The 72,089-nt window shown below is 32.3% G+C and overlaps 1 protein-coding gene across 2 annotated transcripts; it reads right to left on the bottom strand.

Annotated features, from left to right (window-relative positions):
• Positions 1–29,922: 29,922 nt before the first annotated feature.
• LOC140437739 (scoloptoxin SSD14-like) lies at positions 29,923–67,614 on the bottom strand. Of its 2 annotated transcripts, none has more exons than XM_072527433.1 (10): positions 67,481–67,614; positions 50,777–50,920; positions 48,441–48,661; positions 45,553–45,748; positions 36,795–36,995; positions 35,197–35,431; positions 34,869–35,059; positions 32,249–32,489; positions 31,917–32,033; positions 29,923–30,131 (listed from the first exon to the last, which is right to left on the bottom strand). In XM_072527433.1, the coding sequence occupies exons 2-10, from the start codon at positions 50,905–50,907 to the stop codon at positions 29,970–29,972; spliced, it is 1,695 nt and encodes a 564-aa protein (XP_072383534.1). In that variant the 5' UTR covers positions 50,908–50,920; positions 67,481–67,614; the 3' UTR covers positions 29,923–29,969. The 2 variants fall into 2 exon arrangements, with proteins under 2 accessions (XP_072383534.1, XP_072383535.1); XM_072527434.1 differs by lacking the exon at positions 67,481–67,614 and adding an exon at positions 55,472–55,488.
• Positions 67,615–72,089: the final 4,475 nt, after the last annotated feature.

Genomic DNA, 72,089 nt, shown 5'->3' with positions numbered 1-72,089 from the left:
ATGCATTTCAAAGTATCCTAAGACCGAATCAAAAATTTGCCATTATAATACCTCATGAATTTAGACCCTTCATTTGCAATTATTTTAAAGAGAAAATAAAATCAACAGTAAAGACAATATTCTGCAATAAATTGCTAAAAGATATTGAAGAAGAGGAACGACAAGTTGAATGCGTAGAAAAATATCACAGAGAAAATCATAATGGAATAGTGGAAACATATAAACATCTAAAGCAAACTTTCTATTGGCCTTCTATGCAAACCACGATCTCGAATTTTATAAATAAATGTGAAATATGCTTAAAAAACAAATATGAAAGGCACCCGTATAAACTCCCACAACTAGGGCCATTACTTGGACAAAAACCATTTGACATCTTACACATTGACATTTTTCATTGCAACAAAACATTATATTTAACAATAATAGATTCATTTTCTAAATATGGACAGTGTTATAAATTAAACGATAAAACATCCATTTCAATACTGAATAAACTTAGGCATTACTTTACGCACCATAACTATCCAAAGAAAGTTGTATGTGATAGTGGCACAGAATTTAACTCAGCAGTCATAAAAGAATTTTTAAAACTCCATAAAATCGAAATTCATTTCACAACAGTTAATAACTCATCTTCAAACTCCCCCGTAGAGCGATTCCATTCTACACTTACCGAAAAACTCAGGACCTTACGTGCCCAAAACCCCAATGATTCATTAGACGACATTTTGACACATGCCATTCTTATCTATAATCAATCGATTCATAGTTCTACAAATTTCTCTCCATTTTCAATCCTATATGGACCTTATGCCGAGGAAATCCATTTTGATTTTGACCTTCCCATATACGAAACGTACAATCAAAGACATAAGGAGGAATTACAACCTTTTATCGAATATTTATACAATAAACAAAAAGAAAACAGGCAGCAAATATTAGATAGACAGAACGAAAAAGCTGAAGAAATTCCCGAGATAGATCTCTCAAAAACTTTGTATGTTTCAAAAAAGAAACATAAACCAAAACTACAAGCACCTTATTCTATAATACATCCAGATAAACAAGAAAAAACAAAGATTTTAGGTAAGACAGACAAACAAAACCCAACAAGTACACATCTTAAGTTTGTTAAAAGAACAAGAAAATGTACAGACAAAAATACTCAAGCTCAAACTTGTTCACAGGAAAATCCTCGCCCTGGGCCGTCAACTCAGGATTCAGGAGATTCAGAATAATGGCTACTATGCTGAGGAGATAGGAAAATCAAAAGAAATCTCCCATTACCATAGACACTTCCTTCATATTTCCCTAGACAATTTATCGAATATAATAGAAACTAGCCCAATCAACCAATTCCAAGCTCATTTTAAGAAAACACCTCTCTCACTTCTTTATTCTCAATATAATCATATACGCGAACAAGTAAAAGATGATTTGCATAAGATTACTCGCAAACAGAAAAGAGGACTCTTTAACTTTCTCGGAACTGCCATCAAATATATAACAGGTAACCCAGATGACTCTGACCTTGATCTATTAAAAACACATATTATTGCAATAGAAAATAAACAAAATGAAATAATCAAAAAATTTAACAATCAAATATCATATGGACAATCAATTAATACAAGATTCGATAAACTTTTAGAAAAGATAAATACTGATAATGCTGCTCTTGTAGCTGCAGTTAGTAAGTTTTCTGCAGATTTTGATAGTTATTTAATTTTGCATAATGAAATAGTAAACATTCAAAATATTAACGAATTTTTAACGAAACTAATTAGAACCATTACTTTATCTCAATTAAATATTCCAAATATCGAATTATTCACGTTAAAAGAATTAGACAATTTAAAAGAAAATCTTCTTAAACTGTATCCTAGAAATTCGCTTCTAGTCAGTGATGAACATCCGTATGAATTAATCGAAGCATCCAAAATGTTAGTCTGCGTAACCGCCAATACAATGCTCATAATAGTTAAAATACCTATTCTCCACGAAACTTCCTATACCACCTTTAAGATTTATCCGATCCCAAATAAAGATCACATCATGATTTTACCACCTACACCCTACTATGTCAACAACAAATGGTTCGAAAGCTGCATTGGAGAAAGTGACCACATCATTTGTACCAAAAACATACAATCCCATTGTACGATACCAAATGTCCATAATTGCACAAAGACCATAGTGACAGAGAACTTTTTTCAAGAAACAAGCAAAGTGATATTGCTGGGAATAATCCATACAATAATAATTCAACAACAGGAAGTAAAATCAACCAGTTTACTAACGACAGAAGAACCAATCATCATTGAAGGAATCTACTTCAACAAGAAAACATCCGAAGACATTTCACTACCAAAAATAGTTCCAATAAAACTATTGCCGGATCACCAGATCAAAATTGAGAAGTTAACAATTCCAAATACTCATGGTCAAATTCAACCCCTCGAAACAATAGATGTTTTACCACCACTTTCAATGGGACTGAGCACCACTTCAATTGTTATACTTTTATTTGTTTTAGCATTTTTAGCAATATTCCTAATTAAAAAACGAAAAAGAATTTCCCAAATTCTATTTGGTACGAAACTCCATCCTGCCCAAATTCAAATTCTGAATGAATTAATTGCAGAAGTTACTAGGACTTCGAGGACGAAGTCCGAACCAAAGGAGGGAGGAGAAATGTGAAAGAAGCTCCCGGACTATCTAGAGTCAGCAAATTCCGAAGATCAGAGGTTATAAAGAAGGAAGGAAGAAGCCCACGATGATTATTATTAGTTCTTATTTAGTTGTAGTAAATATCTCTGTAAATTGTAACTTAATTTTGAAAATAAAATATTTTTTTTGAGAAGTTCAAGTGCTTGTGACATATTATATATATATATATATATATATATATATATATATATATATATATATATATATATATATATATATATATTTTTTCTTTTTAGTTCAACCTTGTAAGTATTTTGTCTTTTTTAGCTCTTGATAATAATTGTAAACACAATTGAAAGCTCGAGAATAAAAAAATAGTTAACCAATAGCCCTATTATTGACTCCAACCCATCCAAAACAGTTATATATATATATATATATATATATATATATATATATATATATATATATATATATATATATATATATATAAAATAATCCAAAGATTAATCAAAGATAATAAATTAAACGATTTATTCTTTATTGCCGAAAACAAAATAACAAATATTAGCATTACAAGTGCTTTTTGATGTTGTCGCTCAAGTTTAATATCCAGAAATCATATCTCATACATCATATCATCTATAATCGAACATTAAAGGAAGTACGCAAAATTTCCAAACTTCCCTGTTGGAATTCCATTGCGTTTTGTGTCCCTCCTTCTCCTCCCTTACCCTCGAAGAAAATGTAAATCAGAATTCCATTTAATACGTCGCTTATCGAAGGGGATGATTTATGAAATGGGTCCATTTATAATCCTGCACGAGGATATTCATGAGTCTGGAAAAGGAAGAAATATCTCCTGTGATTGTAATTGATTGTACGGAAAAAGATGCCGTTTGATTTCCGCAAAATTAGCCAAATTTCGGTACACATTTTAGTCTAGTCGCTGGATATTATTTCTTAATAAAACATAGAAACAACTCTTTCTATTCATTTATGCTGTGGTATGAAAATATATCCTAGATTATTAAAACAGTTTAAAAATACTTTAATAAATTAAAATAGTTGTTTACCAAATTTAGATTAGAAGCTGGAGCACACGTATTGTTACCATGCGTGTCCTGTTTCATACCTACTTTTGCTACAATTCAAATTTAACCTTCAGCATTATGTTTATAAACATTATTTGGCCTAATTACTGATATGTTATATAATGGTAAACAGACAAATAATTAAAATTAAATCGTTCAGTATTTCATTCGTAGTCGGTATTCGTAATTTAAGATGTAAACACGTAATCATTTAAATGAGTAATTTCACTGTAAATGATAAGGAATAAATACGGTACAGCACAGATTCATATATATATATATATATATATATATATATATATATATATATATATATACTGTACCTTGAAAGGATACAACACTATGTCCATTTTCATAACTTTACAGGAGAGTAGTTTTAAACTTTTTCTCACCAAAAAGTGTTATTGCTGCAGCTATTTATTGAGATATTGAAACAATATTTTAATAGAACATTCTATCTATTGTTACTTACATAATGCATTTGTTATAATTAAAAAACAAATTTTTTTCTGTGTTTTTTAACCGTTTTAATGGCCATGGTCTTGTATCCCTCTAATACAGTTATTGTAGTGTAAAACTTAGTTTGAGGTATTCAATAACAACTACAATACTATATGACTTACAAAATTTATTTAACCATACAATTCACCTTTATAAATACAAATAATACATCTATGTATTTAACCAATATGGTATTTTACGTACAAACCACTCAGTCATCATCAAGTAAGTCTCCTTCTAGATAGTCACTATTAGTATTACTAGTATGCTTTAAGTTTTTAAAAAAATCATGGCAAAATTTAGGAACATTGTAGTTTCTTATGTCTTTTCATAAGACAAAAGAAACTACAATGTAGAAAAAGCAAAACAGGCAATAGAGCAAAATAAGAACATGAAAGTTTTGAAGAGGAGCGTACAAAAGGGAAAAATAGAAATTAACAAACTGAGAAACAGCACTGGAGAAGAAACAACGAACAGAGATGAAATATTAAGAATAGTCGAAGAGTTCTACACAGAGTTATATAGATGAAGAAAAAAAGATAACAATACGGAACCTCCAATTACACTAAAAACTGGGGTATTAAACCAAGGATCAGATTTAATGCCCGATATAACAAAATCAGAAATCAAAGAAGCCCTGAAGAAAATGAAAAATAATCGAACCCCGGGTGAAGATGGAATAGTATCAGAAGCACTAAAAACTGGAGGGGATGTATTACTTGAAAAAATTAAACAACTTTTCAATATCTGCCTTCACAGCGCCAATATTCCAACAGACTGGAACAACGCTACTATGATTCTATTACACAAAGCAGGAGACAAAGCAAATTTAGAGAATTACAGACCGATTAGCCTCCTCAGCCATATATATAAGTTGTTTACGCGAATACTAGTTAAGAGAATGGAAAGAAAATTAGAGACTTATCAACCAAGGGAACAGGCAGGATTCCGAAAAAGTTACGGAACAAATGACCATCTACAAAGTATAAAAACCCTAATAGAGAAAGCAGTGGAATACAATAAACTGCTAGTTCTAATATTTATCGATTTTCACAAAGCCTTTGACACAGTTGAGCTAAGCAAAATATTACAGGCGCTTAAAGAATGCAGGCTAGATTATAGATATACTAAATTATTATACAAAATATACCTGCAGGCAACAACCACTGTCAGATTACATACTAACAGTAATCGCATAAAAATAGAACGGGAGGTTAGACAAGGAGACCCAATGTCACCTAAACTTTTTAATACGGTGCTAGAACATGCTTTTAAGAGTTTGGATTGGATGACAAAGGGAATAAAAATAGATGGAGAATATCTAAACAACTTACGTTTCGCCGATGATATACTTATAATAGCTGAAGATCTAGGTATGGCAAGAGAGATGGTACATGAACTCGTTGTGGCTACAGAAAGTGTAGGTTTAAATATAAATATCTCGAAAACAAAAATCATGACCAATTTGGTACCCAACCAGAACATCAGTATTGGTGGGAAAGAAATAGAACTCGTAGATAGATATAAATACCTGGGACATGAAATTATGATTGGCAGGGATAACCAGACTCATGAACTGAAGAGAAGAATCGGCCTTGGGTGGGCAGCATTTAGAAAACTGAGAGAAACTTTTAAAAGTGAGCTGCCCACATGCCTAAAGAGAAAGGTATTTGATCAGTGCGTCCCTCCCAGTCTTGACGTACGGAGCAGAAACACTTACCTTAACAAAAGCAGCAGCTACCAAACTGAGAGTCACGCAGAGAAGAATGGAGCGGTCCATGTTAGGAATAACTCTGCGAGACAGAATAACCAACGAAGACATCAGGAGAAGAACCGGAGTGACTGACATCATCGAGAAGATAGCCAGACTAAAATGGAGATGGGCAGGACACATAGCCAGAATGACAGATGGGCGATGGACAAAGAGGTTATTGGAATGGAGGCCAAGGGAAGACAAGAGAAGCGTCGGTCGACCACCTACAAGATGGACTGACGATTTAAGAAGACTCAATAAAAACTGGATGAGAGCGGCGCAAGATAGACGGGGTTGGAAATATGAGGAAGAGGCCTATGTTCAGCAGTGGACTCTTGAGGCTGGATGATGATGAAAATTTAGGAACAGATGGCAGTAATGGGAATAGATTATTATACCATATATATATCATTATTTGTTATACAAGTTGCAAATCTTTTGGCAATGTAAGGTGTCTCCTTCGAAACCTAACAAGGTTAATCTCTACAAAAACAGAATTCCCATGCTGTTTTGTTTTACTTACAGTTAAACACAGTTTGACAGAAGAATTTGTTGTTTGTTAATGTCTCTTTTTATATTAATCAAACGCGGATATTGAGATGTTTTAACATCATACAAAGACCTAAAATTTTTAAAATCTATTTCCCTATTATGTACAGTATATTTCATTGAGATTTGTCTGACTAACTGTTGCCAGTCTCAGGGCGTTAAAATAGAAATTTTAACTTCTATTTATTTCTAATTTTAAGTTTTTCTCTTTTTTTACTAAAGGATCACATCCACATAGACAGTGTCCGCCTCCATGTGGGTGTGATCCTTTAGTAGCAACTTCTGAGTGATAAGGATTCGTTAAATGATCCACCTTTTTCATTTAAATGGGTCAATTTACAGCACGTAATTGGTTATTTGCTTGACCAATTACTGATTGATATCGTCTATAATGCTTTCTATGTTGTGTTGTCAACGAATTAAATCCAAGTGATTCATTGTAAGTATTTGGTCAAAGAATAGTTTAAGGTTGGACGTCTAAAATTACTGCTTTTTGTGATTAGTCGATAACAAACCTGTCTTTAAAATGTAATAAACTAGGTAAAAAAGGAAAATAGAAACAGTTGTTTTATGATTTGTATATTAATTAAAATATTTGTATTGTTTGGTTGTATTTTCTAATATAATGTGAGTTTCGTTAATAGGAATTTACATTCGTTTGTATATAATTTTGTTTTTATTAATTTTGTTACATATTTACCAGAGATTTACTTTGGTAGTTATAGATAGAAGTTTGTAGTTTGTTTTTCTTAGATATTTCGAATCCTTATCTGTGCTTTTTTTATTAGAAAAGTTGTTTATGTTAATAAAGTATAAATATATCAAACATTAATAACATTGTATTGTGTGTACTTGTGTGTACTTTGCTAGTATAGTTATATGGCAACTCTATTTTATTGGATTATGTTTATCATAAAGATTTTGGTCACTGATTTTTATTTATTGAAACAACAAATCCTGAAGATATTGTTGAAAATCGAATTGATATTCTACAAAGGCTCATACAAGGACTGAATAAACTTCTGAGTGATGATTTTTACTTGAGGATACTTACTGAGTATCCAAAAGAAACACATAATAATGCTAACATTTTTATTCTGGCCGTATCGACCATGGTATGATTTCTTTTATCTCACTGTTAGGAATGACGGTATCTGCCCATTTCAGTAATACAGATTTTATTTTATTTCCACCACGAGTAGTTCATCATAACTTTTGTCTATATCAGACTCATCTTCTTTATCAGAACTTAAGGCATCTGTACCTAATAATATGCTCTTGTAACGTCTTAATCTTATTAAGACCAGAGCGTTAAGCAACACCACACTGCTGGAAGAAATGGGGAAGAAATTCTTCGAATATTCCTAAGGATATTCAAGAGAAAAATGCCCACCGTTCCATCCATCAGAATGGTGCTATTCATTCTCTCCCCACACCAATCCCAGAAAGGTACAGGAAATAAAAAAAACTTACGAAGTTATAGTAAAGGTATATATATATATATATATATATATATATATATATATATATATATATATATATATATATATATATATATATATATATATATATATTATTTGATAAAAATAAACAGAATTTAAATTATTATGAATGTGAAACAAAAATAATTTTTTAACTGAGACTCAAAGATTCTGCCGGTTGCCGGTATAAAATAATTAATATATAAAAGTGTACTTAGCTTTAGTTCGTTCTGAAGGAGTCGTTCAGCTCTCCAGGAAGGGTTTCAATCTTTATGAAAGTTAGCCGCTGTCGGTGGTTGTTGGTTGGGTTAAGGGGGGTTGTTGGTCTAGATTATAGTAATTATTTTTGTCTCCAGGTTGGTAAATGGGTTTCAAATTATATTGTAATGCATCAGTGGATTTAAGGTATTATGGTTGGTTGCTGACTGTTTCCCCAAGGTAGTGTGGTTGGCTGTTGTTTGCTTCCCAAGGTAGTGTGATTGGCTATTACTTGCTCTCCACGGTAGCGGCTAGAAAATTCATACAAAGATCAGTTTTCTCCCAAAAGAAAAACCCGATCAGAAATAAAGCTGAGTATTCAGAGAAAAACGATCTCAGTAAAATCTTTGATCACAGCGTGGCATTAATGATAATAAATTTATAGGAAACATTTTATTAATAAGATATTAAAGAAAATAAGATAATATAGGTACATATATACAGTAAAAAAAATAAAAGTTAAAATGTTTTCAGCTTTATTTTAAGATAGAAAGTATCTGCTATGCAAAAGAAAACAACTAAAAAACAGAAGCCTAAAACTAGAAAAAGATACTTACCCGTGTATACGGCTAACACACTAACTAATTTGTGTGACTAAAATTGCATTAAGAATGATTGTAGTGATATGATTGAAAAGAGCGAATAAAAATGTGTATCAGTTTATATAGGATGGAACGGCTACTAAAAATATTTATAATTTAGTGAGGGCGCTTTGGAATAATATAGTACGAGGGACAAGTACCAAGCGGAGCTTGGTTTCACGTTCAATTGGTTGATTGAAACGTTACACTCTTTATTTAAAACATCATTGCTTGGTGTATTCTTTGATTCTGAAATAAAACTAGGCTTATAATATTGGTTGTAGAATATTTAATAATATTGCTAGTCTAAGGTTGGTATTAAATCACTACATTAACTTTTTAAGGTTATATTAAATTATATTAAAAACATTATATTAAAAATAATGAGCAAAAAAGGTAGCTTACCTGTAATACAGTAGCAAAATTTGCAGAGCTATTCAGTAGTTCAAGAATCTTTTTTTCACAATAATAATGGTACATTATTCTTATTATTAGTAACAAACAACTGTAAACACACCATAAATGGCAACACTATGTTCAGCGGTAATTCACATGCGTACAGGAATAAAACCTAAAAGTCCACATGATGTTCTCTCCCTCTAAGTAAAAATGGACTTGCTATTCTTTTAAAGGTCACTATTTTAACTAGCAAATGGTTTAGGACCTAGTGAAATGGGAGAAAAACAACTTAAAATAATCTACTATGCAGACGACGCAATACTAATTTCTCAAAGTAAAGATGATTTACAAAGTATGCTGCATCAATTTAATATAACCGCCAGAAAATTTAACATGTTAATTTCTCCAAAAAAGCATGGTTACAACAGCAAATTTACTAAGATGTAAATTTGAGCTGGAAGGTCAGATAATAGAAAAAGTGATGGAGTTTAAATATCTGGGCATCACTTAATGTAGCTACGGACAGCTCGAAACTGAAGAGGAAGATCATAGGAAGTGAATAGAGCAAACAGAGTCGCAGCCTGTCTGAATGAAACAATATGGAGCAATAAAAATATCGGGAAAGAAATTAAAAGCAGAATTTACAAAACAGACCAATAATGACATACGCGGCAGAAACAAGACTTGACAGAAAGGACAAAAAGAATGTTAGAAACACGCAGAGATGAAAAATTGATGGTAAAACACTATGGGACAAAGCTAGAAGTACAGATATACGACGTAGATGCAAGGTGGAGAACATCAAGAACTGGGTAAGAAAGAGAAGAGTAGAATGAAACGATCATATGAGCCGAATGACAACAAATAGAGTAGTAAAGACGGCAAGCGACGTTTCCCCAATAGGAAGACGAGCTTCCTGGAGGCACGTTGAAAAACAGAAAGAGTCATATCTAGACTTCGGCAAATATGCATATTGCATATTTTGCATATTGTGCATATTTTATGCAAATATTTCATATTTTGGCATATTTGTATAAAAGTTTGCATAAAGTGCATAAAAGTTCAGATTTTTATACTGTATTTGAAAATTTTTAAACATACCAATTTATTTCAATTCTTGTATAAAATTTTGTAGTTATTTTAATCAAGAAATGATCTAAGTACGTAATCTCTACAGGTACAAAACATTTACAATTTCAAAGAAGATCAATTTAAGTAGCCCTCAACATTCTTAGAAAGTCTCGGTCACTGAGGCATTCAGTTATTGGATAATCGCTAACGGTTCGCTCATTTGCATTTTATGATCTAATCCCCAAATCTATCTACAATTTATTGTATCTTAACAGCAGGTAAACGGCTAATAGTTTTGTTCCTAATTTAGGGATTTTCCAAAATCTCCCAGTTTATTGAATTAGGTACCTAAACATTTCTGATTTGATGCTCAGATTTGTAAATCATTTTTGTTTTGATATTCAAAGCGTAAACACTCGTTGTGCGTAACAAAAAGGAAGATTGTGATTTTATAATGCCTAAAACAACCAGTGCTTCAACTTGGATTAAACCTTATAAAGAGCTGTCTATGGATATGGGAAAAATCTACTGTTCAGTCTGTGGCAAAATTGTAAGTATCTAATATTTTCTATTAAATATCTAATATTTCATACATACAGGGTGTTTCCAAATGACACTTACAACGTTTGACTGTAGATACTTCTCGAAAAATTGAACAAAACGATATAGGTAATGAGAGGTCAAACTTATTTACTTTTCGAGATACAGGGTGTTAAAATTAAAAAAAATTAAATTCTTTTAGTTAATAACAACAATAACTTTAAAACCAATAAACGTATTTACTTGACATTTAGTACTCGTAGGTTGTTTTTAAATGAAAAATAGCTTCCTTTAGTGAGAAAAAATTGTCCATGGTACAATACAATGGTGTGTATTTAGAAAAATTTTTCACCTTTACTTTTTTTTTATGAAGTCAGCTATTCTAAAACACAATTATTTTTATTGTAATTGAATTAACAAAAAAAAAACTTTTGTTGAATTTTAAAATAAGTTATATGATGTACTAATGGTTAGTAACAAAAACTAATTTGTGGATTAATACTGCATTTAAAACACTTAGCGAGTGTTTTTTTTTCCAAACCAGTTATTTGATTAACCAAAAACACCTTGTATATTTTTATATTTTAAAGGTTGGGTTAAAATAAAGGTTTTTATTTTTATTTATAGATAGCATGTGAGAAGAAATTTCAGATAGACCAACATGTGAGAACTGCTTCACACATTGCAAAAAAAGGAAAAATAGGAGGAAAACATCAAACTTCAATGGCTAAATGTTTCCAATCTACTTCAAAAAAAATAGATGAGCAAGAAACTTTTAATGAAGACTTGTGTCGCGCATTAGTGTCCGCTTTCAAAATTAGCAAATGTAAATTTTAGTTAGTTTCTAAAAAAATATTGCAAACTTAATGTTCCAAGTGATCGGTCTCTAAGAAGAAATAATGTGAACGGGCTATACTCGTCGGTGTTAATTAATATTAAGGAAGAAATTGCAGATAATTATTTTTACATATCTGTAGACGAAACCACTGATTCCTCAGGAAAGTATATTGCTCATTTATTGATTGGTGTTCTTAAAGAAGATACCTTACCAAAATCTCATCTTATTTCATGCCAGCAACTTGAGAAAACAAATGCTGTAACAATTTCGCGTTTTATACAAGAAACATTAGCAACTTTTTTTCTTCCGACAACTATTCCTTCTAATAAATTACTGCTTATTTTATCGGATGCTGCTCCTTATATGGTGACAGCAGGACAAAATTTAAAAATATTTTTCCCAGATTTAATACATGTTACTTGTGTAGCGCATGGATTAAACAGAGTTGCAGAGGAAATACGAAAAAAGTTTCCTCTTGTAAATACCATGATATCCAGTGTCAAAAAAGTATTTCTTAAATCTCCTATAAGAATTCAACTTTATAAAGAAATGCTACCTAACATTCCTCTTCCACCACAACCTATTTTAACGCGATGGGGAACATGGTTAGAAGCAGCTAATTTTTATGCAGATCATTTTGTTAAAATAAAGAACATAATTGATACGTTAACAGATGAAAGTTCCCAATCTCTTTTGGATTCTAAACAAACTTTTCAGAGTAACTTGCTTTAACAAGAACTTTCATTTATAAAATCAAATTTTAGTTTTGTTCAAAAAACAATTACTCAGTTAGAATCACCAAAACTGTCATTGTTCGAAAGTACAGCATTAATAAAAGAATTTGCGTCATGTTGTGGGAACGTTAGAGGTAATATTGGAAAAGATATTTTAAAAAAATTTGAAGCTACTATGGAAAAAAATAAAGGTTACCATATTCTTTCTGAAGTAGTCAGTGTTCTAGCTGGAAATATTTCGGAAACAATTAATTTAGAACCAAATGTTTTGGTTAGTTTGAAAAATGCTCCTGTTACATCAGTTGATGTTGAACGAAGTTTTTCCATATATAAATATATGTACTCAGACAGAAGCCACAAGTTTTTGTTAGAAAATTTTGAACACCACTTGGTCATTTATTGTTACCATAATTCTAAATAAGTTTATTCATACTTAAAAATGATGTAGTTACTTAAAATAAATGTAAATCTTAATGAATAGTAGGAAATATTTAGTTATGTACACTTTTTTTTTAAATAAAATTGTTACTATTTTATGATTTTTTTATTTATTTGTATGCATATTTTGTAAAATATTTGCATATTTTCGGGTAAACACGTGCATATTTATGCGCATATTTTCTACATTTTTATTTGCATATTTGCCGAAGTCTAGTCAAATCTATATAAAAAGAAGAAAAAGAAGAACAGTCTCATATATAACTCGTTGAAGTCGATAGATACTATACGTAGTACTAGATTATAAGCAATAAGAAACAAAGGCAATAAATGTAATTTAAAGTAAAATATAACAAAACCATTTCTAAAAAAAAAATACTTAAAAAATCTGTATTTTCCACCGCACTATATTCTTTTCAACCAGATTTATGCACTATTTGAGTCTGCGGCCGAAGTTTGTTTCCTCGATCGACCGCTAAAAGGTAAAATGTTTTCCCATCGGTTTGAAAGTTAACTCGAACGGAATGCTCTTAACAATTAAAATTATGTTTATGGTGAATTTTAATGAAAGACTGCCGCTCTGTTCGGTTATTTTAGACCTTTTCGTTTGTACCATTTTAACTTTGCAGAATGACTGATTGTTCTGTTCGAATGTACCTACCCACCTTTTGTTCGCTTTGTGATTTTACTGATTACAAATAGAAATTTCCATTGAAATCGTATATCGACCAGTTTTTACGAGTATTTTAATTACCGTTTCTGTGTATAAATCTAATATTTTAAATACACTAATTTTTTATATGGTTATATTTAGTTACCTATACATTCAGCTAAATATTATATTATTTAAACTAGTAACGTTATAAACGTCACATTTTTTTTAATTTCTTTTTTTTTTTTTCACATAATTATTTTATTCGAGTTGCTTTTTGATTGATATGATTTTACCCCTTTGGTAAGTTTTTCTTTTATTTTACTATTTTTATTCAAAAAATAGTTGGCGCTCAACACTTTGATCAACTAAATATTCTATTTAATCCTTAACTTATTACGATTATATTCACGCATTCAGACCCCATATCTACTCCATTCTGTTATATGCCATAGACATATATTAAGTGTCTATGCCCACTTCAAGCGACAAAATATAATTAGCAGTTGGCGATTCTTGATGTCTGTCATGTCAGTTTTACTTCAATAAAGAAGCCAAATCTTTTTTTTTATTTTTTTATCTACGTAAGCTGGATTTCCTGTTCGTAAATTCATGTACAAGGTTAAATATTTTTCCAGTTAATCTGTTTATATTTATTTCTCTTTTATACATAACCTAATCTCTAAGTCATGCTTTATTTCTAACTTTTAAATACATAAGTATGTGTGTACAAAAAAAATGTGTAAAATTAATAATATAATTTCATATTATGAGAACTTTATTAAATAGGGCTGGTTCAAAATAATTAGGAGAGCGAATAAAGAGTTATACATATATTAGCCAAATCAGGTTTATAAAAAAGTCTTACCAATATTGCTGTTACACACACTCGCGGTATTTATATCGACATGCTTCCATTCCCGATATTCATTCGCGGTTGTTTCTCGTACGGGGAGAGCTATCTTTAGCGGTTTTACACACTTGCCTCGCGGTACTTACACTAAGATCGAGGAGATATAGCACATTAGCTGAGAACTCCCAAGCTGAGAGTAAAGCGTCTTTTCTGTACGGTTACCGCAGTAAGAGAGGTAAAAAGTGTCTCGTTGCCACGCGGGTCAACAGTGAAGAGAGAGATTTGCGATATTTTCGGAACCACTATCAGAGAGAAACTTATGAAAACGTCCGTTTGCAGTGGACGAGCTAGATGAGAGAGAGGCTGTTGATAAGGTATGTGTGTATTTCTTGCAGGTTGAGTTAGAGTGAAAGGAGGAATTATTACTAAAGGTTGAACTTTGGTAATGATTTTTAATATTGGGGTTAAGAATTATAGGAATTAATACAGCGAAAAATATGACATCGTTTTTCGCATGTGAAAAACAGAACAGCATGTAGAGTCTTTATTTAAATCATTTTAACTAATTTATTTTAATATTAACTATATTTATTTAATTATCTTTGTGATCAGCTATGTCCTTTCAAAATAGTTGTTTTTTCTATGGCAAGGAAATCTTGCCATAGAACCGTTTTTAGTCTCGTAATTCACCACATATGGGGTAACAACTGCAGCAAAATAGCAGATTCTCTGCAAAACTTAATAGCTGCTTGAAAAATGGGTTCGATCCCCGGCATCTCCACCAACTTAAAATCTACTCATTTAGCTGCAATCCATCCAACCAGCATCTGAAGACATCAACAAGTTATCCTGTCAACTACATGAAGCCACAATTTTTTTGTAAAGTTATAGGCAGAAAATACTTTGTTAATAATAAAAATATGTTTAGTTAATATCCAGTGTTATTTGTTCCATCTAAGCTCCTTTTTCAGATTTGTATTTAAGATAAGACGTACACATAGACTGAGCTAAATGAAGCCTTTACAATTGGCTCCAAAAAAAATGTAGAGTTTGATTGTTACACATTGGCTACCAACTTTCCTTTCAAAGTATTTCTTATTTATAAATTATTTGTCACCAACCAAAACTCAAAGGAGAAAAAATCTACAAATAAGATAAGCCCCACGTTGGGCACCAATGTGTAACAATATAACTACCCGACTTTCAGAGGGTAAGTTTTTAATGAAAAAGATATTCTAAATATTTATACCTAAGCAAAAAAATTGTAATGTTTAGCAATTAGGATTTGCAACGTTGGGAATGTCTTTTCCGACTTTTTTTAAGTAATTTGATAGAATAACTGTCCCTCTTGCTTATGCTATCCGTAGAATCATTGTAAATTTATTATTTTCTGATTTATGTTACTGCAAAAAAAAGTTATTTGGGAAAAACAATTTGAATAACTTTTAAACTAATTAATGAATCACTCCGAAATTTTAACCACACTTAACTAACACTAGCAGTACCACCCAGCCTATAATATATTGCAATTAGTAACAGTGGTGTTGGCTGTACGGATCCACTCCTAATGCCAATAAATTTAAAAAAGTCTGTAATTTTGAAGATGTTTGATTGTATAACTAAATTTGGATCCACAGCTCTTACAATAACGTTTCAGATGATTCTCTCTATTTCTATATCTATCGGTCAGTATTTTAAAATATTTAGCCTAGATTACTTCCATACCATCTTTATGAAATTACGTGATGTTTTCTCCGCGGTCACTTTGATTTTTTGGTGTGATTTTAATACATTTTTCTTTTTATATTATTTTATCTGAAGCAGAGATGCTACTGATGACTAGACTTCGGCAAATATGCATATTGCATATTTTGCATATTGTGCATATTTTATGCAAATATTTCATATTTTGGTATATTTGTATAAAAGTTTGCATAAAGTGCATAAAAGTTCAGATTTTTATACTGTATTTGAAAATTTTTAAACATACCAATTTATTTCAATTTTTGTATAAAATTTTGTAGTCATTTTAATCAAGAAATGATCTAAGTACGTAATCTCTACAGGTACAAAACATTTACAATTTCAAAGAAGATCAATTTAAGTAGCCCTCAACATTCTTAGAAAGTCTCGGTCACTGAGGCATTCAGTTATTGGATAATCGCTAAGGGTTCGCTCATTTGCATTTTATGATCAAATCCCCAAATCTATCTACAATTTATTGTATCTTAACAGCAGGTAAACGGCTAATAGTTTTGTTCCTAATTTAGGGATTTTCCAAAATCTCCCAGTTTATTGAATTAGGTACCTAAACATTTCTAATTTGATGCTCAGATTTGTAAATCATTTTTGTTTTGATATTCAAAGCGTAAACACTCGTTGTGCGTAACAAAAAGGAAGATTGTGATTTTATAATGCCTAAAACAACCAGTGCTTCAACTTGGATTAAACCTTATAAAGAGCTGTCTATGGATATGGGAAAAATCTACTGTTCAGTCTGTGGCAAAATTGTAAGTATCTAATATTTTCTATTAAATATCTAATATTTCATACATACAGGGTGTTTCCAAATGACACTTACAACGTTTGACTGTAGATACTTCTCGAAAAATTGAACAAAACGATATAGTTAATGAGGGGTCAAACTTATTTACTTTTGAAGATACAGGGTGTTAAAATTAAAAAAAATTAAATTCTTTTAGTTAATAACAACAATAACTTTAAAACCAATAAACGTATTTACTTGAAATTTAGTACTCGTAGGTTGTTTTTAAATGAAAAATAGCTTCCTTTAGTAAGAAAAAATTGTCCATGGTACAATACAATGGTGTGTATTTAGAAAAATTTTTCACCTTGACTTTTTTTTATGAAGTCAGCTATTCTAAAACACAATTATTTTTATTGTAATTGAATTAACAAAAAAAAAACTTTTGTTGAATTTTAAAATAAGTTATATGATGTACTAATGGTTAGTAACAAAAACTAATTTGTGGATTAATACTGCATTTAAAACACTTAGCGAGTGTTTTTTTTTCCAAACCAGTTATTTGATTAACCAAAAACACCTTGTATATTTTTATATTTTAAAGGTTGGGTTAAAATAAAGGTTTTTATTTTTATTTATAGATAGCATGTGAGAAGAAATTTCAGATAGACCAACATGTGAGAACTGCTTCACACATTGCAAAAAAAAGGAAAAATAGGAGGAAAACGTCAAACTTCAATGGCTAAATGTTTCCAATCTACTTCAAAAAAATTAGATGAGCAAGAAACTTTTAATGAAGACTTGTGTCGCGCATTAGTGTCTGCAAACATACCGCTTTCAAAATTAGCAAATGTAAATTTTAGTTCGTTTCTAAAAAAATATTGCAAACTTAATGTTCCAAGTGATCGGTCTCTAAGAAGAAATAATGTGAACGGGCTATACTCGTCGGTGTTAATTAATATTAAGGAAGAAATTGCAGATAATTATTTTTACATATCTGTAGACGAAACCAATGATTCCTCAGGAAAGTATATTGCTCATTTATTGATTGGTGTTCTTAAAGAACATACCTTACCAAAATCTCATCTTATTTCATGCCAGCAACTTGAGAAAACAAATGCTTTAACAATTTCGCGTTTTATACAAGAAACATTAGCAACTTTTTTTCTTCCGACAACTATTCCTTCTAATAAATTACTGCTTATTTTATCGGATGCTGCTCCTTAGATGGTGAAAGCAGGACAAAATTTAAAAATATTTTTCCCAGATTTAATACATGTTACTTGTGTAGCGCATGGATTAAACAGAGTTGCAGAGGAAATACGAAAAAAGTTTCCTCTTGTAAATACCATGATATCCAGTGTCAAAAAAGTATTTCTTAAATCTCCTATAAGAATTCAACTTTATAAAGAAATGCTACCTAACATTCCTCTTCCACCACAACCTATTTTAACGCGATGGGGAACATGGTTAGAAGCAGCTAATTTTTATGCAGATCATTTTGTTAAAATAAAGAACATAATTGATACGTTAACAGATGAAAGTTCCCAATCTCTTTTGGATTCTAAACAAACTTTTCAGAGTAACTTGCTTCAACAAGAACTTTCATTTATAAAATCAAATTTTAGTTTTGTTCAAAAAACAATTACTCAGTTAGAATCACTAAAACTGTCATTGTTCGAAAGTACAGCATTAATAAAAGAATTTGCGTCATGTTGTCGGAACGTTAGAGGTAATATTGGAAAAGATATTTTAAAAAAATTTGAAGCTACTATGGAAAAAAATAAAGGTTACCATATTCTTTCCGAAGTAGTCAGTGTTCTAGCTGGAAATATTTCGGAAACAATTAATTTAGAACCAAATGTTTTGGTTAGTTTGAAAAATGCTCCCGTTACATCAGTTGATGTTGAACGAAGTTTTTCCATATATAAATATATGTACTCAGACAGAAGCCACAAGTTTTTGTTAGAAAATTTTGAACACCACTTGGTCATTTATTGTTACCATAATTCTAAATAAGTTTATTCATACTTAAAAATGATGTAGTTACTTAAAATAAATGTAAATCTTAATGAATAGTAGGAAATATTTAGTTATGTACACATTATTTTTTTTAAATAAAATTGTTACTATTTTACGATTTTTTTATTTATTTGTATGCATATTTTGTAAAATATTTGCATATTTTCGGGTAAACACGTGCATATTTATGCGCATATTTTCTACATTTTTATTTGCATATTTGCCGAAGTCTACTGATGACACACTACTACCTAGTTATAATATATCTTCTTCTTCTTCGTTTTCCTCTTCCTTTATATAAGCAATTTTGCGTGTTCGTTGCAGGTTGTTGTCTCTATGGTAAATTGTCACTCCATATCTTGCCCTACCGGTCCATTTTTCTTCTGCGACTTGGTGATAAGCCTCCTGCTATTTTTACGATACTTGAGTAAGCCATTTTACTGATGCGATTGTTCCATTCTTTTTTTATTTAGTGTTTACTCGTTTATACCCGGTATATTACATTTTGTTCTGATCTCGTCACTCCTTTCTCCGTCTCTCAGCGTGTTTCTTGTAATTCTTCTGAATATTCTCCTTTCTACAGTTTCCAGCATTCTCTGTATTTTGGCTGTGTGGTGTTTTGTTTCTAATGCCTTCGACATTATTTTTTTTTATACTGGCCTTAGTTTGGATGTAGATATAGAACAGGGAACCAAGCACCATCAAGTAACAGCTGAGAAAATCAACAAAATTGTTTCTCATCAGTTAGAATCGATTATTTTGAACAACGATTATTTTAAGATATTGTAGGTCACGTCCAATATTAGTATAGGTAATTTATACTTCTGTTGTCTGAAAGTTGTTTAAAAAATATCATTCATAAAATAAATATGCTACTTGGTTCCTTTTTAAAAAATTAAATTTCAATATTTTTATACAATTTTAAAAAGAACCAGTCACTTGGTTCCATGTATAAATAGGAATATTTTTTTTATAAAGAAACACAAAATATTTTTATTGATAAAGTAACAACGAGTGGGTTTCAGGAAACACAAGAAAATGTCAAGTCACCAAATAAAACACGTTTATTTTCCAACAAAGTAATGTGGTTCCTTGTACAAAAACGTAAAAACAATATTTAATGCTACAAACAGGTATCAATAAAGGTAAAAGAAAAGAAAAAAATGGTAATTAGTATTTTTGATAGAACTTTTTAACAAAATCTGCTTCATTATTCACTTTCAGTTTCAAACTCAAAATCAACGTCACCATCATAACCATCTACATCATCTATAATAGCGTCATTAGCAAGCAATGATGTAAAAAAGTTTTGCTCGTTTTCAGGAATCAAATGCATAATAGATTTAATATCATTTAACTTGGGCGTAGAAATAGGTTTTCCAGTCGGCCATGATAGCTCCAAGTCAGTTGTTAATGACAGCTGTGGTTTACCTTTAACTTTTGGTTTTAAATCAACTTCCGTAAACTGTTCATCATCATTATGTGAGAATTTAAAAAATAAACTAAATGGACGTTCCTTCTCGATTTTAATTTTTCGAACCAACAACCAGTTTACTTTTTGTCCTATAATATCGGTTTTTCTGTTGACAATCATTTTTTCTAGAGTACTTGAACTTAAGAAGTCATTGGTAGTCATGGTGTTCACTGTTATTGCATTTTTTTTCCTGCAGCTTCTCATGACATTTGCATAATCTTCTGGCCCATACAATCTTTGCTGAAATTTTATGGCTTCTTCTATATCGCTAAAATCAGCGTCATTGGGCAAAAAACTGTGGCCCGATTCCAAAAAATTTATTGTTATCTTGTTTAATGTACGGTGATTATGTAAGGCATGCTTCAGTAACAAACATATTTTAATGTTGCGGTTTTGGCCGCCGCATGAATCGCACCAAAAACGAATTTCTTTGATCTCGGGGCCTAGATAGAGATCTATAAACTTTTTTAAACAAGATCCAACCTCCTGCGATCCTCGTCCAGCGACACCTTCTGGCCAAATAAAACAGTGGACTTTGTTGGTGGTGGCTGTATGTATCCCGAGGTTGTACAACCAAATCTGTCGCTTGTAGAAAATAATGTTGGTTGGAATTTTTGGCATTGGTAACGTTTTCTCAAGATCAAATGTTATAGTTTCCACAAGTTGATTAGATTTTGCTTCATTAAAATCTTCTTTCATTTGCTTTCTAGCTTTTTCGGCTGCTTCCAAGTGTTCATAATGTTGTTGGTTAAAATTTTCTACATCACTAACGATATTTGAAGCCGCTGATTTTGCAGAAAAAGTATCACATTTATTACATGTATCCTTTTTTAAAGGTTTACGTGTAATGTTAAACTCTGTGTAGAAAATACGCCTATAATATGAGAAGCTTACAGGACTATTGTTTTCTGATTTATATAAGTTATACATTTTTTCAAGTGTCATATCAGTAGGTAAATATTCTCTATCTGTTTGAGTTCGTCGGTAATGAGATTTATACCTTGGAATTTTGTTAATATGTGCCTTAACCTCTTCCTTTTTCATTTCAGACAACCTTTTATGATGTTGATGCTTACCGCGGTTATCTTTTAAGTCTAATACTCTTGATTTTTTAAGTGCTGTATTTACGCGTTTCGTGGATATTCCTAGGGTTTTTACAAACATATCGCGGCACACCGTAAACCTATTCATCGTGTATGTTCTTGAATGCAATCTTAAATGACTACCTTTTCTTCGTCTTTTAACTGAATTTTCTTGAACCAAGGCGGTAATAAATGATGTTTGAAGATCATAACTACCAACATTCCAGTATTTCTCAAAAATTTCTCTGCGGATGTCACTATTAATTTTTGTGTAACATTTTTCTTTACAGTTACATTTATAGTCAATAAACTGTTTAGAATCTATGTGTAATCCTCTTTTAGAAATATATGGTTTATTGGTGTTTTTTAAAGTTTTCCGAATTGCTTCTGTTTGTCCAATGTACTTCCGTTTTCTTCCTTTTCTTGGTCTTCCTTTCCTATGCTCTTCTTGGTTTACTTGTTGAGGATCATTTTCGTTGTTAGAATAGTGTCCCGTATTGGCACTGCTGTCTGACGAATCATCGGTACTTTCTGGATATGGGGCTTCATCATTTTGAAAATCAGGATCTGCAATATTGTCGTCAAAGTCACTCTCCTCAGATAAATCGGTGTTCTGGCCTTCCACAGTTGTATTATGTGCTGTACTAGCTGCACTATTGTCCTCACTTGCACCATGTTGCTTACCATTTGGATAACTATCTTTGTCGTTATCTAAGCTATTATTATCCTGAAACAAAGTTATAATAGATAAGTGAGGTATTTACACAGTAACCAGTATTTTTTTCAAACTGACTGTAAAAAAATGGTATCTATCTAAATATATTTTGATTTATTACAAAACACCAAAGTAATTATGTCTGACTACCAAATTTGTGTGCATCGAAAAGATGATTAGGAATATTATCGAGCAAATCCTACTTCAAAAAACATCTTAGCAAAATACGAAAACATCTAGGTACCTATGTGCACATCACGTCAGATTCCTTAAATATCACATTTCTGAACAAAGAACCAATAAGAAGAGAATCCATATTATTCCTACTAGACATTTTAGAACATGGAACCAAACAACAATAAAAAGTACCAAACCCCCATATTTCACTTAACTTCATTATTGAAAAAGGAACCACGTAACATATTTGAGGTTATAAAATCCATATAAATAGTAATTTGTAAGCTTACCTGCTGTTTATTATGTGCATTGGATGGTTCTGGCAATACTTCAGAGGCTTTTAAAAGATTTAATATTTGTTTTCCACGCGACATTCTTATAACCTTTCAGACTATTTCGAAATCACTAAAACGTGGTCCAAAAACTGTGGATCTTTGTTCTAAAATTATTTCGCGAAACTGTACAAGAACATGGACCTTTTGTCAATAGATGGCGCTAGGGGTATTATTTAAGATTTATATTCTGGAGCTGGGTGCAGGAGTATTTTGTAAATCTATTTAACGACAGAACTGAATATTTCAAAATTTGGCGGTTGGTTCCCTGTTCTATATCTACATCCGTTTCACCTGGCCTTAGATTCTTAACTTCGTCTAACAGTTAATGTGTCGGTTACGCCATATAGTATACGCCATATTAAGGCATCCTGCCATGCTCTTTACTATTTGCTCTTTGTACTTAATCCCTTACTTCTTTTTTAACGCCTCCATAGCTATACAGTGTAATCCATTGGTATATCGGTGCTCGGTTCCAGTTTACATCTTATTGGTTCTTTACTAATTACTATTATTCTAGTTTTTTTTTAATATTATTTTTCTCTTGTATTAAGTCTGTGAACTAATCTTTGAAGGCTATCTTTATTTTCTTTTCTTCTTCTTCTTTCTCTTTATAAGCAATTTTGCTTGTTTATTGTCGGATTAATACCTCTATGGAAGGTTGTCACTCCATCTTTGGTGGGTCTCCCCGTGGTTGGGAGACCCACCACGGGTATCCTCCATTCTTCTTATGTGGTTATTCCATTATTCTTTTCTATTTTGTGTTAATTCATTTATACACTGTACGTTGCTTTTCTTCTAATGTTTTCACTTTTCTTCTGATCTCTCAGAGTATTTCCTGTAATTATTTTTAGTACTCTCATCTCTGCAGTTTTCAGTAGCTCTTGCGTTGTGGCTCTGTCGGGTACTTGTTTTTGATGCATATGTAATTATTGGTCTTACACTACCTTTATAAATTCTTGAGTGTTAATGTATCTGTTTGGTCATATAGTGTTATTAAGGCATCCTACCAGTCTATTTGCTTTTTGTACTTCCATAGCTATACAGTGTAGTTCTCAGGTATTTTATTTCCATTACTTGTTCAATACTGATGCCATCAATTTCTATTTTACATCTGGTTTACAACCAGAAACCAGACCCAGATCTTTATTTTGGGCTATAAATATTGCATCGTCTGTGTAACAGGGAATTTTAATTTCATTGTTCCCTATTCTGTATCCTCTTCCTTTATTGTCGCGACTTATGACTTTATCCATGATTAGATTTAATAGCATGGGGCTTATTGAATCCCCTGTCTTTTTCCATTGCCTGTATCTATAGGTTCCGTAAGTTGTCCATCTGTTCTGACTTCCATCTTATTGTTTTGATTGACATTTTCAATTGTTTTTATAATATCCTGCGAAATCTGTTTATTATACAAGAGATGTATTACACAAATATTTAAGTCTAAACACCGACCCAGCAATAAATTATAATAATGGTAGCAAATTAATGATGTTTTGTGTCATTTTTTCAAGGCATAAAGGAAAATTTATATTTAATATTCCAAAAAGTAACTCAACGCGCAACCTACTAGGTACACGTTGAACTATTGAAATACAAACTTAGAGCAACATATACACAGCAAACTGTTAAATCGAGAGAATTATTTAAAAGATTTTAAATTTAATAGACATCAAACCATTTTTAAATAGTAAATGAACCATACTTAAAATAGGTTTTAGGCAGAAGTAATATTTGTTTAATTTTAATAGTACAAGAGAAAAGTTTTATATTTTATCATTGTACAAATTATATAAAAAGGAGGCGCCATCTAACGGAGAGATGACAAAGAAGAAACTGCAGAAATTCATGTGGTGAAGGTAACTGTAGATATATAGCATCAAGTTTATTCAATAGGTGCCATTTTAGCTCCAGATAACTGATTAACTTATTCCAAATCATTAAAAATTCACTTTTAGAATAACTATTGTTGAGGAAATAATGGAATTTAATTTGCCGAAGCGCAAATTAAATTTTTCTATTATTTTATTAGAAAAATGTTTTACACCTTTCGCGTTGCAGGTTGAGGAAATAATGGAATATAATTTGCCCAAGTGCAAATTAAACTAGGCTCTGATAGCCGACAGATGGCGTGTCTCAGAAACATCAAACCAGTTACTAAATACCAAAAGCCAAAGACTGGCATGAGTTTGCAGTAGGCGTCGCCAACTTTCGTTAGAAGATAGCAAATGAAAAAGAAGCAGTATATTCAGATTATTTTTTTTCTTATACACGTTAAAGTAATTTAATTGTTGATATACTTCAGCCCAATCAGTTTTAATTTCTATCTATTCAATGGAGTACATATTAGTTAATAAAAATTCAACCACTTAGGGTTATTAGCATAAGAAAACACAAAAAGTAATAAAGACATACATAGACATATATAAAATATCAGTTACATAATAATACAATACAGGGTGAGTCATGAGGAACTTTACATACTTCTACCATATGTAGAGTCCCTCAGGGAGCATATCATGTGGCCACTAAAAAATGTCAACTCCTCTTCTTTATTAATTAACAGGGTGATTTGTGTAATTGACCATTTATTTCATTTTACTGTAGTGTTTATACGGCTCATTTGATTTTTTTAATTTTTGCATGATACAGTACACTACTATCAAGCATTCGACTGGTATTAGCTAAACTAAAAAATTCCAGGACTGGCTTTGGAAAAATTAATTTAGGGATTCGTATTAAATATTACACCTTGTATAAATTTTTTTTAAAATGCAATAAGTGATTTTCAAACTACATAAATAGCCAATGAAAACGACATATGCGACAATGTTGTCGCACTTTTATTAAATTTTTAGTGAACGATCAAATCTTACCAAAAATAGAACAACCATAATGAAGTATCAAATTATAAGGTAATTAATTTAAACAAATGTTATAAATTTCAAACATTTTAATTGAAATGATAATCTGAGTCACTGCACAACAAAAAACAGTAACTACTAACAATAACGAAGAACAATTTAAAAAAAACTAAAAATATGTCCATAGTTATGATAAACCCATAAATTAGAACTGGAAAAGATACAATAATGGTAACAAAATAAAAATAATTCAAAATAGATTTTCGAAATGGAACCCTGCAGCCTGTACACATTTTTGTTGCCGAATTGCTAATTGACGTATTGAATTACGGATACTCTGGGGATCGTTTCTAATAGTATTACAACAATGTATAATTCTATCAATTAATTGTTGTCGGTTATTATTATTCACTGCGTAAACTAGTTGCTTCAATCGTCCCCAAATATGGTAATCAACGGGATTGAAATCAGGGGATCTTGAAGGCCACGAAATAGGACCTGCACGTCCTATCCACCTGTTGCCATAAACATTATTGAGATGTTGTCTCACTGCCAGTAAAAAGTGTGGGGGTGCCCTATCATGCTGAAAATACATCCCTCGGATAGCAACGTTCGCGTTGGCAAGCAAATTCGGCAAAATATTTTGTAGAAAGTTCAAATAGACCTGCCCTGTTAAAGGACCATCAAAAAAGTGAGGACCTACTAATTGGTTATTTATGACACCAATCCACACGTTAACCGAAAACCTTAACTGAGAACGACGTTCTCGAATAGCATAGGGATTTTCTTCTGCCCACACATGTAAATTTCGTGAATTATTTATCCCGTCTCTGGTAAATTGGGCTTCATCTGTAAATAGTGTCCTGTATAGCGTTGGTCGATTATTGTTAATCCATCTACAAAATTCCAACCTATCGATCTCATCTCCAGCATGTAGTCGCTGAACCATTTGAATGTCATATGGGTATAGATTATTTTTTTTGTAAGACTCTACTTACTTTTGATTGAGTAACATTGAGTTCTCGACTTACTTGTCTAGTGCTTATTGTAGGGTTCATAGTAACGGCGTCCATAATGTCATCTTCCTGCGCTTCATCTACATGTCGCTCTGTTGTTCCACTAGGAAAAGTGCCATTTTCTCGCAAATAATTAAAAACTGACCCAAATGTTGGATGACTGGGAGTTCGACGATTAGGAAATCTCCTGCGATATTCTCTACTAGCAGCCCTACCATTCCCATTACAGAATCCATAAACAAATATTATGTCTGCATATTCTGTGGTCGAAAACTGATGTGGCATTTTGAACGAAAGTAACAACTCTACCAAAACTAACACAATGTACTTAACGTAGATATGACAGAAGAAATATGTATTCTTGTACACATAAATAACAATTGATAATGACAATAATGACAATGGGTATAAAATATCAAGAAACGTCAAACGGTCAACGCCGACCTTCATTTTAAACTTTTTTAGATTTATTTTTATTTAGTACAGTTGATGCAATGTATTATTATTTGACATAAAATTTTAATCATTTACAATCAACAAAAACTAACACATACAAGAGGTTTGACTTTTTAATCAATTTAATTTATTATTTATCGAAAATAATGCCCCAATACGATCTATGAGTAAAAATTTAAAATTGAAAAACAATTGATTCTATCGTAGAGATAATACAAAGTGACAGTAAAGATGTTAATTTTCTACGTATTAGATTATGTTGTAGGAACTCATTTTAATTAAAATGTTTGAAATTTATAACATTTGTTTAAATTAATACCTTATAATTTGATACTTCATTATGGTTGTTCTATTTTTGGTAAGATTTGATCGTTCACTAAAAATTTAATAAAAGTGCGACAACATTGTCGCATATGTCGTTTTCATTGGCTATTTATGTAGTTTGAAAATCACTTATTGCATTTTAAAAAAAAAATTATACAGGGTGTAATATTTAATACGAATCCCTAAATTAATTTTTCCAAAGATAGTCCTGGAATTTTTTAGTTTAGCTAATACCAGTCGAATTCTTGATAGTAGTGTACTGTATCATGCAAAAATTAAAAAAATCAAATGAGCCGTATAAACACTACAATAAAATGAAATAAATGGTCAATTACACAAATCACCCTGTTAATTAATAAAGAAGAGGAGTTGACATTTTTTAGTGGCCACATGATATGCTCCCTGAGGGACTCTACATATGGTAGAAGTATGTAAAGTTCCTCATGACTCACCCTGTATATATTTTAATTATTGATGTATTGTATTAAATTTTATTGAAAAAGTTTATAGTTTTCAAGAATTCTATCAAGTCAGCTACGTATTTAGATTCTCCTAGAAGTTCTTTTAATGTTTTTGGAATGTGGTGATATAGTCCTTCAACTGAGTATATTGGACAGTCAATCAAAATGGGCTTCACTGTCACTTTACATTCACAAACAAAACACACTGGTTCCTCTTCTTTCTTCAACAAGTATTCATGTGGAAGTGTGTCCTAATCTGAGACGTGTTATTAGGACTTGATGTTGTCGCTTTGAAGGCCAGAAGTTCCATGGAAGGACGGAAGATTTTATTTCCATTAATTTAGTGGTGCTTCTTTTCCATTGGTTTTGCCAAACATCGTGCAATTTTGATTTTAAGTAAGAGTTTAAATCTAAATGCACCGTTAGATTTTTCTCTGATGCGGCTGTATTGGTTACTGCGGACCTAGCTAGACTATCTGCTTTTTCGTTACCATCTATTCCAACGTGTGACGGTACCCAGAGGAACTCTACTGTCAAATTGTTTTGGTATATACGGTATAAAATTAAATTAATCTGCTATCTGCTGTAATGTTGGATGAGAGCGATAAATCTGAGAAATTGATGTCAGACAACTAAGTGAATCAAATATTATAAGATATTTGGGAAGTTTTTTTTCTAGAATAAAGGTTAGGGCCTTATTGAGGGCAAATAGTTCTGCTGTAAAAATATTTGTCTAAGGAGACAATTTATAAATATCACAAAGCATGCTCCTACTCCATTTATGGTCTTAGATGGGTCCGTGTATATAAAATGGTAATTTTTGCACTGTCTGAGAACATGGAGAAAGTGAGTTTTAAAAAATTTGGTATCACGTTATTTTTGTTATATGCTGTAAGTTTAAGGTTAAAAAGCGGAGAGGGAACAACCCAAGGAAAACATAAATTTATTTCACAGATAGGATAAATGGGAGGTAGTTCAATATTAAAATCGAATAAGTATCTATTAGCTCTTTCATAGAAAGGTACAGGACCCCTATTTCTTTTTTGATAGACCTCCTGGAACCTGTTGGCAACAGCATGATGAAGAGCTGGATTTTTTGGGTTAGATTATATACTCGAGACAGACGATAGAGTTAAGTATTTTCTTCTTAGGTTTAAGGGTGGCTCTCCAGCTTCACAGAGAAGACTGTCCACAGGACTGGTGCAATATGCCCCTAGAGCAAGTCTAACGGCTGAACTCTGAAGAGTATCCAAAGTTTTGAGCAATGCTTGGTTTGCGGTGTTATACACAACACATCCGTAGTCCAGTTTGGATCTAATTAAAGCTCTATATAAATTTATTACAGTTGAAAAATCTGCTCCCCAATTTTTATGTGATACAGATTTCATAATGTTTAGTCCAGCTTGGCACCATACTCTTAGCGAGTGTATATTATGACTTGTCCAACTTAATTTTGAGTCCAGTTGCATCCCTAGGCATATTATTTATTTTGTATATTCTATAGGAGAATTGATTAAAAATAGATTTGGGAGCTTTTTTGGATTTGATTTTCGTCAAAAATGTATAGGTTTTGTTTTTGTGGTGGAAAACTGGAGCCCAATATTGTTAGACCACGATTCTATCGACTTAAGAGCTGCAGCATTACGATTATGAGGAGATAATATGTTTTTATTTCTTACTAGAATTACCAGACCATCAGCATACAAAAAAGTTTTAATTGTGCTATTGCAGTACGACACAACATTGTTAATAGCAATTAAAAATAGCGCTACGCTTAGATTCGAGCAATGTGGAATTCCTTTTTTCTGTAATTTAGATTCAGACAAACGGTTATTGATTCGAACTTGAAAATATCGTTGCCGTAGAAAGTTGGAAATAAAAGCAAACATGTTACCGTGAATCTTCCAATTGTGGAATGTATTTAAAATATCGTAGCGCCATACTGTATCAAAAGCCTTTTTTACATCAAAGAATATGGCTAAACATTCTTGATTACATATAAATGCTTCGTGAATTTCTGATTCCAATGATATTAAGTTATCTAATGTTGATCTATTTTTCCTAAATCCACTTTGTTCGGGTATAATAAAAAATACTTTGTTATGTTATATTTACAGCTTTATTTTAATTATTCGTATTCTAACTACATATAGGCGACTGAACCACGTCTTCTTTTGTCATGGACACCAACGATGTTTCTTCTATTCTTATCCAAGGATATAGCAGTTACTGCTACAAAACCGTCTGGATAAGAGAAGGTAATATTGTGACCAATTCTTTTGAGACCGTTTACTATTTCTGGATTCTGTAAAATTATAAAAATAAATTAAAGCTCCGGTTATAATGTTCTTATTTTTAAAATGTAGGAATAAAAAAATGAAATAGTCAATGGCATACAGATGTAACAGGTAACTGGCAAGCAACTCTATATACGATCCTCTGGATTTTGTAATATATATCATACTAATCATGGAACATTGAAATTAAGATTCGGCAGACTCCCAATTCGTAATATGCAAAACTAGAGTGATTGATAATTTAAAATAAAAATAATTAGGCTACATCTATACATTATAAGCATTAGTGAAATGAGATTCCCAACTTAGGCTAACTCCAAATGAGTTGGCTTAAGTAAATATGTTTAAACATTTAACATCATATAAGTGAAACTAAAAAAAGTTCTTTTATTGTGGAAATAACAACAAACTACGTGAGCATGTAATTATGGCTGAGAGTATAGAAGAACTACAAACTTTACTAGATGCAATAAATAGTGAATGCATTCAAATGGGACTGGACATCAACACAGATAAGACCAAATTTATGATAGTATCAAGGAGTCCAATAAATAATGAACAACTAACTCTTGGAGGACAGCAAATAGAGAGAGTGACAAAATATAAATATCTGGGAGCTTACATCAACACAGAATTAGATCCAGACCAAGAGATCCGGGTACGAATAGAAATGGCAAGGGCAGCGTTCTTAAAATTCAAACAAAAATCTGAATACTGCGCTGAGACTGAGGTTTGTTGAATGTTACGTCTGGTCGCAACTATTGTACGGGGTAGAAACATGGACACTAAAAGCGCAAATAGTTAAAAAGATTGAAGCCTTTGAACTTTGGATATACCGAAGAATGTTGAGAATTCCATGGACTGCCAGGGTCACCAATGAGGAAGTGCTGAGAAGGATAGGTCGAGACAAAAAATTGTTGAGAACTATAAAAGTACGCAAGACTGCATACCTTGGACACATTCTAAGAAATAATAAATATAGTCTTCTGCAGGTCATCATGCAGGGTAGAGTCGATGGCAAAAAGGGAATAGGTAGAAAGAGGAAGTCATGGCTGCGAAATATTCGAGACTGGACAAACATGACTGTAGACGAATTATTCCATGTTGCAAAAGACAGAGAAGCTTTTAAAAATGTGGTCGCCAACCTCCGTTAATGGGGACGGCATAGGAAGAAGAAGAAGACGTGAGCATGGAATTAGTATAATGGTCAATTAAACCATTAGTAAATATGTAGCGAATTTTTAACCTATAAGGAAAAGAATCATGAAAACACAATTGAATTCTAATCCAATAAAAATTCACAACCTTCAAGTATACGTCCTACAACAGTTTCAGGCTAGGCAAACATTAAGTTTTCAGTTTTCAGGATAATTTCAACTTAAAGATGGTTATTGGAAAGCAAGGGAAATATTCGAAGGAAATAGGAAATAAAAGAGGAAAATATAGAACTCAAAAGAAAAACAAGCAGTTATAATCAACATATTTTTCGAACTTCCACCACGACGAATGTAGAAATCACCTAGAGACTGCCAGAAAACCCATTGAACAACCAAATAGATTACGTTTCAATAATGAATATGTTTAAAAACAGGTATATAGTTGCAAATAATTATTATTCAAGTGCAGACATCAACACTGATCATCCTCGTAATATACTAGTAAGCAACTTTAAATTGAAACTAAGGAAAATCAAGAGAAGGTGAAAAAAAAACGTGGGGATTATATGAAAATATGAAAGCAAAATTATAAACAATTATAAAATACTATATTCTAATGCATATTTTTTATATTACCTGATATATCCATTCGTCCTCCATATCCAATGTCATTGGGAAAAGTTGGTGATGAACCCTTTGTAGACCGGATGCACTTTCAACATCCATGTCAAAGTATAAGCGATTAAGTATAACCTAAAAGTAAACAAAAACTGAATGCTAAAACATTTTAACAGCTTTTTCAAGGATTGTGCAAGTTCTATATTTTTGGTTTTATTTTATGATATCTATCTAATATTTTAACAACTCTGTCACTAATATGCACTCATTACATTAAAAGAAATGTCTAACTGCATCAGTCATAAAATAGATTTAATAATAAAAATCGAACAGTAAACCCTAACACTCACCTGCATTACACTTGAAGTAATTTTACTTCCTCCGGCACCGCCAACGACCATGAAAAGCTCGTTTCTTCCATCCAATATGACTGTCGGACACATTGAGGACTGTGGTCGTTTCCCTGGACGAATGTAATTTGATGGAGATGGAGGATAACCGTATTCATTTACCAATCCCGGTGTTGAGAAATCATCCATAGAATCATTAAGTATGATGCCAGTGCTTTCCGAAACAAATCCTGCTCCCAAGCTTAAAAAACAATAAACTTAAAAGGTTTGTTCATACATGCAAAAAGGTTTGTTTCCTTCATGCAAAGAAAACAAGGAAATTGAAGAAAAAATATGTTTTGATGATATAAATATTTTTTAATATTAAATGTAAAAATAATCAAGATTTTTAAGCAATTAATAGAATAATGGAAAACTAGTTATTCTAATATCAGAAATGAAACGTCAAAAGTTAAATGTATTATATTCTAAACACCGATATGAAGTTTCTATCCTTGCAAGCAATTATTATTGGCTGAATAAAGCAGTTGCTGATTGCATTTCTAATTCAGAAAGAATTTTAATGAATTAAAATAAACAGTAGTAATGGATAACTAATACTTGGTTTAAGTTATCATTAAGAAGATTGTATACTTGGAGGCCACCACAGGACAGGACTGGGTACATCGTTAGAAATCAGATAGACTTTATAACAATTAACAAACGATTCCGTAACGCAATAATATCAGCCAAAACATATCCTGGAGCTGATATAAACTCTGATCATAATCCTCTTGTAGTCCAATTACGAGTCAGACCAAAAACCCTAATCCAGAAACAGAATAACAAAAGATTAGATATGGATCAACTTAGAAATCCCGATATAAAGGTCAAGCTTACAAATAGCATTAATAGTTATGTTACTTTAACAACCAATACTGAGGATATTGAAAGAGACTGGATCAACTTAAGGGACGCTATATACAACGGTGCGAAAGAAGTCATTGATGACTACGAGCGGAAGAAGAAGAACGAATGGATGACAGATGAAATATTACACATTATGGACAGAAGGAGGGAAAATAGGAATAATCTCGAACAATATAAAGAACTGGATAGAACTGTCAGCAGAAAGATAAAAGAATCCAAGAAACGGTTACAAGAAAAATGTCAAGAGATAGAAGAGCTAGAACGAAGACACGATAGTTTTAATATGCATAAAAAAATCAAGGAGTTTACTTATACTTACAAGAAAAAACAGTTTGGTAGGTTAATGGACGAGAACAACAAACTTATTGTAAATAAAGAAGAACAAATACAGACTTGGGCAAATTACATAAAAGATTTGTTTACGGATTATCGTCATATTTCTACGAACACTCTTGATCTGAATGGACCAAAAATATTGGAAAGTGAGGTGATAAAAGCTATAGATCAAACGAAAGATGGGAAAGCAACAGGATGCGATGAAATACCAGTCGAATTTTTACCAATAAGTAATTTTCGATATGCAGATGATACTGTTATACTGGCCGATAACATCGAAGATTTACAGGTGATACTAAATAAAGTAAATACAACTGGCAACCAATTTGGACTGAAGGTCAATAGAAAGAAACCTAAATTTATGGTGATCAGTAAAAAGAACATCCAACATATCGACCTGAATATTGAAGCCGAACGTATTGAAAGAGTACACCGATTTAAATATCTGGGATATACAGTAAATGATAAGTGGGACGCAGACGTAGAGATTAAGATCCGAATTGAAATAGCAAGATCTAAATTCATCAAAATGAGAAAGCTCTTAAGCAACCGCCACCTAAGCGTTAACCTCCGATGGCGCGCCACGAAATGCTACGTACTCTCTACGCTACTTTACGGAGTTGAAGGGTGGACGTTAACAGCAGCAACTATAAAGAAGTTAGCGGCTCTAAAAATGTGGCTGTATCGACGCATACTGAGAATATCTTGGACAGACAGAGTGACCAACACAGAGGTATTAAGACGAATGAGTAAAGAGGTGGAATTGTTAACAACTGTTAAAAGGAGGAAAGCGTCATACCTGGGTTATGTGTTCCGTAATGGTAAGTACAGTCTGCTACATCTTATCGTGGAAGGCAAGATTAAAGGCAGAAGAGGTTTGGGCAGAAAGAAGAAATCCTGGCTGAGAAACTTGAGAGAATGGTTTCAAATACCAGAAGCTGCGAACATCATACATGCGGCACAAAACAGAGAAACCTACTGTTTGATGGTCGCCAACCTTCAGTAGAAGACGGCGCATAAAGAAGAATAGTAATGAGAAATTTACACTTCAATGTTGGAAAAGGTAATGTCGTAGGACATATGAGTAAATTTGACAGTCCCTGTATTATTAGAAACGATTTTTTTTAAATAATTAACTAAACCAAATGTGGCTTTTCAATTATTTGAGAAATAGTTTAGGCTGAAAATAAAAAATTACCAACAAAAGAGTAGAAAAGACCGTGAGAGACGATTCCAAGTGGAAAGCCGAAGAATGGAGGTACCAGGAAAACGCTGTTATAATATTATACTAGACACACTATAGACAGCTATACAGATCATATGTCTATATGAGAAAAAAAGAACTAAACTACTGCTTCTGTGTAATTTTACTTACATATAATTAATACTGCTTGTAAGAGATATTCCATCACCATTTGGACCCCATACACAGAGGTTAGCTGTACCATGATCTTGAATAGATTCGAATGTAGCACCATAGTGTGTAGGATCATTAAATGTTCTGAGATCCGTGATTTTCTTTCTTACATCTGCAGCATAACGTTTGGAAGACAGCTTTGCAATCAACTAGAAATTTATACACATTTTAAGCTATTCAATAATATTCTGCAATTTTTATAACGGTAAATAATTAAATATTAAAAATAAACCATGTACATTTAATAGGTAAAATAGAATATTTAAATCTGAAACAAATAACTTACATCATCCAGTCCAGAAACGAAATCTTGGTCGCCAAGGCTGCTTCTCATAGCATAACCGTACTTTAGAGCTTCGGTTATCCTTTGGTAAGTTTTCACCGAAAGATGATTATTACGAGGTAAAAAGTTTTCGAGTATATTTAAAATATATGTCAGTATTATTCCTGCTCCAGGTAAGGGAACAGAATATATTTGTTTTCCGCTGAGTGTTGTATTAATTGGCGTAAGGAATTCGACCCTAAAAATAGTTAATAAAAATATATAATAAGGATAAAATGAAATTTTTCAAACGATAATTCTTAAAAAACCCTTATATTATGAAACCGTACATGTTCAATATGCAAAAGCTTGCTAGTTTATTGGGATGAGAATTTTCCTAATTTTAGTTTACCTTGTGCTTTTCGATTAACGTTTTTAGTGAGTAATCATTAAAAATGCTTTATTTTATTTTATTTTTTTTATTTTTGTTAATGCTTATTGCTATCGGTAATTTCTATTTAGCTTTTAACTGCAATTTTTACCTTTGTGTATCTTCATTGGGCAAGTAAATTCTGTTCAACGGTATTAGTTACGACCATTTGACTTAAGTAAAACGGTCTACTTATACAACTTTGTCTGCTTGCCAAACGTGGATCTCATGTGCTAGTATGGCCATAGTAATACGCACTGAATTTTTTTTCTTAGTTTCCGGGGAAGTCTCATAACAACTTTAACAACAAGACAAAAATTCCAGCCGCCCCGTTACACACAGTTGCAGGCAAGGTTACGAAAAGGTACACTTCCATCCAACAGAGACTACATGACCCCGAAGTCTTTCCAAAATCTAGAGATACCTCACCGGAGTCAACGCAAATAAGTAGCCCTCTTGAAGTCGGTCACCGGTAAGTACTACTGAACAATTAGTTCCGTTGCTTATTAATCTGCATTAATTAATGACTATATTTTCCTTAAAATAACAATAAATACATTTCTGATTACCTTTACCAGTGTTATCAAACAAATATATGAAGTTATTTTTGAAGTTTATTGATTAACCTCTCTTAGACCCTTGGAAAAGTGATTTATTTTGGCATAGCACACGACCTACGCCCGGATGAGCTAGACATTAACCGTAATAAGGGTTACAGGGTAAAGAAGGCTGTACTTAAGGATCTAGCATTACCGTGAGTTCTATACAACGTAGGTGGACCAACTTCAAGAGCGAGCACTCCTTAGAGCAGTAGTGCAGTCCATTTTACTATATAAAGACTCAGTGAGGTCAAAAGTACTGTATGCGAAATCACATAGCAATAAGCTCGAGAGTGCTTAAAGAAAAAAGATGCTACCTATAGCCAGTGGACAACACTACGCGTCACAAGGGAATTAATCCCAATAATTTTACTTGAGCAAAAGAGGAGAGATATGAAACAATCTATAAAGAGAAAATAAATAATAAAAACATGGACGCTTTTAGAGCCGTTACAATAGGTTGTACGTTTCGTTCAGCATGACATAGCACGAAGAATAAAGCGTACTCCACCTTTCTTATTATTGGTATCTCTGTACTTGGTAAACAAAGAAGATATTAAAAGATAATAATTTTATATAGTTTAATAACTTACTTGAAATCAGCCAAATCCTTTTCTGTAATAATACCACCATTAGCTTTAATATCTGCGACAAGTTTCTTAGTAAGAGATCCATTATGTATGGCATTTCCACCTTCCCTTGCAATTACTCTCAATGTTTGAGCCAATTTCACTCTTTTATATGTTTCTCCTTTCTTGTAAACTTGGTTTGTAGCTGGATTGATAAAAATTTCTCTAAAAATAGAATACAATAGGATAAAATAATTAAAATAAATAATATATGGAATGTAATTGCATAATTAACAAAAAGTATATCATAAGCCAATAATATCCGGAGCTCAAAATCTATATTATTTCAACAAATAAAAGAAATAAAAGCAGTTTGCAAAAATAAAAAAGAATTAAACTACAACAACTTACCAAAAGAATTTAAAAAAATGTTAAGAACATAGATTTTTTACCAAGAATCAGAAAAGGAAAGAAATCATTATAAGTAGAAAATGATGTTTTGTAAGGACAAAGAAAGAAATCTCGTAGTAGGCGGAAATGACCGACGGAATGATTTTAAACATGTATAACAATTCCTCGACTATATAGAAAATTTAAGTTAAGAGGTGGCTAAAGAACAAAATAATTAAGTAAATACAAGAGAAGAATTAAAAGAAATTATTAAACAGTTTAAGAAAAGAGTGCAGGTGAAAACTCAACTGTCAAGGAGCTCATAAAGGAGGAAGGTCCAGAACTTAAATAAGCTTTGTATAATGTCATAACTGGAGCAAAGGCACGAGGGCTTTCATTTGCATAAAAAACTAAAAGAATTAACAGGCAAAATATATTACAAGACTCTGGTGGTAGAATTTTGAGTGGTATTAAAGAGCCCTGCACTAAATGTGAAAATTGTATATTAGAATTATTTAAAAATGACCAAAGAATCTATCAAGAAGTAACATCTAACCAAGATACTGGCCCACCGATTCTAATCTCAGAAGTTCAGAAGACCATCGACCAAGCGAAACGAAGGAAAGCTTCTGGTCCTGACGAAATTGCAGAATTGTTACAACTATTAGATAATGAGAGCGTCGCGATTATTACCTTCTTGGTTAACAAGATATACAGCAGCAGTAAATTACCATAAAACTGGTTGGAATTAATACTTATAACTATTCCCAAGAAAAGCAATGCCAGATAGTGTAGCGACTATCGACTTATTAGTTTAATGAGTTGCAGGCTCAACATTTTTATGAAAGTATTGCATTGTCAAATATATAAACGTTGTGAGGGGATAACTGGTGATGAGCAGTTTGGTTTTCGAAACAGTATGGGTACTATGGGCTCTTTTTTGCATGTGAATACTCTTTCAAAAGAGCATTGATTTTTAGAAAAATATTTACGTATGTTATATAGATTTCGAAAAATTTGATAGAAAACCACAAAGACTACTATTTAAATGCTTTTACTTAGTTGGTCTGAACATGTATGCCATTAGACTGCTCAAAAATCTTTACTACAATCAGACCGCTTGTATTAAGGTGGATCAAGAGGTTTCAGCTAAAATTTGGGTGGTGAAATTAATAATACGCAGATGACAGCGCCATAATGGCAGAGAGCCTAGAAGACCTTTAAATCCTGTTAAATGCAGTAAACAACGAATGCACTCAAAAAGGCTTAACAATTAACGCAAAGAAATTAAAATGGATGGTGGTCGGAAAAATTAATGTCAAAGACTCAAAACTAAAATTAGGTAACAAAATCTTGGAAAGGGTAGAACACTTTAGCTATTTGGGTAGTTGGATTGACTGCAGGATTGAAAGTGGCAAGGAAATTTCGACCAGAATAGAAATTGCACGGAAGAACTTTATTAACTTCTTTAAACTTTATAAATCTTAATAAATTAGAAGCGTTCGAGTTGTGGTGTCAAATACCGAACGAACGTGTGATAGAGACCATGCACAAAGAGCAAGGACTGATCAACATCATCAAAATAAGAAAGGTTTAATATTTCGGTCATATAATGAGAGGACCTAAATATCGCTTACTCCAGCTGATCATTTAGGGCAAAATCAAAGGAAAACGCTGGGTTGGAAGAAAGCAACTGCTGTACTGGCTGCGTAGCATTAGACGCAACAACTGCGTAACAATGGACAGGTCAAACGGTCAAGAAATTGTTTCATCTAGCTGCTGATCGAGAAACATTTCAACTTCTCAATACGACGATAACCAACGCTTGAAAACAAGCATATATATATATATATATATATATATATATATATATATATATATATATATCTTCTAGGGCGTATAACTTCACACAAAAGCGACATCAGACTTTCCAAACCCTCTTGTGCCCTTGCACAACACGCCATTTCCACTAAACATCACATTGATTTCACAAATACCAAAATACTGGCGAAACAAAACAACCATCAGAAACGCTCCTTTATTGAAATGTGTGAGATCCTCAAGAACTCATCGGCAATAAACAAAAGAACCGACATCGACAATTTGAGCCAGGTTTACCACTCTCTCATCTTACGAAATAAATGATACCAATTATTCTTCAGTTAAAAGTTGGCGTATTTTTTGTTCAAAATAATAACAAAATTATCCCCTATTTCCAAGTTTCATTAAAACATAAATTAAAAATAATATATCAAATATTTCCGCCATATAAATTCCACCTGTCCAACTAATTATGCAATGTCCCCTGTAGAAGTTCATAATTGTCTCAAACCTTGGAATTTGGTGACACATGGCCCTTAAAAAAATTTTTCGGTATCGCGTCAAGTTGTTTGCTTAGATTGCAATAAATCAGAACTTTTTTGGTCTTCAGTGGAGAACCATCTAAATGAAGCCAAATGTTCGTTTAAAATTTTTTAAATATTCATATCTACGAATATGAACATTATTTTCTGCAAAGTTTGTGTGTTTTTTGTTTTTGTTTTTTGTTTTTTCTTTTTTGGTTAAGTTAGTTTTAAATAAGGAGTAAAGTGTACAGTAGATATGATAACATCGATAACATATTGAGTTGTAAGTTATGAACTATATCTGTATTTCTTATAAACTCAATGTCATTTGTTATATTTTAGAGAACTGATGAAGCTTTAGAAATATAAAGCGAAACGTCTTCAATAAACTTATGAAGTAGTTGACTTCTTTTTTTATTTGCCAACCTGAATGACCGATTAAACCTCTGAATTCACTAGTTGAATACTTTAGAAATATATATATATATATATATATATATATATATATATATATATATATATATATATTATATATATATAGATATAGATATATATATATATATATATATATATATATATATATATATATATATATATCTTCTTCTTCTGGTTCCTATCCGTTTCGGATGTTGGAAATCATATTGGCAATCATGTCCTTGCTCGCTGCGGCTCGAAACAGCTGCGTTGAGGTTTTCTTAAACCATGTTCTTAAATTCCGCACCCATGATATTCTCCTTCTACCAGGTCCTCGCTTACCTTTGACTTTACCTTGCAATATAGACTGCAGCAGGGAGTAACGGTGCTGATTTCTCATAACGTGTCCCAGATATTGCAATTTTATGCGTTTGATCGTAAACACAATCTCTGGTTCCTTCTTCATTTTTTCTAGAACTTCCTTGTTCGTGATCCTTGCTGTCTATATATATATATATATATATATATATATATATATATATATATATATATATATATATATATATATATATATATATATATATATATATATATATATATATATAATGTCCAGTTCATAGCGTCCTGCACCTTCCAGTTTCCAGACTCTTTTTCTTAGGTGCCGTCTTCTTAGCGAAGGTTGGCGATGACCTCTGCAAAGTCTTCCCTATTTTGGGCTTTGCTTATTAAACTTTGAAAGTCTAATCTTGTCCAATCTTTGATGTTGCGCAGCCAGGTCATTTGTCGTCTACCCGGGACGCGTCTGCCTTGTATTTTCCCTTCTATAATAAGCTGAAGGAAGTTATACCTGTCGTGTCTAAATATGTGTCCAAGATATGACGTTTTACGCTTCTTGACAATTTCTGTGAGTTCACGTTCTCTATTCATACGCCTTAAAACTTCTTCATTTCTAACGCGGTCGGTCCATGGAATTTTCAGCATACGACGAAATACCCACATCTCAAAGCTCTCTAACGAGCTGACTGTTAACGTCCAAGCTTCAACGCCGTGTAATAGTACACTATATGTATAACACTTTATCATGCGGTATCGTAAGGACAAATCAAGATTACGGGTAGTGAGTAACTGTCGCATCTTTAAGAACGTGTTTCTTGCCTGTTCTATTCTACATTTAACCTCTTGTTCTTGGTCTAAGGTTTCATATATTCAACAGCCTAGATACTTAAACTTTTTCACTTGTTCAACTAGATTGTTGTTGACTAGTATGTTTATAACTGGTGTGTGTTTTTTTAAAATTACCATTGTTTTGGTTTTTTTACATTCACCTTAAGGCCGTATAGTTCTCCTTCTCGCACTACTTTTGTTAACATTATTTGTAGTTCTTCTTCACTGCCAGCAATCAGTACTGTATCATCGGCATATTTCAGGGCTCTATTTAAGTGTATCGGCCTAGTCTCCTGATCAAAGATATCTCTTTGATATTTCTTTTGGACTCCATCAAGTCATGTTATTTTTGGTCTTCCCTATTTTGTTACCCAGTTGGTTGTCAATCAAATATTAATTGCAGTAGGTGTTGGTATTTTGTTCTCTGTACGTGATCGTATCAAATAAGCTGCTTTTGCTGTATTTCATTTTGATTGGTTGTTCAATTTGTGATTTGTCTTTGTTTGTAAAAGTATTTAGTATTAAAATTAAAATTATAGTTTGTAAAACTTAAATAATTACAACATAATATCATCTTAATTGAAAGCTACTTTAGTATTTTAAATTGCTACGTTGAACCTGGCTCATAATGTGTCTAAGTGTGTAAGTTTTGAGAATACCACTTGTCTAAATAACCAAACGTTTTCAGTAAACCAATAATTTTAATCCCGAACACTTCAAATAAAACATTTGTCAACATCTGTCAACTAAAAATAAAATAACAATTTATGAGTTCTGCTGACTGTTCTTTCTTATTTGCAATCATATATGTACTATATTATTATATTGCTTCAAATATTTAACTAGCTATTTTTAGAAATTCCTACTTAAACAATCTTAAAACAATTCCTTTATTTTTAAGTGCATAGTTCTCGATATACCTGCTGATCTGCGCCAAAAATCCATTTCCGGAACAAGGAGTTTGTGCTTCGTTCTGTAAATGTGTTGCCAGATTTCACATTTATAAAGTACAATGCTTTTAAAAATATTGTTACAAACTTAGCTGAATTTTTACTGATCAGGGATACTTTTAGACTATCGCAGTAAGTTTATTGAGCCTATTATTTTTCTCTTTTATAATTTATTCTTCGATTTCTGGTTTAGTATATAATATTATGAAATAACCTTTCCATCTTCTAAGTTAATTTTATCGATTTAACTCCTCTTATGCATATGCATTTCGTTTTTGTTGAACTAACATTTGGATCCGATCGCTCGTATTATTGTATTAATCGCTTTGCCATCAGCTGTAGATCTTTCTCGTTTTGTGCAATGACTGGTTGATCATCTACGGAATGAAGCGTATACAAGGTTGGTTTGTGGTTTAATGTTACATCCATTTCAGAACATGATCTTCTTTTTTTCAGTGCCTCATTCAGATAGATTTTAAAGAGTATTGGAGATAAATTGCAGCCTTGCCTTAGTCTCCTATTCTTATCTAAGTCTAATATTAATAGATGAATATCAATACTAAGTACTGACTAATATGAGTAATAGTAGCAATACTTGCTATAGTCAACATAAGGGAATTGTATCATAAGCTTTGGTATCATAATTCTACAAAATAATAAATTAGTTGAAACATCGCTAGCCATTAGTTTTTCATTTAGTTGGGTAAAAGTGTATATAGGCTCGATGCAAGAGCATACATTGTGAAATACTGCTTACTGTTCTATCTTCAGAGGTTAATATTTGTTTTAGACTAAGGTTTTCATAACTTTTCAATAATATACTCTACTTAGAGTGGTGGTATCTGGTATGCAGCGGTAGTTCTTACGGTCTGCCTTATCTTATTATTCTATATAATTGTGATATTTATAACTTTGTTCTGCTTTATCGAAATTCCTTGTTTAGGTCTTCACATTAACTGAAATTAGATGTAAAAATATAGTTATGTATATTATTAGCAGCTATTTATATCTGCTATTATTTAACAACTTGTTGATAAACATAGAAGTAGATAACAGCCTTAATCGAAATTATTTAAGACTAATTTATTATTTGAAATATAATTTCCTGCATTATAATATTTGACATTCTAAAAATATTTTTATCGAGATTATACCTATAATGATTATACCTATATATAGTCTGTTATTTTTGTGTTTGATACAGATCTATCAATCTGTTATTATCGGAGTTCTACAGAAATATTGTGTAGGCTGCTAGTTATGTTTTCCTGCCTTTAGCTATATTATAAAAGCCCTTCTTCCTGCTTGTTTCGATTTATGAATATTTTTGATAATTGTGACTATGGTTATACTGTCTGCTTTTTTCTTCTTCGTCGTAATATTATATCTGTAAATGGCTCACTCTAGTAAGGAAAAGTATCCATTTTTGTTTATTTTATTAATAAGAACCAAAAAAGTGATAAATGATAAGAGATTACCAACTTCAATAGTAAAGTGTTGAAAGAGTTTGAGGCAAAAGATACGGTAAATAACCAATGGGAAGCCAACAGTAAAGTTGTGGTCTGACTGGGAGAGGAAGTAATATAAAAAACATCTAGTTAAGGGCCTCCTAGGCACAAAAAAACTTTGTGGTGAAAAGATAAAGGTTAGAGAGAAGAAAGAGACTAGACAGAGGTATGACAGGTTTAAAAGAGAGGAATATAAGGATATGTACAAGGTAACAAAGAGCGAAGAAAAGCGCGCTGTAGCTACTGCTATGAAAAGATCGTCTGCACAGCGGTATAAAGAGTCCTCAACCCGAGGAGATCAAAAGGGGTATACAGAATTGCTAAAGCAAGGGACCAGTCATCAAAGGACTTGACTTACGTGGGTCAAATTAATAGTGCAGATGGAAGAGTGTTAAGATCCGATGTTAAAAAAAATGCAAAGGTAATATGAGTACTTCAGAAAGTTACTAAATCAAGAACAAAAAAGGAGAGACAGAGGTTGCGGGAACCTAAATGATAATGTTATAACTGAAAATAACGAGAGTTGAGGCTTTAAATAGGATGAAGAATGGTAGGGTAGTAAAACTTAGGGAATATCTGTGAAAGTTTGCAATGCTAAGGGGATTAGGTTGATCTGTTGTGGCAAATGATAAGTAATATTTTCTTCTTCAGTGCCTTATCCGGTCCGGATGTTGGCGATCATGGTTTTGTTGACTGCTCTGCGAAACAGCTCCGCTGAGGTCATCCCAAACCATTGTCGGAGATTTTTCAACCACGAGATACGACGGCGTCCCGGTCATTTTCTGCCAAATACTTTACCCTGCATAACGAGTTGAAGAATTCGATATTTTTCTTCGTTCCGCATCACGTGGCCGAGGTACTCAAGCTTACGTTGTTTAATTAAATTAAGCACTTCTTTTTCTTTTGTCATGCGCTGTAGGACCTCAAAGTTGGTGACATGGTTCACATAAGATATTTTTAATATCCTTCTGTATATCCACATCTTGAAGGCTTCGATTCGTTTTTCAGTGGCTTGCGTCGGTGTCCAGGCTTCAACTCAATATAGTAACACTGGAAGAACGTAGTACCTCAGTATCCGCATCTTGGTTCCCTAACTGAGATCACTGCTGCACAGCAAGGATCTCAACTTAATAAATGTAGACCGTGCCATTTCAATTCTGGATCTAATCCCATTGTATGTTGAGGGTAGTTCCGAGGTAACTGAATCTGTCGACTCTCTGGATATAAGTAATATATATTAGGAAAAAAGATGGCTTATACATGGTGTAATGGTACTATTGTATAAAGATAAAGGGGATATTCAGGACTAAAAACTGTAGAGAGATAAACTTAATGTCACACACAATAAAAATTTAGGAGAGAACGTTAGAGTGAATATTAAGCAGGGAAATAACGATAGAAGAAGAACAGTTTGAGTTCAGGAGAAAAGAGAGCTACATTTGGTATTTATAAACCTCGAGAAACTATACGCTACAATTACAAGACATGAGCTATGGAGATGAATGAAAGAAAAATGGGTTCCTGAGAAATACGAAAGGCTCGTGAAAAATATGTATAAAAGAGGGGACACCAAAGTAAGGACTTATGCCGGATTAACCGAGTTTTTTAGTGACGATTGGGTCACGACGTAATTAGGGAAAGGGATGAGGTGACTAGTTTTAAAAAGGGTCTTAAAAATGAACAACAACTGCATTGGTTTGGTCATAGCAGACATAGAAATGAAAACTATGTGGGATAAAGGATAGAACTTTTAGAAGTCAAGGGAAAGAGAGGTAGAGGGAAACCGAGGAGAAGATCGAAGGACTGTGTAAAAGAGGACTTGAGAGAGCAAGTTTTAAATGAAGAAGAGACGAAGAAACTTTTGATCATCACTTTGGTTTTTCAGCAAAGATTTTTATGTTAAATTGATATATTTATTCTATTGGCAGATTTGTTTTTATTATTATTCTCTGAATATATTTCTATTAATATACCGTCATCATGGCATTTGTAATTAAACACAGCTACATACCTTAATCCACGGTCAGCCCTCACAACACTGATTTGATCTCTTACGTTATTGTATGTAAGTTCGTTCATTTCAATTCCTTCTTCGCAGATTTTAATTGTAGGTTCTACTAAAGCACTCCATGGAACTCCACCTCCGAATTTGTTATATAGTGTCCAGTATCCTCTAGTCTCGCCAGGAACTGCTACAGATAGACCACCTGTAAAATATATTTTGAGCCATTAGAGATTCATAAAATCCTCAAATGGAAAGTTCTTAAACATTACTACTTATTATTATTTATATATTAATTATTTATTATCACATATACAAGCTGGTGCAAGTATTAGAGAAGAGCTACGAGAATATCATCGACATAAAGAAGCTTCTTAAATGGAAAAGTATTCAAAAATTTGGTTCTCATGTATTACCTGAGAAATAGTCTGATTGATACTATAACATGATTGATTTATTCAAATAATTATTTTATTCAAATTTCTGTTGATTTTATTCATTTTTGTTAACTTTCTGTTTGGGTTTACTATTATTATTCTAAAAATAGTTGGCGCTCAACTTTCTATTAACTAAACATTCTGTCTAATTTTGATTCTTTATCGTTTTTCATCTTCATCTGTATTATTATTTTTTCTTCCTGGGCCCGTGTGCAAAAAGATCTCCGTTATCACTGAAGCTAAAGCCTATTGTTGTTTCCTACACCCAGCCCAAAATTGTTGTACCCTGTAGAACTTTGTATAGGCCTTTTGCTTGGTGTGACCTAAATATACCAAAGTCTCCTCTTGATTGCCCTTATAGTTTTTGTCTTTTACGGTCCAGCACCTCTCAGTCGCATAATACATGTTCTACAGTTTCTAGTTCCGTATCACAGAGTCTGCACTTAAGGTCTCCATTATAAATGCCTATTTTATTGAGGAATTATCTTACTGGACCATTCCCGGTCAACATTCCTGTTACTATTCTCAGTTTTTTCCTGCCCATATGAAGCAGTTCCTCTATTCTTTTTCTACATATCCCAATATCGCCCATGACTCTCTCTGGCCCAGTCCTCTAGAGCCTTACGAACTGCAGCCTTTGGTATTTTCAGAGTTAGAGTCAGTTCATTTAATTCCTTCGATCCTCTTTTTGTAAGTTGATCTGATTTTTCGTTGTTTTAATGCCCTGATGTCCTGGTACCCAGACAAGCTTCACCTTGTTTCGGTCTCCCAGTTCATTTAATTCTTTGATAAACTCCCACACCAATCTAGACCTCACTTCCTGACACGCCAGTGCCTTCAGTGCCTCTTGACTGTCAGACAATAAATGGATATGCTCTTTTTTAAGAGCTCTCTAAAAGCGGTGCAGTTCCTCTAAAAGGCAAAGCTTGCGCTAATTCTTGGATTATTGGAGTATATTCCTGCCCCCACGCCCTCTGTAGTTTTAGATCCATTTGTATACCAGATCTTACACCAGATAGACACACTATATGAATTCCTTAATGCCGGACAAGGCGAACTTGTGGGTTTCCTGGATCATGATCATACAAGTTGGCCAACGTTGGCACTACATTATTTTGGAGCAATGCTAAATAATTGTTGCCGTTCAAATTGCCATCTATGAAAAAGGGACCTTTGATCTGATCTTAAATATTCCCTGTCCACACGTTAACCTTCTCAGGGTATTGAATATTACCTTCTTTCATCCAGTGAAGATTTTCCCTGGACCAATAGCGGCAATTTTGCCGATTAACATGACCGTGAAGAGTAAAGGTGCACTCATCAGAAAACAAAACATGTTCTAATTGGATCACATTGCTGTCTAACATTACCATTATTTGTTTAGAAAAATACGTTTTTCTGTCAAAATCATCTTCCATGAGCTCCTAAGTGTATATAATTTTATAGGGATGCATTTTGTTTTCTTGTAATATTCGAATAACCTATGAATAGCTAATATCGAGTACTGGGGCTGCTTTTCGAACAGATGTATGTTGGTATTCCTCAAACTCAAGCATAACAGCCAATTTGGTATCGTCACTTACTGCATTGGCAGCTTCTTTTTTTACCTTCTTAACGTGACCCAGCTCGTGGAATTGCTTCTCTATTTTACTAATTGTTCCTTGAGATATGTGCGACAAATTCTGTTAAATGGACTATTTTTCTGGGTTACGGCTATTGAAATTCAAACGACTATAGCACTGACAACTACTTCTGTCATGGAACAATAAGACATTAGCGTTTTAAACCAAAGTAAACAATTTTTGTTTTTTTTAACGTATCAATAAAAAGGAATGCTTAAAAAGTTTTTGGTTACTTTATCAATACAAAGACCTAAATGGGCAAGAAGTATAAGACGGTGGTAGCGACTTTTGACAAATAAATAATTTTCTTTTCTAAATGTGAATTTTTGCATTTTACTTAGTATTTCCGAAACAATCAAAGATAGGTATAGGACATTGTATTCAAAAAATGTCTAAAATAATCTGAGGAATTTAAAAATTAATTAATATACAGGGTGTTCCATTTAAAATAAGCAAGTTGGTATTAGCCACTGTTATTTGATACACCCCGTATAAAAAGTTTTTATGTAAAAAAATGCGCAACTATAAATACTAATCAACATGTTCGACCGTTTTTTCGAATAGTCCCTCATTTATTTATTAGCTAATTTATTCCATTTGACTGACACACAGTGTATATGAAAATATATTGGAAATAATTTAGAATTTCACATATTTTAATAAATACATAAGGTAACATTTTGCAATACGGTTAGCTCTTCATTCCGTTCCCTGAATAAATACCAGAGAAGATAAATATGCATACACAGAATATAGAACAGTTCAGAACCGCTATAAATAAACAAGAATGTGATACTGCCAGAATAAAAGGAAAAAGATTACATTATAATTATATTACCTCTCTCAGCTAGAGATTGATTGCTAACGAACATATCTTCAGTGGCTCCAGACGGTGCCATTTCTCTTGAATTGATAGAATAAACTTTATTTTCGGCTCTGTTGTAATAGGTAGCAAGGAATCCTCCGCCTACACCCATTGTTGTAGGATTTCCGACACCTTCACAGAAGGCGGTGGCAATAACTGCATCTATCACGTTGTTTCCTTTTTTTAAAATATCCCTAAAAGTAGCAATATAAAGATTTATCAGATATATAACTCAGAATAAAATAAAATAAATGGTAGCTAGCAAACAAAATTACGTAACGTAAAAGATGGCTGTATTAAGAATCGAAGGTCCAGTACCAGAGACAATGGATAAACTCGCCTATCTTGTCAATAGCATAAACGAAAAGTAGGATCCAACAATAGGAATCAGAAGCTGAGTAGAATGAACTCGAGCAGCTCGTGTTGCTCGAACAATTGTTAAATATTTCCAGTATCTACTACTACATTAAGTATTGGCGTGGGCGTTAAGCAAAAAATATAATTGGAGAGTATCAGATGGGCTTTCGACGAGGAAATCGACACTGGATCAAATATTTACAGTCAAACAGATCTTGGGTAAATTATGAGAACATGACATTGATGTTCACAACTTGTTTGTAGATTTCAAACAGGCATACGACTCAGTAAAAAGTAACAAACTCTACAATATATTGGCTGAATTTTCAATACCACACAAGCTAATTAGACTCATTAAGGCCACAATACATGAAACTCAGGCATGTGTACGAATACAAAACCACCGAAGAGACTTTCTCTAAATTTCGTTGGTTGTAACTCCGTTTTACTGACAACCATAAGTTTTGTCTTAGAAGTATTAAGTTTTAGCCCATATTTATCAGATACTTCGGTTATCCTGTTTATAAGTCGTTGCAGGTCTTCTTCATTGGAGGCAATAAGTACCGTATCGTCTGCATATCTGAGATTGTTGACGTTAATTCCGTTGATTTTAATGCCTGTATCTTCAACTAAGGCTTTTTTGAAAATAAATTCGGAGTAGATATTAAAAAGTAGAGGCGATAGAATACATACTTGGCTCACTCCACGTCGTATTTCCTCTGCTTCCGTCGAGTTGTATCCAATTCGTATGTTTGTACAGTGATGTCAATACAAATTTATGATATTACGGAGGTCTCGGTCATCAATTCCCACCTGTTGCAAGACACCTATAAGTTTGTCATGATTTACTCGGTCAAAGGCCTTTTCGAAGTCGATAAAACACATTTATACCGATTGTTCGATATCCCTACATCTTTGAACCATGACCTGCAAACTGAAGTGCTTCTCTGGTTCCAAGGTTATTTCTGAAACCAAATTGTGTTTCACTTAGTTGTACTTCTATTTTGTTGTAAATTCTCGAGTGCAGTATTCTTAGGAAAATTTTAGTGTGATGATCGCTACACTGTTTGGCATTTATTTTTTTCGGTATCATTACAAATGTTGACACTAGCCAGTCTGTTGGTATATGTCCTGTTGTGAATGAGACCACATAAATATGAGTTTTGTTCATCAACAAAACACATAAAATGAAATTGCTTCAAAATACTGTTGCTATAGTCTTTTTTTTAGTTAAGTTTTTTACTTACATCAGTCATGCGGCCAAATGATTTTCTTTTCTAGCTTAACCTCTACATTTGGTGAACTACTTACATCCATATTACTTATTTCTTCATCACTTCGCATAGTAAAATGATTTTGTATCAGTCACTTGAAGAAACTAACCTCAAATATTGCATCTCAAAGCAACACACGAAAACAATGAGTAATAATAAAAGCATCTTAACTTGTTTCTGCGTGATTCACAACTTACATCCCCCCTTCTTAACCGGTAAGATCCTGACATTTCCCTTTCTTCTCCTGTATAGGTATTTTATTATTCGTGTTATCTCATGACACATCCCAATTTTAACCACTGCTATTTAAGTACAGTGAAGTACAGAATGTAACCTATCTAATGAATTAATAAAACAGAAAATGAAAATTTCTGACATTCCTTTTTTTCCCCTGTACTCTTCAATTGGTCAATATAATAAAAATAAGTCAGCTGGAATACTTTGGTCACATTAATAAGCGTATTGGTAGAATAAGAACGGCAGAGCTTAAAAAGACCGTCAATAGTGCAAAACGGAAAGTGACAATTCATACACAGCCAGAAGCTGATAGTTAGTGTGACCAAGACTAACACTTATCAATCGATAACGGTCATGGAACTAGAAAAAGAAATGTACAAAAATAAAAACCCAAATACTTCAATTTACACTTTATGTTAAATAGTTATAAATATTTTTTACCTTCCAACTTGAGCACATCCCGGTGCATTGCTGACAACAGCACCGTGTAACCCCGATGATGAAAGTGGATTAGGCAATGCTGAGAAAGATCCCACTAATAATAAAAGTATAAGTCCTTGCAAGACCGGCATATTCACTGGTTACCTAAAAACATCATATTATACATACGGAAATTAAATATTGGGTTATAAAATATGTTTTATATTAATATTTTGATTAACTTTGATTAGGTGAACCATAAAAAATTAATAAAAAATTAGGAAACAATTAGCTTCTAAACAAAAAATATTAAAATCAATATTGTTGTGAAAATATTGCAGCATATACCTATTTCTAACAGATATTTAATGAAAATTAACCACAATTTTATTTTAAAATATTTTTATTTGGACGTTTCGATTTCCACTTAGGAAATCGTTCTTAAAATACGAAGTGGAAATTGAAACATGAAAATGAATGTATTTTCAACTGAAATTGTATGAATATCAATTAAAAAGAATAAAGGATTCTTTAAAAGATTTTTAATATAATCTACTAATCATCATCATCATCATCATTTGGCTCTACAACTCTATGTGAGTCTTCGCCGCGTTTACTATTCCCCTCCATTGTTGTCGGTCCTGAGCAGCTATTTCCCATTGCTGTATTCCCATTTTGCGTAGATCACTGGCTACTGCATCCTTCCATCTCTTTCTTGGGCGACCAACTGACCTTCTGTGACGTTCCTGGAATGTGGCGTTTAGGAGTCTTTCGTCACTCGATATTAGTACGTGGGCCGCCCATCTTATTCGGTTTGCTTTATTGTAGTGTACTATGTTTTCATCTCCATATATTGTCTGGAGTTCATCATTGTCTCTTCTTTTCCATTCTCCGGTTGTCTCTTCTCTGCAAGGCCCATAGATAGTCCGCAGTGTCTTTCTTTCCAGTACCAGTAATTTTGTCGGTTCCCGCTGGTTCAGAGTCCATGTTTTGCTTCCATACGTTATTGTGGGATGAATTATTGTCTCGTATTCTCTTATTTTGCTGGTGTTGAGGGTATTTTTGATTTAAGTACGCTCATTAATCAGTAATATGTCCTATTTCCTGCAATAGTCCTGGCTGCCACGTCCTTTTCATATTTATTTTTAAATGTTATGATCGCTCCCAGGTACTTGAATTCTTGGACGACTTCAAAGTTGTATTCATTGATTGTTACGTTTTCGTAACCACCATGTACTTGGTCTTGTCCTCGTTGACCTTCAGACCAACTTCCTTGGTTCCGTTTTCGAATAGGGTGAAAACTTCTTTTGCATCTCTGGTGGATTGTGCAATTGTGTCCACGTCACGCCAATAGTATTTTTGATACTTGGGCGGCAAACCTGTTTGTCAGTTGTGGTTGAGCTTTCCTTACCGCATGTTCCAGTGCAAAATTAAATAGCAGGGGTGCTGCCAATTCTGATCCGTGCGGAAGCGTTCTCTGTGCTTACCTGTGCTAATCGTACCAGCTTTCCAGGTACTCTTATTTCTACCAAGGTCTTCCACAATGCTTCTCTGTTAATAATTGTAACAAAAATTAGGTGAAATTTTTATTAAGTTGGCCGTGAAAATATTCAATCTAAAATAATTCTTCACAAAAAATACGTAATAATCTAGACTAATTATTAAGGTTGATCTGCACGCTCTATTAATTGGCTTCTGGTCCTAGAAATGTCTCTACTGCGGCATGCTGCTATGGTAAAATTTTCAACTTAATTCTAGATTTATACATGATTACTCTAAAGTTGATGATTCTCTTACAATTAAAAAAAAAGAAACGTAACAATTTTCAAGGCTCAAAAACACAAGTAGAATTATTAGTTTTTTTTTAAGAATGATTCCTTTATAATAACGGACATATCATACTTCGAAGAACTATTGTCGTACCTTGTATATATATATATATATATATATATATATATATATATATATATATATATATATATATGTAATATATACATATATGGTCCTATAGATTTAGGTTTTTTATAGATTTATCAGACTTTCAAAACAAAAGTTACAGTACTTATCTATTATTCTGTAAGTTTCAGCATGGCTAGTTCAAAATTCAAACCGATAACACTCTTATTAAGAAATGCTGTAATCTTCTATCACAAATTTGCACAGACTAAAACTTCTTTTTATCATTTTCGGTGCATTCAGTGCAATAAATTCTATTGTATCACGTGCTTTTGCGAGGGTCATTGATGTAATCTATAGACATTTGTAAACAAATATTATATTTTTTATTAATTTTTTAACTAGAAACATGTATTGTCAATTTAAAAGGACATTTACTGATCTTTTGTTTTGCATTAAAATAACAGTCTTTTACGTTATATATAAATAAAACTTAGTTTCAAGCTTCATAATAATATATTGTTTTATTGACCTCCACTAATATCCTAAAAATGCAGGCTCATATAAAAGAGTTCATCAAATGAATAAATATATTGTTACGATAAATATTATGGCGCATAAAACTGTAAATATATAATTACTAATTATTTTCTATTCTAGTAATTTCGGCGCTCAGTTGAAAGACCTGTTTGCCAACCTGAATTCTGATGAGTCACCCACGATTAGAAATTTCCAGAAGCAGGCCGAATAAAACCAGTATGAGCGACCTTCTCAGCTCTTCGATGGAGAATAGCCGCTATTCCGGAACTAAGGGCATTTTATATTTAAAGAGGAATTGTTGTAAACAGTTAGTTTTTGAACAGCGGGTCGAGTATTTAAAATGTAACGCGCGTAGATAAATTATATAATTATTAGTGTAAAATAAATTAGTTATATTGTACAAATAAAGACTTTAAATAAACTTGTAAGTGTTATAAGTGTAGAACCTTTGATAATAAATAAAAAACAATAAATTAGATTAATAATAATATTACAATATCCATCAAAACAAAGCAATAAAAGTAAAAGTAGAAGATGAACTAACCAACCCTATTGAAGCTGGCAATGGGATAAGACAGGGAGATTCCCTGAGTCCTCTATTGTTTAACCTGATTATGAATGAAATAATAAGAAAAAGTAAGAACTAAAAAAGGATGCCAAATGGTAGAAAAATAATCTGCTATGCAGATGACACAATACTACTCTCTCAAAGTGCAGATGATTTACAACGTAAGTATGCTGCACCAATTTAATATAACCGCCAGAAAATTTAACATGTTAATTTCCCCAAAAAAGACAAAATACATGGAGCCAACAGCAAATTTACTAAGATGTAAATTGAAGCTGAAAGGTTCAATAGAACAAGTGATGGAGTTTAAATATCTAGGCATCACATTATCTAGCTACAGAAAGCTCGAAACTGAAGTGGAAGATCAAGTGAATAGATAACCCAAACAGGGCCGCAGGCTATCTGAATGAAACAATATGGAGAAATAATAATATCGGGAAAGAAACGAAAAGCAGAATTTACAAAACAGTCATCAGACCAATAACGACATACGCGGCAGAAACAAGACCTGACACAGAGAGGACAAAAAGGATTTTAGAAACAGCAGAGATGAACACTGAATTGATGGTAAGACACTATGGGGCAGAGCTAGAAGTACAGATATACGACGTAGATGCAAGGTGGAGAACATCAAGAACTGGGTAAGAAATAGAAGATTACAATGGAATGACAACAAATAGAGTAGTAAAGACGGCAAGGGGCGGTTCCCCAATAGAAAGACGATCAGTAGGAATACCACGAAAACGATGGAACCACAACTTACTGGAGACACATTAAAAAAGAGACAGAGTCATGTCTATATAAAAAGAAGAAGAAGGAGAAGATATATATGAATGGGTATAGTGAAGGACGGTTGTACCACATAGCCTGAAATACACTTAGATGTAATGGTACTTCCCGTGGCGTCAGTAATTTTAGTGAATAAGATGCACACTTGCTTCTCGTGGCGTTTAGCGTGTTAAGTAAATTAAGGGTCAAATTTAATTAGCAAGTCTCTAATGAAAGATTTTCTCTTACACTTTGCACAAAAAAACCTAAAAACTTTCATAAAACTATGAATTTCCTCAGCAGTTAAAAAAGTACATTGTGTGCAAAAAATTACAGATTTTTCATTGTTTAAACAATGATCCACTTATATAGATTATGTAGTGTCTTGAAAATATCTTTTGTTTTCTCCTAAACTTTGATATAAAATTTATTTTAACCTGTATCGAATTACATTTTTATTTACGTGTGCTGTAATTTTATTTGATCAGGCTACTAAGAGACACTAAAAATATAAATCTATATAGCTGAGACCAGCCCCTGGTGGACGACAGATGATGTAGCTAAGAATTATCAGAGAATGGACTGGCTTAAAATTTCAGTCAATAATAATAAAGACTTAGAGTTTGAAGAAATGTTAAAAAACTATTGGCAACGTTTCACGAGCAATATAGAAAGATATTTCTAGAGGGCAGAGGATAAAGTATGAATAAACTATGAATAAATGAAAAATAAAACTAAACCCATTATTTAATTTGTACAGACAAATTCAATCGCTAAATTGCCGTATGTAGTGAAATATATTAATACAAAACCTGCATACTTATGATAATATACGTAGCATATTATTAGTATGTACACATAATAAATATTAAAGTTTACAGTTAATTTTAACTGTGCAAAATTTGTGTCATAATCACAAAACTATATAAAACAAAAAAGTTTACTTTTCACTAAATCTTCCAACACTGTTTACATCACACTATACTAGATGATAAGTCACGAATGACCAAACGATGATAGATCACAAATCATGAGTTTATCTATACACAACTTATCTTCAAAAGTAATTTCGCAAATTCAAATTAAACTAAATTTAGTATAGAAATAAAAAATACCTCAGTAATATTATTCTATTTTTAGCTTATATACTACTTTTAATAGTGGAAGTTCCTTCTTTTAGTAAAAGAAGGAACTTCCACTATTAAAATTCGATTTCTGCAAATTTTAAATATATCTTGATTATAGTACGAGTAATATGAGAATTCAAGAAAAGTAGACAGATCGGTTTTCCCGTGATATTCAATAAAATTTATAAATATAAAATACAAAACCACAGAAATAATAATTGCTACATAAAACATATTCCTAACGTGTCTAATTAAAATATTTTTCGTTAATTTTTTATGTTTTATGAAATTTTTTTGTTCAGTATTTAAAAACTGGTAAAACCCCAATAATAACTAGATAGTCTAAGAGCCAAAATATTATATAGGGGTTAAATGTGGACGGTTTTCCCTTTGGTATCTTTTTTTATGTTTTTTCGTAGGTAGATTCGATTTTTCGAGGATCTTCTTCTTCTTTAAGTGCCATCTCCGCGATGAAGGTTGGCAATCATCATAGCTATTCTGACCTTCGAGGCAGCTGCTCTGAACAATTGCCTCGAGCTGCAACCAAACCACTCTCTCAGGTTCTTCAACCAGGAAACGCGTCTTCTTCCTACGCTTCTCCTACCCTCTACTTTTCCTTGAATTATGAGTCTCAAGATGTTGTATCTTTCGCCTCTCATCACATGTCCGAGATATTGCAATTTTCTTTCTTTTATTGTATTTTCCATTTCCCTCTCTCTGCCTATTCTCCTTAACAATTCTGTATTCCTGACTCTACCTACCTTAACAATCTTAACAATCTTCTAAATGTCCACATTTCAAACGCGTTAAGTCGATTTATTGTATTCCGGTTTAATGTGCATGATTTAGCTCCATAGTAGAGTACACTGTGTACATAGCATTTAATTAGCCTTATTCTGAGGGCCAATGTCAGATCTTTGCTGCATAAAATCTTTTTCATTTTCACGAAGTTAGCACGTGCTTTTTCAATTCTGACTCTTATTTCTGCAGTATAATTGCTATTTTCTGTGATTATCGTTCCCAAGTAAGTATATCTTTTTACTCTCTCAATATGCTGGCCGCCTACCGTTAATATTTCGTTTGTATTGTTGTTCTTGTTAATTTCATGAATTTGGTTTTTTTGATGTTAAGAGAGAGTCCGTATTCTCCACTATATCTTAATATTTTGTTCATTATTCTTTCTAAGTCTTCCAAGTTGTCGGCTATTATGACTGTATCGTCGGCATTCCTAATGTTGTTAATTAAACTTCCGTTCACTTTTATGCCGACTGTCTCGTTTACCAAAGCTTCTTGTATGATTTCTTCAGAATAAGCATTAAACAATAACGGCGACAGTATGCAACCTTACCTGACCCCTCTCCTTATCTCCACTTCTTCTGACACTTCTCTTCCAATTTTCACATTTGATCGTTGGCTGTAGTATAAATTTGAGATCAATGTTACATCCCTCACATCCAGATTCTTGTTTTTAAGTACTTCTATAAGTCGATCATGTTTTACCTTATCGAATGCTTGTTGTAGTCTATAAAGCATACATAAAGATCTCGATTAACATCCAAACATCTTTGGGTCAGCACGTTAAAAAAAATAGTGCCTCTCTTGTGCCCACTCAATTCCGAAATCCAAATTGGGAATCACTAATATCCATCTCCAGTTTAGCGTGTATTCTATTATGGATGATTTTTAGCAGGGTTTTTAAGGTATGTGACATTAGACTGATCGTTCGGTAATTACTACATTCTTTGGCATTTACTTTCTTTGGTAGACAAATAAATGTTGATGTCAGCATTTTACGTGGAATGATTCCTGTGGAATAGATTGTGTTCATTAGTTGGACTAAAAGATCTATGTTTTTTTCATTGACCAGTTTTAGCAATTCACTTGGTGTTTCATCTGGACCAGCAGCTTTATTATTTTTCATGGACTTTACTGCATGCATAACTTCTTACTTTGTTATTTCAGGTCTCTCGTCTTTACTCTGATTATCTTAATATATATTTTCCTGTCTCTGGTCATGAAATAATTCCTCTATATATTCTTTCCATCTTCCTAATTTTTGTTCTGTCTCCACTAAAATGTTTCCTTGTTTGTCCAATAGTATGCTTGAGGTTTTTTGTTTTGCTACCCCAGCTTTTCGAGGATACCATACTGAAAAACGGTCAGATAATTTCTTATCAACAATTTAATTGTTTAAATGAGTGTTTATCCTAAACTATTAGAAATATTTAATATTACTTTACTGAAAATCTAGCTGGTGTTATACTTATAGTTAGCTAAGTTTTAGAAAACCTCAAAATGAACATTTTAAGCGTTGAAAATTAATTTTTGACCAAGATTTTGAACTTTTAATACCGCGATTTTAATGTGGATTTAGAGATGCGTATTATTTTATCATTATAAATTAAAAAGTTATAGCAGTTTATATTTAAAATTTTTGTTAAAAAGTGGTGAATCGATTTGTTTATAAGAATTTTAAACAAAATTGAGGTGTAAACGATGGACGTTTGGTTAATGGAAGTTATAGAACAAGTCAAAACGAACAGTTTAAGTTTTGGTTAAATGTTTCTATGTTAATTTTTTGCCGAGGTATTGAAAATTGATTTACGCGTGCGGTTTACGAGCGCCAGCACTCACAGCGAGCTGACCGTGCGCCTCGGAGCGTGTTATTAAAAGTTCCAAATCTTGGTCAAAAATTAAAATGGAAACATTTACCAAAGCTTAAAATGTTGGTTTTGAGTTCTTCTATAACTTTGATTAGTCAGATTTTCAAAGTGTGCAGCTTATTTTTGTATAAATCTCTTATAAACAAATTAATTCGCAACTTTTTAGAGACTTTTTAACGTTTAATTGGTATAACTTTTTTATTAATACACATAAAGTAATTTTGCAAAGTTTTTTTTTAAGCTAAGGCAATTATCTTTAACGTGAGGTGGTTATGAAAGTTTATGGCACGTATTAAAGTTGAGTTATACTTGGAAAAGCTCCATCGAATGCCTATTTTGCATTGTTTTTCACGAAATTTGTTACACCTCCGGTTCTAACTATCGGATCAAAGTTTACCAAACGCCAAATTGTTAACTTTTTTAAAAAATGAACAATTTTGGTAAAATTAAATATCTTTGATAGTTTATTAGATACAATTATTTAAACAATTAAATTGTTAATAAAAAATTAACCCCTCCTGGCTCCTGGACTAAAAATATTAATTGATCATCATTCACTAAAACCCCGCCGAGACGACCCTTCGGCAAATAAGCTTTCCTTTTAAATCTCCTTTGTGATAACTAACAAAATTAATAAAAAAAAAACTAAAATAAAAAAATAAAAAAAAAATAAAAAATAAAAAAAAATAAAAAAAAACAAATAATAAAATTAAAAAAAAAATAAAAAAAAATAATAATAATCAAAAACCAAACAATATAGTTAAAAAAAATACAGTTACGTTATAAGGATAATCAATAATATAATATTGAGTATTATGTATAATAATAATGTGTTGTTCATTAAATATAAGATAATATTAGATACGCATTAAGTGAAAATTAATACTTAACTGAAGCATTTTCCTTATAACTTTCACACATTTGTTCTGGCTATAGTTTATTTTTATGAACGAGAGAGTAATTAGCATAATTTTAACTGGTACCTCCGACCACTCCATGGGCGTGCTCAAGATTAATTGAAAAATTACTTTGAATAATTATTGTAAAAAATAAATGAATTATTTCACTGTTATAAAGTGTTATGTGTATGTAAACAAAAGTGACCTCTTTTATCACACACTATATTAGAACTGACTGGCCTACATTAAAAAGGGTTTTAAAAAATTCACATTTTTTTTAATTTTTAAAAATTACAAAAGAGAAAAAGAGTTTTTAAAACCGTCTAAGGTATGTTAAATAGATGAATAAAAATATTAATATAAAACTTACAGCTACTTGTTACAAATCCAAATCAGATTCAGAAGATGAACTTTCAGAACCAAGATTTATAATAACTGGCTCGATCATTTTATCAGTAATATTGTCCAGCTTCCACATTTTTTCCTCTTCTTTAATAGTGTGATTTACTGCCTTTTTCCAGTTTTCAGGTTTTACATTATTTACGGCCTCCAAAAACAACTGTTTAACATCATGAATTTTAAAAGTGGTATTTTTTCTTGAAACTTCACTCTTTATCTGTGCCCATACCAGTTCAATCGGGTTTAATTCACAATGATATGGTGAGGATCTAAGTACTGTCATTCCACGATTTTTGGCAATTTCATCAATTTCGTATTTTTTAAATTTTTCTTTATGAAGGGCACACAACGAATAAAGTTTCTTTCTTATAGATCCGGGATGGTACGTAATATTTTTTGAACTCAGCCAATTCTGCAAGTCTTTTTTTAACCACTTGGTTGTGGGCAGTCCTTCTATAAGTCTGGAGTGATAACTTGCATTATCCATTACTATTACACAGTTCTTCGGAAGAAGATCTATCATTTGTTCGAACCATTCTTGAAAGACATCAGCGTTCATGTCTTCATGGTAGTCACCGGTACGAGTTGATTCAAAAGTTAATAAACCACCTTCAACAAAACCGTCTGAACTGCCAATGTGTACTATTATCAGCCTGCGTCCCTTTCCTGATGGTGGGTTTAAACCAGTAGATAAGTTATTTACAAAAGCGTGCCTTTGACTTGTAACAGTTTCATCCTGCCAAAATTTATTTGGTGTATGACCCTCGTTGATCCATGTTTCATCAAGATAAAATATTTTTCTTTTTTGGTTTCTTATTTCCTTTATGGTTCTTAGAAAATGTCTTCTCCATATGACAATATCGCTTCTTTCTAATAAAATAGACTTTCTGGGATTCTTTTTCCAGCGGAAGCCTATTTCTTTTAAAAGTTTCCATAACGTACTTCGACTCATTTCTGGGTAATCCTTATCATCTCGAACTGAGACAAGAACTTTATCCAATGTTGGAAATTCTTGTCTAAAGAAGAATTCATGCACTTTCCGTCGAAGTCCTTCTTTAAAATGATATTCTATTTGAAATTTTGGTTTCCCTGGAGCATTACGTGGCATTTGAAAACTACCACATTTCTCTTCTTTAATAACTCTGTAAATCGTAGATTTCCCAACACCAAGTGTACTGCTAACTAACTCAACGGTCTCATCAACACTTTCACATAAACGTTTGTCTGTAAATGATTTAAAACAATTAAATATTAATGTTTTTTCATTAACTGTTAAAGGACCAATTTTTCGGCGTTTACACGGCACTTCCAAATTTTCCATAACACTAGTATACACAATAAACTGCACCTTGCAACTGAAGTACCTACTTTTAGTGAACTGTTAAGAATTTTGAATACGCCACTTGGACCTTCCTACAAAATGGAAAAACCCACTATCACATTTTCTGTGGAATAAGTTTAGAAGGTAATTATCTAGTCAATTACTGTCGTAGATTCCTGGAATTAAAGAATTAAATGTTTGATTGTTGAAACCCTTACTTCGTGGAATGCACTCATTTCAGATAAAATAAAACGTTTTATTTTATCTAAAGAATTAAACTTTATTTTGCAAATAGGTAGGTACTTATTAAACTTTTATTGGTTATATATAACCAATAAAATAAACATCTTACATTTCTTGCAAATTCATTAGTACCTGTTAACCTCTATCACTCCGACACTGGCAACCTTATTTAGGGATTAGACCCTCACAACTATTGTATTCTATTCTGCTCCAACCTTTATACCTGGTGGTCATAGTCAATTTAAAATTGTTTTCCTATATACTTCTGTAAACTTATTGACAAATATCTGTTTTTCATTGAGTCACCCGTATCAACAGTTTAGGGATTTGCATACATAATTTATTGTTTTATTACTCTCTCATACATAAAAATACACTATAATTGGCTTAGTTCCAGTGCCATAAAACAAAACACACACACACACATCCACTAAAACACGTAAGTACTTTCAATTACTTTGATTGTTACATAACTTTCGACAAACATAGAAATACTGAGCGCAGAATTGACAGATTTCAGTAAACAACTTAAGATACGCAAACGACACCGTCATTATTGCGGAGAGTGCTGAGGGTTTGCAACGACTTTGAATGCCATAACCAGAGAAGGAAATAGCTTGGGGCTGAATATAAACAGCGCCGGTTTAACCAGGGGTCTTTTCGGGGCTGTAGCACCGGGCGGTTGAAGGTTACAGGGCGGTACGCGCAAAGCGTACCTTTAAACTTTCTTTAAAGATCCAGCACTTTGGCAAGATTGCCATATTAATGCAGAAATGATTCCAGAAAAATTGGTCGATCAGAATCTTACAGATATGGACTTTTCAATGTCAAAAAGAAATTTCGGCGAACAAAACAGGTATGCAAGTAAGTAAATATTTTACAAAAAACTGGTTAATAGAGAAGTGGTTCACCGCGATTCTGCAATTTACTCCGAGAGCACTGGCAATATATTTTGTCTTTATTATGTCTTAGTTGAAAAAAAAGAACCAATTTAAAACAGGATTTTCATTATGGAATAAAAGTAAGGAAAGATTCGACGAACATGAAAGATTCAATCATCATATAGAAAATCTGAAAATTTATACCACTCACTTATTAAAGCAAGGAATAGTTGATCTAGAACTCGAAAAGAAAATTAGCACTGCGAAAGAATATTGGGTTAAAAAACTAGAAAGAATTATAGGTGTAAAAAAGTTTCTGGCTACCAAGGAATTGGAATTTAGAGGTACTCATGAAAGAATTGGCGAAAAACGGAATGGAAACTACTTAGGTTTACTGGAACTTTTGTCAAAAATGATCCATTTTTAAAAGATCATATTACTAAACGAGCAAATTTACGACATTAATATTCGTATCTACAACAAACAGGTAGAACCCGTACAAAAATTTTAGTATCTGGGTTGCTGGATAACAAACGATTACGATTGACTACGAAGTTGAAATACATGCTCGAATAGAGTATGCTTTTCAGAGAATGAAAAAATTCCTAATAAACTCTACCTTATTGTTGGATATCCGATACCAATACCAAAAACATTCATTTATTCCATATTGCTGTATGGAGTGGAAACATGGACTCTTGGAATCACAGTATGAGACGTGTAGAAGCCTTCGAGATGTGGGTTTTTCAAAGGATGCTAAAGATCTCTTGGATAGAGCACATGACCAACAACGAGGTGCTGAGAAGAATGGGGACTGAGAGAGAACTCTTAAATATTGTAAAAACCAGAAAAACGAGTTATCTAGAACATATTTACAGAGGAGAAAAATACAGCTTTCTACGACTAATAATGGAAGGGAAACTTTAAGGAAGAAGAGGTCCAGGAAGAAGAAAATACTCCTGACTGAAAAATGTAAGCGACTGGACAGAACAGCTCAACATAGAGAGTCATTTGCTGTAGTTATAGCCAACTTTTAGTAATGGAGACGGCACCTTAAGAAGATAATAAAGAATAAAATAAGAAAAGATACAATAATAAAACTATAAGACAATAAAACTAATACTGCCGAATCATAATCTCAAACAATGGATAAGTGAATATGAATAATTGAAAAAGCTAGCGGTTAACAGAAGAAAAAATTCACGAAAATTCGAAAATAATAGTTAAATATAAGACTTATATAAAAAAAGAAAGGAAAATTCGTAAAACAGCAGAGAATGGAAGACACAAAAGAAATGAATAGTAAGTATGCGACAAATCACGAGAAAATAAACAATTATTTTGACTAGTATTAATTTGTTTAAATTAAAATTAAAAAAAGATGCTTATTTTTATCATTAAAAAAATAATTAAAGTTGATTCAGAGTATATTTACCTGATTTTAAAAAACTAATGAAACATAACAAACGTACATAGTAAACTAACTATTGATTGCTGATTTTATTTGTAAAATTATTTTGGCTTAAATACATACCTCTACCTTGCCAACTCCAGGACAATATTTGGAAAACATTTTTCGCATACTAAATAACAACTTACGAAAATTAATATGCAAATTAATGTCTTAAACATAACCATAATGATATTATAAACGATTATAACAAAAATTAATGATAAATAAAATTGGGCTGGCCATGTTTTTAAATGTTGAGAGAACATTAACGATTCCTCGGGTTATAGGTCTATAAACTTAAAAATTAGTATTATAATGTTGATCTGCACATGTCCATATCATATTAAAACGCTTGCAAGTCCATGAAATAAAGTGTTAGGAGTGTATCTGGCTTTTTTCTATATTGTAATAACACAAAAGTTAATTTAATCGCGTACTAGGAATAGCCAGAAAATAAAGTACAAACTATGTATAAAAGTCAATTGATTTTATACTCGTTCAATATATACGTCTTGTCTTACAGCTGAGTCCATATTTTATATGTCCCAGGGACCGTTGCCAAAAAGGGTAGCGATGATGTTTGTTCACTGCTTCATCACTATATCTACGACTATCTTGATCGATAAGTATGAAACTTGAATATATTCTGCGACTCCTTGCGGAGGACAGAATAAAAACTACACTGTTCTTCGGTTTATTCATAACATTGTGGACTCTATCCAAATAACTTTTCCAGTTAGGAGACATTCCTACCTGAAATGTGACAAAGATTTTGGTCTTGTCAATCAAGTATCAAAAGCCGAACTTTTTCAAGACTGGACAGAAGTGTATAAAACTGCTAGACGAAAACCATCACCGTTTCATGTTGAAAAATGTCCTCAAGAGTATTTTCGAAAGTGGACTGAAAATTTACGCAAGCATTATAAAAATAAATGCCCTTTTCAACTCGACCCATCCGCGAGGTAAAAGCTGTTAGGGATCATCCTCGTCTTTTGTACTACAGAACAACATTCAATGAAACTTGGGAGACCACAGTAATAACACAGCAGAGATTGACTACCCCCAAATTGCCAGAAATGGAATTTGAGCTACCTCCATATGCTTATACAGGTAAAACCCTCCAATTTATTAGTTTTATAAAGCTTACTTTTATTATTTTTTTAGCACTTTTGCCGATCAGTCAAGCGAAATATGCAGACCTGCAGCATCTAAAAAAAATTTGTGGTTCAGATGCCCAACGTTATTTTGATGAACTTCTGCATCAATAATTTAGAGATTCATTATAGCCAAATCTCGTGTAGAAGCTACAAAATTGTTGGAAAGAACTATTTTTAAGTTCTTCTACATAAACATTATTTTTATAATAATCGTTGTTTGTTTTCTGAAATAAAATGCATTTTTGTATCAACCTTGTTACTACTTTTCTTGACATGTCTCCTTTTTTACTTTTGAATATTTTGAATTAATGTGTAAAATTTCTAAATAGTTAGCAAAATAAAGAAAGAAGAATAATTTATGTTTTTGCAATTCAACTGAAACCTTACATTTAACCTCTGGTAATACCTTGATCAATAATAACCTTTTTTTTGGCTAATGTATTTTTTATTTGTCATCAATGTTTGTTTTGAAAGAAAAAAAATGGTTTTATATTGTTTTTATTGAAAAAAACAGAAAACAAATCAAATTGTTGATAAAACAGACATACGAAAACAAATGAAAAATACAGAACGTGGTAAAAAATCAGTGAAATTTCAATGACGAATATCGTGTATTGCCTCCCCTTGCTCTAATAACCTCTTGCAGACGACGGGGCATACTCTCAATTCTTCTCCGGATTACATGTTGTGGTATGTTATTCCACTCTCTCACTAACAGACCCTTAAGCTCCTGTGCGTTGTTAGGAGGAGGTGTATGGGTTTGAATACGTTTTTTGAAATCGTCCCAGAGATGTTCGATGGGATTCTGGTCCGGAGACCTAGCTGGCCAGGGTACTCTCGTAATTCCAACTTCGTCCAAGTATTACATACTGATCCTGGCAATGTGCGGTCGCACGTTGTCCTGCATAAAAACGGCATTTTCTCTAAGCCCTGCCATGTTGGGCATAACATGTTCTTCCGGAATCTCCGAAATGTACCTTCGTTCAGTTAGGGACCCATTTTCGATGAAGGGTAATTCTGTGTGGAAGTCGGAAGATATACCTCCCCAAGCCATGACCGAGCCTCCACCAAATGGCATTCTTGGAGCAATGCAAGCTTGTGAAAATCGTTTACCAGTTCTCCTCCAAACTGTTACACGTCCATCGGATCCAGTTAGGCAGAAACGGGATTCATCTGAGAATAACACTTTGCTACAATCGTTAATTACCCAATGCGCGTATTGTCGAGCAAAAGCTAGTCGTGCAACTCGAGGCACCCGGCGAAGTGGCGGTCCTCTAGCCATTACCCGAGAAGATAGTCAAGAAGAACGAAGTCTTCTTCTGACTATTGCAACACTAAAATTGCGATTTCGTACTTCCTCTAGACGATTTTGATGCATAACCGCAGTTGAGGTCCGGTTTCGTAAAGCCTGTAACACAAGGAAACGGTCATCTAGTGCCTTGGTCGTTCTTCTTCGTCCAGAGCCAGGTCGCCTGGTTAGCAAACTTGCCTCCTGAAAGCGTTGAAGCACTAGTTGAACCGTAGAAAGGCTTACGCCAACAGTTCTTGCGACTTGCCGTTGAGTGTGACCGTCTTCCACAAGTGCAACAATTTGTGAAGTTTCAACAACAGTCAAAGGCATTTTTGTCAAAAAATAAACACTAATAATGGCGCTAATAAACACTAATGGTGGCAATAATAAACGTTCGTTGCATTTGAACAGAAAGTCGAAGTACAAACGAGACATTTAAAACAAGCGGAGTTACAGGTAGCGTTCATTTTGGGAAGTGTGCACTTTACCGCGAAATCGGCACTATTGGAATTCTTTGTTACAAAGTAAACCGCGACAATTCTCAGAAACATGCATTAGTTTGTATTTGTGTTATTATTATTTACGATAAAGCTCGTTAAAAATGAAATATCGGTGATTTTCAAGGTGACCCGGATTTTATAATCGCGAGTGTATTAAAATCGCCTTATTTCAGAATGTGTTATTTCTGGCATACCTTCTTTTTCCTTTACCCCTCAAGTAATAAAAAGTATCATAAAATAATATTTTATTAAAATACTAAAATGTAGGGTGTTCCATTTAAGAAAACTCATTAAATACTCATTGCGAGTTTCGGTCCACCCTGTATATGTAAATTAAATATTCCGCTATATTATTAATTTTCAACAATGGTAAAATCTTTAGAAAACAAATGTTTTTTTCTACACTCCGCAGGGGTGTTAACTTTGTACAGCGAAAAAAATTAATAATAAAAAAACGTAATTAAGAAAATTAAAATAATTACGAAATTAATAAAAAAAAACGTATCTTTAAATTTTCCTCGTATAATACTGCTAAAACTTATATTGAAAAAAGGAGAACATCCAGAAGAGTCCAAAAATGTAAACATATATAGGATATTCCATTAAAAAAAAAGACAAATTTGTTCCACCTCGTCAATACGGTTGACCCTGTATATTTGAAAATATTTTTAGAGTATAGTCCTATCTGTGCTTCTACTTTAACCTAATAATTTTTTTTCATATCTCTTACGACAAATAAATAATTCCTTGCACTAATGCTGCACCCTATAAAATTGAACACCAAAGTTTTAAGGATGTCTTCCAAGTACCAATTTGAACATACCAACAAGACAGTATTGAAATTAATTACAGATTCACACCCACCCCAAATCACAGTCGCTAACACCAACTTTAAAGAGTTATTTTTAATATAATAATTATTATTTATATGTGCAAATTTAAATTTATTATTTAAAAAGTTGTTATTTTACATAAACATTTTAAATCATTAGTAGCTTGCTAATGGAATAAATACTTACAAGGATTTGACCGTCTTCTTCAAACCAAACACCTACAATAATTTAAAATTTTAAAACCGGAAAGTTTATTAAACTCTAAATCTTATCTTTGATATATTGTTGTTAACAATATCTTGGATCTAACGGATATTAAAAAAGTTATTTATAAATTTCCTTTTATGCAGAGAACCGTTGATGTCAAAGATATATATGTTTTAAATTAAGTGGTTAAAATTTGAGATAATACCAATATACGAGGATATTTACAAAAACAGAAATTTAGAAAAAAAAAGACTGCTAATAAAAGAAGACTAGAACGCTAGGATAGGAAATAATATATACAAAGTGTGTGAGTCTGCACACATAATATTTTCTCACATATTTTTCTTTAATTTCACAATCACCTTCTGACGATGTTTACCTTCTTAAAACAAGAAAAGAAGGAAAAACAACAAAACTGAAACGGTTGAACTAGAACAGGAAGAAAGCGAAAAACAAATTGGAATGAGAGAATTTCTGGATCTCTATTAGGACTAAAAAATTACATAGATAAATACAGCGATAGATGTACGAAAATGACAATCCAGAAACCAGTAAGGATTGTGTAAAAAACATTCAGCAGGAGTAAGGAAATATTAAAAATGGTCGCAAAAAAAATTACCATAGCGAACAAATATACATCCAAACCAAAAATATAGATGATTACAAAAGCATGTGCCAACTTATAGAAAAATACTACGAGGAGAAGGGTAAAATGGAATAAGTAGCTAATGGATAGAACTACAAAAATGTTGATAAAACAAAAAAGGAAGAAGTTTTGAAGAAGATGTCCAATAAATCTTCATTTTTTCATTAATCAGATTACCCCAGGACTTCTATGGGACAGGAATGACTATCAGACTTGCCGTTGCTGTCTATTCTTCTTCGTGTAGTGTCTATCCGTTTCGGATATTGGCGACCATTATGGCAGTCTGTATTTTGCAAACTGTGGCTCTGAAAAAATTTGTGGTTGTTGGGTTCAACCACATACGTAGATTTTTCAGCCAGAAAATTCTTCGCCTTCCTAGTCCGCGTTTTTCTTTTACTTTCCTTGAAGAATTAATTGCAGCAATATATATCTTTTGCTGTTCCTCATGATCTGACCAACGTATTCAATTTTGTCTGTTTTTATTGTGGTTAACTCTTTTCCTTTTAATCTACAGATACATAAAATCTAGAGAAATTTAGATCTTATTTAGCTATGGATGCTTTAATAAATAAGTTGACCGCACAAAAGGTGAAAAAAGTCCATTTTTAAATTATCTGGGTAACATATTATTGGCTCGCAAAAGCATTTATATTTGTATACTTTATTAATATAATTAATAAATATTTTGACAATCGTATTTGCTTCTTTTGTTAAACATTTTTTAGCACTATCATATATCAGTCATGTAAAAGGGCCGTTACAAACTTTGCTAAGGGGGTCCCTGTTGGGCTAGCTACGCCACTAATAAGGCAACGCAATATCTCCAAAGATTTTTCTTCTATCCCTAGATTTTAAGATGTTCAAAACTATAAATTGGTCAATATATGTTAAGTTAAAGTCAAAGTTAATGGCAACAAGTTAAACCATCTCAGATTCAAATGAAATCGTAGGCTTCCACGGCCAGAGTCAGAATTATAGTTTATTCGTCTTCCGGGTTTGGACCGTGTCATTTGTGAGTGACCCAAAAGTGGGATTCACTCCCCGCCTCTCGACGCGTTAGTGTTCTAAGCTGTTGGACGTGAATCCCTGTCCTGGCATTTGGTTTTCACCTCTGGCTGCGGTAAGTAGTTGAGTTACTGTGACCAAACGCCCATCTTGGTAGTTAGTATTCGCCTCTGGTTGCGTTGAGTAACTGAGTTACCGTTGCTAACTACCCATCTTCCTGTCTTTTGTTTTCTTTTTCTTTTTGTTCTCCTGAAGAAGCTACATACAATTGTAGCGAAACGTCGAGATGAACCCACTTTTGGGTCACTCACAAATGACACGGTCCAAACCCGGAAGACGAATAAACTACATCTCAGATTCACTGACGGCATCGTGATTTTAGCAAGCATATTCAAGAAACTACAAATTATGATAAAGGAACTCGCAGAAAGCTCCCAATACGTCATCCTAAAAATGAATATAACAAAAACAAAAACAATGACAAACACAGACGATTCCAGACGTATATATATATATACATATATATATATATATATATATATATATATATATATATATATATATATATATATATATATATATATATATATATATATAACTGTTTTGGATGGGTTGGAGTCAATAATAGGGCTATTGGTTAACTATTTTTTTATTCTCGAGCTTTCAATTGTGTTTACAATTATTATCAAGAGCTAAAAAAGACAAAATACTTACAAGGTTGAACTAAAAAGAAAAAACAATTTTTGTTAACTTACCAAATAAAAATTAGTTTGGTAAGTAAAAATCACTGCTTACATCTTCAAAATATTTAATACAAAAATGTTTTAATCTAATAAATGTTTCTCCGAAAAATTTTTTTTTTTTTATAATTTTGAAAACATTTCTTTAATATAAAAATAATTGAATTTATAAATAAGTTCAAATAGCAACCTATGTTTTAATTAAGATTTATAAGCTATTACTCTCACCATCCAAATAAGATGAAAATGAACCTTATAACAGGATTAAAAGAACGTGTTTTAAAACTTTCTCATCCAGATTATCTACAGGAAGATCTTCAATTATTAAAAAATATTCTAATTGAAAACTCTTATCCTCCAGATATGCTACATAGGATGCTTTTTTCAAATATTGGTAATATAAATAATTTAACACCATTTTTTGCTCAATCTCAAAACATTGTATCTAACAATCAGAACATCTATTATCATTCACTACCTTTTATATCATCATTAACACCTAAATGAATACAGACACTAAAGGTTATTGACAATATAAAAATAGCAACAAAGAACATCAAAACTATTTCATCTTTATATTCTAAAACTAAATATCCTATAGACAAATTTGAAAAAACGAATTTAGTATACAGCATTAGTTGTACTCAGTGTGAGGCTGAATATGTTGGTGAGACCGGAAGAAATCTTTCAAATCGCATTATTTCTCACAAAAGTGATTGCAGAATTAAAAAACCATCTTGTGCTTTGGCAGAACATGTAATCGATAAAGACCATATTATGGATTTTGATAACATTAAAATTTTATGTAGTGAAAGTAATAAATTTAAAAGGACTTTTTTGGAAATGGTTTGTATTAGCAAAAATGATAATAGTTTAAACAAAAGATCTGAAATTCAAAATTTAAGCAAAATTTATAATTATATTCTTTCTTTATGATTTATATATAAAACTTGTAAAATGTCATATTTAATTCTCCATATATCTGTCACATTCTTTCAGACATCTGTCAACGGTGAATAAATCTTCTTCTTTTTGTTACTAAACAAAAAAGAATGTTTAAACGAAATTTTACTTTTGGCAATATAATTGTCAAAAATAAAAATTTTATGTTGGCATTTATGACATTGAGGCTATTTGTAATTGGTTGCTATTTGAACTTATTTATAAATTCAATTATTTTTATATTAAAAAAATGTTTTCAAAATTATAAAAAAAAAAAAATTTTTCGGAGAAACATTTATTAGATTAAAACATTTTTGTATTAAATATTTTGAAGATGTAAGCAGTGATTTTTACTTACCAAACTAATTTTTATTTGGTAAGTTAACAAAAATTGTTTTTTCTTTTTAGTTCAACCTTGTAAGTATTTTGTCTTTTTTAGCTCTTGATAATAATTGTAAACACAATTGAAAGCTCGAGAATAAAAAAATAGTTAACCAATAGCCCTATTATTGACTCCAACCCATCCAAAACAGTTATATATTTGTTCCAAACGAGTCACAAGTACTTCTTTTTTCTTATATATATATATATATATATATATATATATATATATATATATATATATATATATATATATATATAGATATATATATATATAAATGACAGTGAGATAGAACAAGTCCAGGAATATATCTACTTAGGCCAAATTCTGAAACTGGACAAAGAGAACGAAAGTGCAACAATCACTTGAAGAGGAAGACTGACATGTGCAGGATTTGGAAAATTCAGTTGGATACTTAAGAGCTGCAAAATACCTCAATACTTGAAGAGCAACGTGTTCAACCAGTGCATCCTACCTATCATGATATATGGATGTCAAACATGTACCCTAACCAAGGCAAAAATGCATAAACTAGCCACAAAAAAAGGACAATGAAAAGAGCAATGTTAGGTATACGACTACGACTGTAAGATAAAAAGAGGAACGACTGAATCGACAAAAGTCGATGATAGTACAACAAAAATTTACAAACTCAAATAGAACTGCACAGGGCATACTGCTATATAAAAAGACCAACGTTGGAATGTTGCAAATAATATAACATTGGAGACCTAACAAAGGCAGACGACCAAGAGGAAGACCACAGATGAGATGGGTAGAGAGATAGTGATGAGTTGGGAGAGACCTACGTCCAAAAATGGACCATAGAATGCTAAGAAGCAGAAGAGCTTTTGAAGATACTTATGACTTGGA

The sequence above is a fragment of the Diabrotica undecimpunctata genome, chromosome 3, assembly GCF_040954645.1.
Source record: "Diabrotica undecimpunctata isolate CICGRU chromosome 3, icDiaUnde3, whole genome shotgun sequence".
In the NCBI taxonomy this organism is placed as follows: domain Eukaryota; kingdom Metazoa; phylum Arthropoda; class Insecta; order Coleoptera; family Chrysomelidae; genus Diabrotica; species Diabrotica undecimpunctata.
Note: the sequence above shows the minus strand (reverse complement) of the source record. Positions and strands in the feature narration are given on the sequence as shown.

Coding starts and splice junctions, on each gene's coding strand:
- LOC140437739 (XM_072527433.1), bottom strand. CDS start 50,907: ATGCCGGTCTTGCAAGGACTTATACTTTTATTATTAGTGGGATCTTTC. Junction 36,996..45,552: donor AGGGCTGACCGTGGATTAAG/GTATGTAGCTGT, acceptor TTCTATTTTTAG/AGAAATTTTTATCAATCCAG. Junction 30,132..31,916: donor AGGACGAATGGATATATCAG/GTAATATAAAAA, acceptor ATAATTTTACAG/AATCCAGAAATAGTAAACGG.